The sequence below is a fragment of the Papaver somniferum genome, chromosome 6 (genome assembly GCF_003573695.1).
Source record: "Papaver somniferum cultivar HN1 chromosome 6, ASM357369v1, whole genome shotgun sequence".
Taxonomy (NCBI): Eukaryota; Viridiplantae; Streptophyta; class Magnoliopsida; order Ranunculales; family Papaveraceae; genus Papaver; species Papaver somniferum.
This window is the reverse complement of record NC_039363.1, coordinates 174,522,911-174,594,999: the sequence shown is the minus strand read 5'-3', so window position 1 is coordinate 174,594,999 and position 72,089 is coordinate 174,522,911. Positions and strand designations below refer to the sequence as shown.

General features: G+C 37.4%; 3 protein-coding genes and 1 pseudogene across 3 annotated transcripts; all 4 read left to right on the top strand.

Annotated features, from left to right (window-relative positions):
* The first annotated feature begins 28,585 nt into the window (after positions 1-28,585).
* On the top strand, positions 28,586-51,899 carry LOC113290179 (annotated as a pseudogene).
* LOC113290178 (polyubiquitin) lies at positions 28,604-31,311 on the top strand. Its single transcript, XM_026539733.1, has 2 exons — positions 28,604-28,713; positions 29,685-31,311. Exon 2 carries the CDS (start codon positions 29,685-29,687, stop codon positions 31,059-31,061), a length of 1,377 nt encoding a protein of 458 aa, XP_026395518.1. The 5' UTR covers positions 28,604-28,713; the 3' UTR covers positions 31,062-31,311.
* A 1,942-nt stretch (positions 51,900-53,841) lies between the features above and the next one.
* On the top strand, positions 53,842-59,557 carry LOC113290177 (WPP domain-associated protein-like). The gene is made up of 6 exons (XM_026539732.1): positions 53,842-54,064; positions 54,732-56,804; positions 57,831-57,957; positions 58,572-58,673; positions 58,831-58,913; positions 59,187-59,557. The coding sequence occupies exons 2-5, from the start codon at positions 54,841-54,843 to the stop codon at positions 58,894-58,896; spliced, it is 2,259 nt and encodes a 752-aa protein (XP_026395517.1). The 5' UTR covers positions 53,842-54,064; positions 54,732-54,840; the 3' UTR covers positions 58,897-58,913; positions 59,187-59,557.
* Positions 59,558-69,071: 9,514 nt separating this feature from the next.
* LOC113291849 lies at positions 69,072-69,617 on the top strand. Its single transcript, XM_026541338.1, has one exon. It carries the CDS (start codon positions 69,072-69,074, stop codon positions 69,615-69,617), a length of 546 nt encoding a protein of 181 aa, XP_026397123.1.
* The last annotated feature ends 2,472 nt before the right edge of the window (positions 69,618-72,089 follow it).

Sequence of the window (72,089 nt, the reverse complement as noted above, 5' to 3'; positions counted from 1 at the left end):
AGGTGTAGCTTCAACTTTCCATCAATGCATCAAATTCCCTCACCCCAATGGTGTAGGAATCATAAAGGGAGATTGGGTTGAAGGAAAGAAATGTTACGAAACTGAGATAAAATCTTGCGAAGGAAGAGCAAACAAGAAGGAAAACTGGCGACACAAAATCAAGGATGTACAAAGAAGTGAGAAGTTGATGGTGGATACAATCGAAAAGAAAGGAGAAGAGATGTTGCAAAATTAATGCTAGCTCAGAATAAAAAGGATGAACATACCATTACCAAGGAAGCAGTAGCAGAAAATCATAAAGAAGCAGAGGAGGGAAAAAGTAATAAAAACAAGAAATGTATGAATGATTAAGTTGTTGCGATAATCTCGCAATAAGTAAAATTCTCAAAATACATTTGATTGAAAAACAAAATTGAGATTGCGAAATTTAGATACAATAGTATGAATTGCGAGACTCTCACAAAGATAATGAATTTTACAGAAAATAATCAGAGAAGAATGACATAAAAGAAAGGGGCGAACCTTTATGGCGTACACCCTAGTTCGCGAACAAAATTTCGCAAGAGGCAAATGTAAGACCTAAAGTACGTCATATTAGGGGGTACCTGTTATATTGCTCAGGGAAAGGCTACACCTCCACCGGAACCTGAGTCATGGAGATTTGGGGTCAATGAATCCCATCCGGGAGAGGCACCTTGGATTCTCAACTTAAGCATATGACTTAGGTTGGGCGACTAAGGTAATACGGACTCTCTCAAGGAGTGCAGAATCTGATCAAGGCGCCAAGGTACACGGTTGAGTCAAGAGTGTCGGGGGCTTTTGAAGCGTCCTTGCCATTCTTGACAAGTCTTGGCTTATACTGCACTCGGTCTGAAGAAAACCCCACTTAGGGTGCAGTCTCGTAACCATAATCCTTATAGGCAAAAGGGATAAGAGGCTGCGAAAACAACTGGTTGTTGTTGAGACTGGATGGGAGGAGCTAACCTTGTATGGTAGAAGTACGCCTCCTTGAAGGGGAAACCAGGGGGAGATAAGGGCGGCACCCTCCATTAGGGAGCTGATAAGTGTCTTAAGATGCAAATGTCATGAGGAGGATATTAAGGCTTGTCATATTTGTGCAATAATCCTGAAGAGGCAATAATACAAAAGAAAAGGATAAGACGAGATCAATGGGTTTTCGCATGAAAGTGCGAAGACGTCCTGCGATTTCGTCGCAAGACGGCAATGTCATGGGGCTTTATTTTTGCAAGAATATTTAGGCCTGTCATATTGTCGCAACATTCCTGAAGAGGCCATATTACAAAAGAAAAATTTAAGACAAGATCAATGGGTTTTTGTATGAAAATGCAAGGACGTCCTGCAATTTTGTCGCAATAACAAGAGGTGGCATAATAAGACCTTTAATTAGGAAGGAAAAATAAGACCACACAGGAATGAGATTTTGAAAAGAAACAAAATCCACTTCGCAAAAAGTTGCGAAATTATACAATAAGAAAAGTTTTATGACATCTCTCATTTGGATTCAAATAACAGAGGCAAGTGTGTGAATGTGTGAAATTAGAGGATGTTATTGATGAGTGCTAAAAAGTGCATATTTCTATATATTTTCTTGGCATTTAACTCATCTTTTGTGCATTAATTCTACATTTTATCCCATATTCTGTGTTTTCGTTGTTTTCAAGAATAAATACTTTTCTTAATTAATTTTGCATTTTTAGATACTAAATAAAGCCTGGTTAACTCACGGAGCGACAAGAGCAAAGGAACGGCAAAGACTCTCGCTAGGAGGAAGGGAAGAATGATGTTTGCAAGAGACGGATCAACGAGAAGTGGGCTTGAAGAGGAAGAATTGTTCTTAAAGAAGATATGGGCTTGGCATACCCAAGGCCCAAAACCCTCACCCAAATCCATTTCCTATATCCATACCAGTTTCCCTTTCTAGCCGTCAGATTGGATCATCTCAGCATCCTACGGTCGCAGCATCGCCGTACATCAAAGTCTGAAACTCCTGTCTAACACTACAGCACCTAACTCCATCTGGAGCCGTCAGCTTCGTTGTATCACTTAATCCAACGGTCGCTCAGAGCCTTCTTCTATCTTGCCGTCCGATTCATTTCATCATCTCATCATCCTACCGCTGAGCTTCGCAAATCATCAAAATGGATGCGCCCGCTCAACACCTAAGCATCAAACCCGTCGACCCAAAACAAACACCCACTCTCTTCTTCCCCAAATACACTTCCCCCAAATTTCTCCTCTTCCCCCGACCATGGCAGACACTGCCATGTCTGCTCCGCCGTCTCCATCTCCACCACAACCACAAGGACACCACCACCATCACCTACCTCTTCCCTAGTCGTGTCTGTCTTGTTCTTAGCATTGATTTTTGATGCTACCAAGAAGACAAACATAACCAGGGTTTCACCACAGTGAAGAGAAGACAAAATTTGGGAGAAATTCGAGTAGAGGATTAGCAGAGGAGGAGAAGTACAAGCATGGGTCGAGTCTATTTGCATCAGAGGGTGAGTTAATTTTATTTATCGAAACCCTAATCCTGCTGATTTGGGGATTTTCAAATTAGGGTTTGTAGAAATTTAGGGTTTTGTAAAAACTATAAATAGGAAACGATGTAGAATGTTAAAAGGGTTCTTGGGTCATCCGAGATACCCCCTAATTGGGTTAATCTCATTTTTCAATCCAATGCATATCTTCTTCTTATCCACTGTTAATGTCTGTTGTGTTAGTGTTCACTGTTTTGTTAATGTTTAAGTTTCAAGTATGTTTTTTCATGTGTAGTTAACTTTCTTGTGCTATTTCATTATGTTCTAAATCACTGGTGCTAAGGTTGAGATGAAATTTAATTCCTGTTAGGTGGTAAAATATTAGGAAGGAATTCTTGTAGTGATCAGTTGCCTAGGGAAGTGATGAACTTAGTATGTAATATCACCTGTGATTGAGTGTGCCTTAAACAGACACTCAATGCTAGGGGTGAGTGAGTAACTCAGCTCATTAACTTTCCACAAAAGCATACCCTGGATTATAAGGAAGGCACGAAACTCCCCCTTTGTCCATTAGGGACAAGAACCTAAGCCTGAAGTGCTATTATCTAGCTAGGTATAAAATGGATTCAAGACCTAGTGTCTTACTGTTTTAACCCTTAGCTCATTATCAACATCTTCATGTCACTTATTACCTTTGTCTCTGTTACTTTTAAGTTATTATTGTTGCTCTTGCTCACCACTGTCAATATCTTCACTTTTACTCACTGTCAACATTTATGTCTTGCATCACTATTCACTGCCTTCATCCATCACTGCTCACTACCACTCTAGATCATTGTCACTGTCACCATAGTTTACTGCCCTTAGCTCACTGTAGGATAACTTTAGCTAGGAAGATTTCAATCACACTCAAGTCCCTGTGGAATGACCCTGTTCTTGCACACAAGCTACAACTGACCCTGTGCACTTGCAGGTATAACATGTAGGCTGCTTCATTGTCTTATTTTCTTACACTCTTAGAAGCCTACCAAGTTTTTGGCGCCGCTGCCGGGGACTTGGTGTCGTGTAGTGAAGTCTTTGCATCTTAGTATAAGCATTTAGTGCATCATAACTTGCATTTTCATCTTTGCATAATTTTTCATCTTTGCATCATTTTCCCTTGCCGTTCTTGTTGTTCTTGACAGCTTCTGTTGAGCTTTCCAGGTGCTCCTGTTGCTGTGCTGTTGTGACTCTGTTTTGCTTGGCTGAGCCCTTGTTGTTGCTGCTGATTGAGTTGCAGCTGGGCCTGCCACTTGCTGCTACTTTCTTCCTCTTTCCTGTTGCTGCTGCCAGCCTCTGCTGCTGCCAAGACTACTGTTGTAGCTGTTGTGGTGCTCCTGCTTGTGCTGCCTCTGCTGTTGCTGGTGAACTGGTGGAACTGAGGCTATTAGTTTCCCTGTTGCTGCCTGCTGCTGCCTTCTGCACCTGTTGTTGTGTGACCTGACCCAAAGCCTGCTGCTGATCTGCTCCTGCTGCTGATCTGCTCCTGCTGCTAGGCCTGAAGTGGTGCTGCTGCCATTCATAAGCCAAGCCCAACTGGGCCTCAAAAAAGACAAAAGCTTAGGATGATCCAAAGCCCAACTGGGCTTTTGCAACCAAACTGAGCAGCTGGGCTGTGCTTAAGCAAGTAAGCCTAAACCCATTAAGAGAACCCAACCTGTGGGCTTCCATTTTTAATTTGTGGGCTTGTAATAATTTTTTCCATTTTTCTGTTGGGTTTGTAATTAATTTCTTGTGGGCTTGTTTGTGTAATTGCTTGTGGGTTTGTGGTGTTAGATTGATTTGGGCCTGTAGTTTTAAATTAGAAAAACTGAACTTTTAAAAGCCCAACTGGGCCTCAGACCAAACAAGCAACAGTTGGGCTATTTCAAAAGCTACATTGGGCTTTAGTTTGCATACACATTGTGGGCTTAGTTCACCTTCCCTTGGCAAAGCAATTTCTCCCACCAATGTGGGCTTGCTCCCAACACTAAAACCAAAATTCTTGCTCCCAATACTAAAACCAAAATTTTTGCTCCCAATTAAAAACCAAATTTTTCTACCTCTTTAAAACCAAATTTGCTCCCATCAAAACCAAAAGCTCCCAAATGGGCTTTGTCTTCAAAGTCTAAAACCAAAGTTTTCAAAACCCAATAAACCAAAGTGTTTTCTTTTCCCATTAGGTCCAAATTTTTTAAAACCCATTAAAAACCAAATTTCTTTTTCGAAAACCCGACAAAACCAAATGTTACCCATAAAAACCAAATTTTTCCCAAAAATCCAAACCCATTAAAAAAACAAATTTTGGGCTTTGTTACATAGTTACTTAGCTTTTGAGCCAAATCATGTCTGGATCTTGGTCTACAGTTGGGGAATACAACAAATCCCTTAGAGAACTTGCGTATGGACATACTCCACGTTATGAACCTCCCATAGACCATGATGTCAATAGTTATAGGAATTATTATGAACATTTTCAAAGTCCCGAGCCTCAATACATGAACCCTAATAACTATTCACACATGCATCATTCACCACAACGTGAAAATGAACATTTTTCTAGTGCCTCACTCACACAATCATCACTGATCGATCAATTAGAAGCTCGAATCACAGCTTTAGAAATGCAATCACATGAGGAATCTGTCACGTCTAATTTTCTTAGGCAACCTGAAATCTATGCATGTCCCGCATGTGGTAGTTTAGACCACCTTGTTGAGAATTGTCATATTTTGCATAATTTTAGGCAATCTAGAGAAAATCCAAGGTATGAAATGCCCATAAATTGTGAGAATGGTAGTCATTGGGACCATAATCAATCCTTTGAGGGTTGCGATCAATATTTTGTAAACCCTAATGACCATGCACACATGTACCATTCACCACAATTTGAACATGAAGAATTTTGTACTTCCATGAATTTAGACTCCACCACAGAAGCTCTCAGACTCAGCAAGAAAAACTTTGATAGATCTACATCACGAATTCATGCATATTTAGATCAGATTTTGCTTCACCTACAAAAGGAGGAAATTCATGAGGAAATGTATGTTGTCCCTAATGAAGTGTCTAGTCCCATTCATGTAAATGATGTTGAATATGATCCTAATTTAGAGGAACATGAATCGACTAATGACACCACCACTGTTAATGAGGACCAATATGCATGCTACCATGATGATGATTATGATGATTATGATGATATGTTAGAATAAAATGAAAATATTGTGGAACCTGTTGGTTCAATAACATATGGCTTCTCGCCCTCGACCTTCATGAATGTTGTTTTTTCTAATACTCATTGTAATTCATATGATTTTGATATTGACATGGGATTCGTACAATTATTCTGTGAAGATGAGCATGACATAGGAATAGTTGAATCTTCTGTAGACACTAATGCTAATATGCATGAAAATATATTTGATGTGTCTGATTCTCTACCTAGGTCACATTGTGATATTTCTCCTGATTTGCCGATGCATGAGAATAAATTTGTTGATGATGTTGATGACTCTGATTGTGATCTTGCCAATTTGTTTGAAGATTGTGAGCATGTTGTGACACGTGTAGAAGACTTAGGAGATGTTGATGTGATTAGTAATGATGTGCCTATCGTCCTACATAAGTCACAATCTGATGGCCTTCCACCCAACCTAGATTTGGTTTGTACCCATATTGTCAAACCGACTTTTCTGAGAGTCCCTAATCTAGGTTTGGAACTGTGTGCTTCCCAAGTCCTCTTGGACTATTTTGCTTCTAAGTATAATACATTTGAGGAACCACAGTTGGAATTAGCATGTTTGCCCGTCCCAAGCACAGTTCACTTTGAGTTAGACCTTGTACATGATGAACCCCCAAAACTGCGAGATTTTGTTTCCAAAATTTTATCCATTGAAAAATCCAGGTTTGGGGGTAGCTCATTTTGTTTCACAGTTTCACTTGCGTTTCTTTCCTGTTATATTTGTGTGAAGCTGTTGAAACCTCTACACTTTGTCTTTTGGGTTGATCCTCAACTCTTTAGATTGTTAGTGTATGGTGAATTTTTGTATATAATCCAGTAGATAAAATTTCTTAAAACCCTTTTGTTCCTTTTTTATATATTTTGTTAATCCAATATGATCTCGGCTGAAATATGTTGGATTCTTTCCTTGAATAACGGAGTTCTAATATTGCTTTCGCCGAAATCGGGTATTCTCTTTCCTTTTTCTCTACTCAACATGATCCTCTTCATATGTTGTATTATAATTTTGTTCATATTTTGAAACATTAAGGAAAATTTTTAGTTTAGGTTTGGGGGTGAAAAGTAGATACTTCGATCACATGCTATAATTGAAAACAAGAACTCCTTCTTTTTGAAAAAAATGAAAAATGAAAATAAAAAAATTGAAAATTGAAAAAAAAAAACATAAAAATGGAGCTCATTTACCTTGAAATGTTGACTCTTGTGCAAATATGTAATTATTAGGAGTCTTAGTCTAGATATTTAGGCACCCTGATTCTAGCACAATTCACATAGTGATAAGAAATTTGCACGCGCACGATCTACCAATACATGTATAGCCTCGATCTTCAAGGTGTTTGATAGGAAGTCACGATTGCCAATCACTTTAGAATACTGAACGAAACTTGACTAGCTTGTTCTTTGGTTGGTTGGGATAGAAGGTGGAGGTTACATTAAGAAAGACAACCATCGAATTTAACTGGGTGCATCAAAAAGGGCTACCTCTTGCAAAGTGTCATGTAATCTTTTGTTTCCTTTTGTATATGTATCAAAAGTGTTTCTTCTAAAAAAAAACGATGTATATATTCAGAAAAAAATATCAGAAAAATACAAAAAAATAAAGTATTTTTCAATTCCATCCTCTCTTGTTCCAAAAATAAAAGAGAGTAGTCAATGTAAATAAGAGTCATGTAAAGAGTCATTTTGTTGTTTCATTGTAATAAGCAAGGAAGGGTGTATGCCATTGATGTACAACGCGAGTAATTGTGAAATACCTCCAACTCATTCACAATTCTCGTAAAGTCCGGACAGCTAGCTAGATTTCGACCTTGGTTCTTAGCCTGAGAAACTATCTCTTGGTGATTAGTAGTCATAACATCCGATCTTTCTTTACACATGTGTAGATACACTTTACACTCTTATCACATGTCTTTATTTGTTATCAGTGCTAGGATTGTGCCTTTGATAGCTAGATTGACATCTCCATTTTGTTGTGAGCTTAAACTGTCTTGCACATGTCACATTTGATGGAATCTGAGCTTATATTTTGTCCTAGAAATTTGTAGTTACGTTCTAAGCAAACCTTCACGAGACTTCACTCGTCCACTAGGGACACTTAGTGGTTTAAAAGGCTTAGTGCATACGCTAAATGCATTCGAGAGACCAGCGACAGTGGTATAGGTAGGATTTCCTTAGTTTTGTTTTACTTGAGGACAAGTAAAATTCAGGTTTGGGGGTATTTGATGAGTGCTAAAAAGTGCATATTTCTATATATTTTTCTTGGCATTTAACTCATCTTTTGTGCATTAATTCTACATTTTATCCCATATTCTGTGTTTTCGTTGTTTTCAAGAATAAATACTTTTCTTAATTAATTTTGCATTTTTATGTACTAAATAAAGCCTGGTTAACTCACGGAGCGAAAAGAGCAAACGAACGGCAAAGACTCTCGCTAGGAGGAAGGGAAGAATGATTTTTGCAAGAGCCGGATCAACGAGAAGTGGGCTTGAAGAGGAAGAATTGTTCTTAAAGAAGATATGGGCTTGGCATACCCAAGGCCCAAAACCCTCACCCAAATCCATTTCCTATATCCATACCTGTTTCCCTTTCTAGCCGTCAGATTGGATCATCTCAGCATCCTACGGTCGCAGCATCGCCGTACATCAAAGTATGAAACTCCTGTCTAACACTACATCACCTAACTCCATCTGGAGCCGTCAGCTTCGTTGTATCACTTAATCCAACGGTCGCTCAGAGCCTTCTTCTATCTTGCTGTCCGATTCATTTCATCATCTCATCATCCTACCGCTGAGCTTCGCAAATCATCAAAATGGATGCGCCCGCTCAACACCTAAGCATCAAACCCATCGACCCAAAACAAACACACACTCTCTTCTTCCCCAAATACACTTCCCCCAATTTTCTCCTCTTTCCCCGACCATGGCAGACACTGCCATGTCTGCTCCGCCGTCTCCATCTCCACCACGACCACAAGGACACCACCACCATCACCTACCTCTTCTCTAGTCGTGTCTGTCTTGTTCTTAGCATTGATTTTTGATGCTACCAAGAAGACAAACATAACCAGGGTTTCACCACAGTGAAGAGAAGACAAAATTTGGGAGAAATTCGAGTAGAGGATTAGCAGAGGAGGAGAAGTACAAGCATGGGTCGAGTCTATTTGCATCAGAGGGTGAGTTAATTTTATTTATCGAAACCCTAATCCTGCTGATTTGGGGATTTTCAAATTAGGGTTTGTAGAAATTTAGGGTTTTGTAAAAACTATAAATAGGAAACGATGTAGAATGTTAAAAGGGTTCTTGGGTCATCCAAGATACCCCCTAATTGGGTTAATCTCATTTTTCAATCCAATGCATATCTTCTTCTTATCCACTGTTAATGTCTGTTGTGTTAGTGTTCACTGTTTTGTTAATGTTTAAGTTTCAAGTATGTTCTGTCATGTGTAGTTAACTTTCTTGTGCTATTTCATTATGTTCTAAATCACCGGTGCTAAGGTTGAGATGAAATTTAATTCCTGTTAGGTGGTAAAATATTAGGAAGGAATTCTTTTAGTGATCAGTTGCCTAGGGAAGTGATGAACTTAGTATGTAATATCACCTGTGATTGAGTGTTCCTTAAACAGACACTCAATGCTAGGGGTGAGTGAGTAACTCAGCTCATTAACTTTCCACAAAAGCATACCCTGGATTATAAGGAAGGAACGAACCTCCCCCTTTGTCCATTAGGGACAAGAACCTAAGCCTGAAGTGCTATTATCTAGCTAGGTATAAAATGGATTCAAGACCTAGTGTCTTACTGTTTTAAACCTTAGCTCATTATTAACATCTTCATGTCACTTATTGCCTCTGTCTCTGTTACTTTTAAGTTATTATTGTTGCTCTTGCTCACCACTGTCAATATCTTCACTTTTACTCACTGTCAACATTTATGTCTTGCATCACTATTCACTGCCTTCATCCATCACTGCTCACTACCACTCTAGATCATTGTCACTGTCACCATAGTTTACTGCCCTTATCTCACTGTAGGATAACTTTAGCTAGGAAGATTTCAATCACACTCAAGTCCCTGTGGAATGACCCTGTTCTTGCACACAAGCTACAACTGACCCTGTGCACTTGCAGGTATAACATGTAGGCTGCTTCATTGTCTTATTTTCTTACACTCTTAGAAGCCTACCAGTTATTTGTCTCCATATGAGAGATTTACTCAAAAATTCAATAATTAATAATTATATTGATTAATTATATTGCAAAGAAGAATTGTTTTCATTTACGCAGGTCAAAATGAAAGAAACACAAATATACAGAAGGAAGAAATAAGTGTACAAGTATTACAAAGAATCAAAGAAAGAAGTAAAGATTATTTCTTGGTTAATCCTCATTATCTTCACCAGACTTGTTTCCTTCTTCATCTGCGTCATAATCTTTATCACCATCAGAACTTCCATCACTATCAGACTCATCATCGTCGGCTTCGCTATCAGAGATAATCAAACTGGGAGTGGGATTTCTTCTAAAAGACAAGGATAATCAGAATGTGGGATATTATGATCATCACAAACCATTTGGATGGTTTGGTTGCGAAAGTGCATAGCGTCATTCTTAAAATTCTCAACAGATATTATGATTTGATTCTTCAATCTAGAATACTTGTCGTTGCGAGAAGAAAGATTCTTTGCGAATTCCTTCTTTTCAGCTTCAAGTTCTTCAATCTTTTCACGATACTTATTTTCAGAATCTGCGAACAAAAGGAAACCAATTATTAACTTTATGAAAATTCATAAGAAGCAAAAGATTAGTAAAGAAGAGCAATTAGCAACCTTCTCTGTCAGAAATCATGTCTCTAATCAAGGTTGTATGTTCAACTTGGAGACTAACATTTACGCCTAAATCTTTTCTAGCATCATCTAAAATTTTCGCAGCCCAGAAAAATTCATCCTCACTACTTATGAGAAGACGAGAACGAATTTGATTTTCCCTTTCACATAGTTCGATGTTCTTGCGGTTAGCTTCATCTCGTTCAAGTTGAAATTCAAGAAGATCCTCTTGGAATTTCGCCAAAGCCTTGGCACCTTGATCAGAGATGTGATCCTTATCATCTATGAGACCGCTAATTTTGGTTCTTAACTCATTGGTTTTCTCTTTAGAATCAAGAAGGAAACGCTTAAATCAGTTGGCTAAGCCTAAACTAGATCTATGGTCAATTTCTAAGAGGCGAAATTTAGATCTAAGCTCATTTAGAGAAAGAGATGAAATTCTATCTTTTGAGAAGCTATTTAAGGAATTGTTAAGACGCTCAAGAAGGGTATCATTATCCAAGGAATTAGGAAATGAACGAAGAAGGGTAGCTTCATCAGAAAGATCATAAATGTCTGCAAAAAGGATCATTTAAATAAGATAAAATAACAGGATGAATGAATGAAGGGAAAAGAGAAAAGTAATATACCGTAAAGATGATTATTAGCTTGTTGAAGACTAGAAATTTTATTCTTATACGAGGAAGAATCAATTTCTAATTGTCTATTTTTCTCGCGAAGATTTTTAACTTCAGCTTCCAATTCTTCATTCTTTTTGCGAAATTGAAGATTCTTCTTTTCAAGATTTTCGCGTCTTCTCTCCAGATCTGAGGCAACAACAAAAGGAGCTTTTCCAGCCTGCGAAAAGAAATAAAAAATATTAAAATAGAAAGAGATTTTGAGTTATAACAATAAAAAAGTAAAAAGATAAAAGTATACCAGACTATTGAGAGAATGCAAGAAGTCGGGAGTCACGGATCTAGAAACTCCGCGAAGAGAGTTATCGCCATCCATTAAAGGGGCATCACAAAGGGTAGAAAGAGCTTTGCAGGTATTTGCGAATTGGCTATCTCCCATCCCTTGTAGAAAATCAGAAAAGAGGCCAGAAAGCTTAGCAATAGAAGATTCAGGTGGAGAATCTTCAGTTGCAGCAAGATCATCGTTATCTTCATCACCCATATCATTTTCAGAACTTTCGTTAGGAAGAACATTTGAAGGAGAAGGAGAACGAACTTTTCTTTTCTTTGGAGGAGGACCAGTTTATTTTTCCCTGCGAAGAGTACCTTTACCTTTATCACCAATCTTTGCAGCATCAACAGATTCTTCTACTTCAGCAATAACCTTCACACATAGATAGAAATAAGAAATAGAAGCATGGAAGTAACAATACTATTTAAAGTCATAAGAGAAAATTTCTTACCTCATCTGTGTATGAGCGAAGAGCTAACAGAGTACTATATTTCCCAGTCCTGTTATAACTATCCTTTAGTTTTTGGATCTGCGAAATGTCGCAAGAGTTAGCGAACAGAATAGTAAAAATCAATAAAGAAATATAAAATGAGTTAAAGGGGAGAAACATACCTCTTTCTCCTTCTCGGGCCAGGAGAAGACCCAAGGTTGATATGCAACGAGATTCGCAGGAAGAACGTTTGATCCAGCAATGTAGGGGCCCTTTAGCATTAAAGGAAAGACACACCATTTGTCATCTTTGGATTGGCGAGGAGTTGTATTTTTACCAGAATTCCAGTCAATATCTTGCATAATAATTTTGGCTTCATCAGTGTTATCTTTCATGGAGATAAGTTCGTAGTTTTCAAAGAAATTCGCCATTGTATATTTCTCAGCAACTATTGTCTGCGAATTTTGGATCCCTAATTTCTTTGGAGTAAAGAGATCCTCTACCAGCACCACGATTAGCGAACTCTAGCATCAGACGGATGCAGTCCCCACTTAGTTGGAAAATGGCTCGCGAGAATCCCTGATGAGCGAGAATTTCATAAAATAAAGGAATGTCTGGGTTATAAAGAGGAATAGGGAGACCTGCGAGAAGTTGACCTAGCGAAATTATGATTGATTGATCATCACAATTTTGGTTGGAGAAAAGCTTGACAGAAAGAATTGATTTGGCATTCACACCAGGAATGGGGGAGAGTGTAAGACCTTTATTAGCAAGATCTTTTTGGACATCTTGTAGATTCTTCTCATATCTATGACCACTTGGAGCCATGTTTGAATACAAAGTATGGGAATATATAGAAAGTAAAAGAATTGAAGGAAGAAAAAATTACAGCAGCAGAATTTGCAGAAGAATGACAGATTTGCAGAGATGAGAGAATAAAAATAGAAGAGAAAGTAAAAAAGAAAAGTGGAAAGAGGGGGGGAGAAGAGTATATAAAGAAAATTTACTTCTCGAAGAAATAAACACCATTAAGACGAAGAGACGTGAGCGGTTGAAAGGTAGCGGTTACAGAAGACGTGTCAAGAAATAAATGGAAGAGAGAGTACGTGTGATAAATGTGGAATATGAAAAGATAAGCAGCTGCAACATTTCTCACATCATTCTCTACTTTGCAGAGAAGATATGAGAAGAGGCAAGATGTAGGATCAGAATCTCGCAACAATTATGTCTCAGCGAAGTTATCAATGGTATAGCACAATAGCGTCGCAGAACAATTTCAGAAACGACGTCAGCAAGGATCATGAGAAAGATGTGATAGTCTTGCGAAAATTAGAGAGCTTGCGAAATTAACATTTGTAAGGTTGCGAGAATGTCGCAAACCATACCCGAAAATAAAGGACAGATTAGCTGTCATCCACTATGTATTTCCTTATAAATAGTCATTCGAGTTGTAAAAGAGGAGAGATCTTTTTTGAGTAAGAAACAAGTAAATAGGAGAGAGAAAGTTCAGAGCAGAGTTCATTCTTGACTTCTTTATCTTTCTTGTAAGAACATTCAAAATTTAATCAATAAAATTAAGAGTTTAGACCTAAAAATGAGCTGATCAACAATGAAATCATATGAGGGGTGTGGTGTAGGATTTCCTGCAACTACAAAAACCAAAACCAAACTCATCCGGTTACCTAAAGTACGCGTACCCGTATGCATACTGGCGGAAATTTCACGTCCGTGAATTTTTGCTGAGTTTGAAAACTAAAACAAACTCAAATCTGGTTCCTTAAGTACGCATACTTAAGTAGGTTACTTTCTAAAATCGGTTGTACATGAACCTAAACCATTTATCAATAAGGAATGCAATCTTTGCAAACCCTGGCTATAATGTTCATGTGTTGATTCAAGTGAATCAAACCAATTTTGCTTCAATTGTGTTCTTGTATAAATCCATGAGAATATAATAATTGAACAACTCTTTAACTACTCTCATTTGAGTCATTTGAACTAGTTATGGTTAAGATGAATAAGGTTGATATGAGAGTAATCATATGGCTAACCTCGGTTAACTATTTGTGAACCAACATGGTGTACACGTTTGGGTACGGTTACGTAAACCTAATTGAGGGTACATTTCGTTTGTGTGTAACAAACTAAGTTCGATCTAATGGTTGAAAGATATTAGCTTGGTTGAATCAGGTTTTTCATCTAACAGTGAATATTGAATTCTTTGTTACCAAGGTAACTTGGATTGCAAACCCTGATTTGAAAACTATATAAAGGAGAACTCTAGCAACTGGGAAACCTAATCCCCACACCTCTTGTGTGCTACTAGTTGCATAACTAGAGTCGATTCTCCTTTAACCTTAGGTTTCTTCTCGAGACCCTGTAGGTTAACGACTTGAAGACTTCATTGGGATTGTGAAGTCAGACCCAACTATTCTCTTTGTAGTTGCATGATCTGATCTTGCTGTTTCTATCGTGATTGAGTGCAATTGTAAAATTAGCTTGAGATTTATATCTCCGATAGGCAAGATATAAAAGTAATCACAAACACCTTCGTCTCATCGTTTGTGATTCCACAATAACTTGTTTCGCTAGTCGATTAAGTTTACTGTGAGGTGATTGATAGTATGAGGTTGTTCTTCGGGAATATAAGTCTGGTTTATCAATTGGTTCTTGTTCACCTTGATTTATCAAAAGACGAAACAAAAACTCTTTGGTATTTCTGTGGGAGACAGATTTATTCAATATCATATAGACTTTTCTGTGTGAGACAGATTTGTTTATCAAGTCTTCGACTTTGGGTCGTAGAAACTCTTAGTTGTGGGTGAGATCAGCTAAGGGAATCAAGTGCGTAGTATACTGCTGGGATCAGAGATGTAAGAAGCGCAACTGTACCTTGAATCAGTGTGAGATTGATTAGGGTTCAACTACAGTCCAGTCCAAAGTTAATTGGTAGTAGGCTAGTGTCTGTAGCGGCTTAATACAGTGTGGTGTTCAATCTGGACTAGGTCCCGGGGTTTTCTGCATTTGCGGTTTCCTCGTTAACAAAATTCTGGTGTTTGTGTTATTTCTTTTTTCGCATTATATTTTGTTATATAATTAAAATATCACAGATTATGCGTTAAGATCAATCAATTAGAATATCCAACCTTTGGTTGTTTATTTACATTGATTGACACTTGAACATTGGTCTTTGGTACCGTCGAGTAATTCCTCTTATATTCAATCGGGCTCGCAGATTTCTATTTGCTGATTGCGGATTGAATTAAGAGTTAGAGATATTAAACTCTTTGATACACTTTATTCTTGATTGAGTCTGACAGTCTAGTTGATTCTCTAGAAAGTGTATTGGAGTAAGTCCTCTCAGGTTGCCAAACGAATTGTTGGGTGTGGTTGTTAGACCCTCGCATTTTCAATAACGAGAAACTTCTTCACTTGGATAGGGGTTGGTAGCTATTAAATTCCCTTTTGCAATTGAATAAGTAGTCTTTCGACGCAATACCAAACACTCTTTACATAAATGAACTTGTATAACACAATCTTTTTAAAGATCACCTCTAGCATTCTTTGGGATTCCACATTTTCGAACTCACGGATTGTTGTATACGACATTGAAACAAGGTCATTACTTGTACTGCATAATGGTTGAGTCCTCTGAAAAATGACAACATGTTGACCATCTTCAATCTGATATTTTGTTCAATTATCGGCATTGTACTTTTGTATGACTGGAAAAACATTGGTGTGATTATGAAGATAAGGTTCACAAACGGAGGTGTATATACCAACAATACTAAAAATAATAACATTATTGCGTTGGTATATTTACCATGCCAAAATAACAAATAAATAGTGTGAAAAATATTGGTTCTTGCCTCCAACACTCTTAAAAAACCATTAAGGTTTTCTTTGGCACACTTCGAGCGTATACCGAGAATTATGTAAAGTTCTGATAAAATTGGAGACCCCTAGTTGATGAGTGCCAAATATTGTATATATTTATCCCTTTTTGTTGGCATTTAACTCATCTTTTATGCATTAATTCTACATTTTATCTCATATTCTGTATTTTCATTGTTTTCAAGAATAAATATTTTTATTAATTAATTTTGCATTTTTAGGGTAATAAATAAAGTCTGGATGACTTGCGGAGCAAAAAGAGCAGAAAAGTAGTGAAAAGCCGGGAGAAATCACGCAAGGAAGCCGCGAAGAATGGTGCGCACAACCTTATTTTCTACACACAAAAACGCCTCCGTTCTCAGCCATCAGATCAGTTCTCAGAAGCATCCGATGGTCGCTCCTTCATAGAGCATCAAAATCTGAAGTCTCTGCCAAGCACCACAGCGCTGAAATTCCAAGCCTTCAGATTAGATGGTAGTTGAATCCAACGGTTGCTCCCTTGCTGTTCATCAAAGTTTGATATCTCCGCCTTACACTACAGCACCTAACCCCATCTGGAGCCGCCAGCTTCATTGTATCACCTAATCCAACGGTCGCTCAGAGCTTTTTACATCGTGCCGTTCGATTCAATTAGTAACTGATTATCCAACGGATATCCTCGCTGCGCATCAACTTCAGATGATCCCGCCTCACACCCTAGCGACTGAACACCTACACCCCAAACAAACAGACCCTTCTCCCATTCTATCGACTTCTTTCTTCTTCTTTCGCCCTCACCCTCTGCAACCACCATTACCCTGCCAGTTCCATCACCACCACCTTCTCCATCAACAACTCCACCTTCTCTACCACCAACTCCTCTGTCTCAATCATCATCATCCCCCTACTCTCTAGCCATCTATTACATCAGCCCATCACCCCTCTTTCTCGCTGGAACCCTAGGCGTGAAGAGTTGATGAAATAGATGAGGCTATAGATTGAAATTGAGGGCAGAGAAGGATCGAGAGAGAAGAGAAGAGGCATGGGTCACCACCAATTCAGCGGATTTGGTGAGCAATTTTGGAATTTAAAATACCTAATTTTAATTTTAGGGTTTGTAAATTATTGGGGCTTTTGAAGTATAAATAGCTCATGGTGTAGAACGTGTGAAGGGTGTTCTTGGGCTAGCCGAGATTCCCCCAAAATTGGGTTAGTTTAGGTTTAATTTCAGTTTTTAAATTTCAATTAAATTTCAATTTAGGTTTTGCAATTTACATTCCCTGTTTAGTAGTCTAAATGTTTGTTATGTTCCTGTTAATGTGCTTGTTTTAATTTCATGTTTTAATTTCCTGTTTTCATATCCTGTTGATGATCCTGTTAATGTGCTTGTTTTGATGCATTGTGTTGATAAGTTCCTTTGATAATGTTCCTTTGTTAATGTTCCTGTTATGTTCCTGTTAATGCTAGGCTAGAAGCCTTTGAAGCACTGAATTGATTGAGTAATGGAAGAAATCAGTGCTCATAGCAAGCTGATTATCTTGCCATTCCATTTTTGTATGCTTAGGTTGCACTGATTTGATTGAGCATTGGGAGAAATTAGTGCTCATAGCAAGCTAATTCTCTTCCCATTCTTTTTGAATGCCTTAGCTTTGCTTTGTTACTTCTTCTCCACATCCCTGCCCTTGGCCTTAGGCCTTGGTTCATTTATCTTGTTCACACTGTTTTCTTCATTGTCATCTTTCTTTTGCTGTTTAGTTTTTAGTCTGTTTAATCTTTGCTGTTTTTGCGATTCTTTTGTTCTCTGGTTTGCTCCCAATTTGTCCTAGAGCCACTGTTTACACTCCTCTTTTGCTACTAAGTCAGAAGCCCTTGTGCTGCTGCTGTTGCTGTTGTCTGCTGCTGCTCCACTGCTGCTGCCTAAGTCCTACTGCTGCTACTGCTTCCTCTCCTAGGCCCAACCACAGTTTAGGTTAAGGCAAGCCCAAAGGCCTAGCTATACCAAGCCCAGTTTCTAAGACCAAAAGCCCATCAGTCCATTGAACTTAACCAAAGCCCAGTTCATTAAGGCTCCAAGCCCAAGTTCATTATTAAGGCCCAGTTCAATTCATTTTAAGACCAACTGAGCACAAGGCTCAGTTCATTCCAAAGGCCAAAGGTCAAGCCCATCTTACTTTTACTTTGAAAGCAAAGGCTTAATCAAAAGCCTATTGTTATCAAACCCATTAGTACTCAAAGCCCATTGACCATTCAAAGCCCAACAGCAACTAGAACCCAAAATAGTTAAACACTACAAAACACTCCCGATCTCTGTGGATCGACCCGTACTTGCACGAGCTACAACCGACGACCGTGCACTTGCGGTATTACTGTAGGCCCGCGTTTCATTACGCTTCATTTTTATACGCTTCCCCGGGCCCACCAAGTTTTTGGCGCCGCTGCCGGGGATTGGTGCTGTGTTTTTCTTGTGTTTTTCTTTAGCTATTTTGTATTTCATTTCATAGCATTTGCATCTGCATCTGCTTCACTTCATTTGCTGTTGGACCTGCTGTTCTGAACCTGTTTTTCCTCTGCTGGGACGCCACCAAGGAAAAGAACCAAAACCCAACTGGGTTTTTGCAACAATATCAGAGCAGCTGGGCTGTGCTAAAAAGGTAAGCCTAAACCCATTCCATTGAGAGAACCCAACCTGTGGGCTTCCAAATTTCTTTAATTGTGGGCTTGTAATAATTAACCCAATTTTTTGGGCTTTTTATTTTTTTTATTTTGGGTTTGTAATTAATTATTTTTGGGCTTGTTGTTTAATTTGTGGGCTTGTATTTATTTTGTGTGGGCTTGTTTAAATTCTTCCATTGACTTGTAATTTGTATTCTGGGTTTAAACCCAGCTGAGCTTATAACTGATTGTGGACTTGTATTCCACTCAAAAGTGGACCTCGAAACCAAAGTTTTAAAACAAACGTCGGGCCTTAACCAACTGGGCCAAATTAAACTTTCAAAATTAAAACTTAGTGTTTCTTGAGCCGCAGCCTTCCTTCTATTCCATTAGAGGACAAACAGTGGGCTTGCTCCCATTTCAAAAACCAAATTTTATTTTCTTTCTTTATAAAAAAAAAAAAAAAAATTACTTGCTCCCATTTTTAAACCAAATTTTCTTTTTCAAATGTCTCCCACCAAAACCAAATTTTTCCCAAAAATCCAAACCCATTAAAACCAAATAGTGGGCTTTGTGTCTTTTCAATATGGGCCAGCCTCGTGCTCTCCATGAACACATGTATCCATCAATAAAAATTCCATTATCATGTATTGTATTACCTCAAACCAATAACCCTTTTAAAATAAATGCAAACATGATACAAATACTTCCTATATTTCGAGGGTTCGATTCTGAGAACCCCTATACTCATGTAAGAGAGTTTGAACAAATTTGTCGGACTATGCAACCTGATCATATGTCCGAAGACTCTCTGAAATTGCGTTTGTTTACATTTTCTTTAAAGGAAAGGGCCAAAACATGGTTTTACGGTTTGAGACCACAATCAATCAACACTTGGGACCAACTCACAGATCTATTTTTCAAAAAATTCTTTCCACACCATAGGACCATCGCTATTCGTCAAAGTATCAATTGTTTTGTCCAATTGGATGAGGAAACTGTTTTTCACTATTTTGAACGTTTTAATGATTTGTTGAGTGAATGTCCGCACCATGGAATTGAGAAGTGGAGACTTGTCGTCATCCTCTATGAGGGACTAGACTTTAAATCTCGGACCATGGTTGAGTCTATGTGTAATGGTGAGTTTATTGATAAATCTGTGGATGATGCATGGAATTTTTTAGCCGAGATTGCAGAGAAAACCCATCAATGGGAATCCGTTAGGGAAACAGGAACAACACCACATGATATGAGTCACCCCCATGAATTAGAGTTTTATTCTTGTAATAGCTCCGACCTTAGGATTGAAAATTATCCTAGATTGCAAAATCCCTATCATGATGATGATGATGATTATGATGTTATGTTAGAAGAACATGTCTATACTGAAAATGTTATGGAACCTTTGGGTTCAGATACATTAGGCTTCTCTGCCCCGACCTTAATGCATGATACTTCTTCTAGTATTCCATGTGATGTTTCCCCTGATGTGCCGATACACGAGAATAAATCTGTTGATGATGTTGATAATTCTGATTGTGATCTTGCCAATTTGATTGATGATTGTGAGCATGATGTGACATGTGTAGATGAGTTAGGAGATTTTGATTTGATTGATAATGATATGCCTATTCTTCTACCTAAGTCACAATCTGATGGCCTTCCACCCAACCTAGATTTAGTTTGTACCCATATTGTCAAACCGACTTTTCTGAAGATTCCTAATCTAGGATTGGAACTGTGTGCTTCCCAAGTCCTCTTGGACTATTTTGCTTCAAAATATAACACTTTTAAAGAGCCACATTTGGAATGCATTTCTTTGCCCATCCCGAAAACAGTCCATTATGAGTTAGACCTTTTGAATCCTGAACCCCTAAAATTAAAAGATTTTGTGCTTAAAAGTAAACCTGTTGAACAATTTAGGTTTAGGGGTGATTCATTCGGTTTTTCACTCTCACTCCCATTTAAGTCCAATTTTAGTGTTTTGAAACTTTCTATGTCTCTACACTTTTTCTTTTGGGTTGATCCTCAACTCTTTAGACTTTTGGTATATGGTGAATTTTTTGTATATAATCCAGTAGCTAAAATTTCTTAAAAACCCTTTTGTTCCTTTTGTATATATTTTGCTAATCCAATATGATCTCGGCTGAAATATGTTGGATTTTTGCCTTGAATAAACGGAGTTTTAATTCTGCTTTCGCCGTACAATCGGGTATTCTCTCTCCTTTTACTCTATTCAGCATGTCCCTTTCCATATGTTGCATTTTAATTCTTTCCATATTTTGAAACATTGAGGACAATGTTTAGTTTAGGTTTGGGGGTATAGAGTAGATACCATGATAATTTGCCATAATTGAAAACGAACTCCTTCTTCTTTTTGAAAAAATTGAAAAATTCCAAAAAAATTGAAAAATCAAAATTCAAAAAAATTAAAAAATGAAAAAACATAAAAATGGAGCTCATTTACCTTGAAATGTTGACTCTTGTGCAAATATGTATTTTTATTAGGAGTCTTAGTCTAGATATTTAGGCACCCTGATTCTAGCACAATTCACGTAGTGATAAGAAATTTGCACGCGCACGATCTACCAATACATGTATGGCCTCGATCTTCAAGGTGTTTGATAGGAAGTTACGATTGCCAATCACTTTAGAATACTGAACGAAACTTGACTAGCTTGTTCTTTGGTTGGTTGGGATAGAAGGTGGAGGTTACATTAAGAAAGACAACCATCGAATTTAACTGGTGCATCAAAAAGGGCTACCTCTTGCAAAGTGTCATGTAATTTTTGTTTCCTTTTGTATATGTATCAAAAGTGTTTCCTTACCAAAAAAAAAAAAAACGATGTATATATTCAGAAAAAAAAAGAGAAAAAAAAATAAAAAAAATAAAATATCAGAAAAATACAAAAAAATCAAGTATTTATCAATTCCATCATCTCTTGTTCCAAAAATAAAAGAGAGTAGTCAATGTAAATAAGAGTCATGTAAATAGTCATTTTGTTGTTTCATTGTAATAAGCAAGGAAGGGTGTATGCCATTGATGTACAACGCGAGTAATTGTGAAATACCTCCAACTCATTCACAATTCTCGTAAAGTCCGGACAGCTAGCTAGATTTCGACCTCAGTTCTTAGCCTGAGAAACTATCTCTTGGTGATTAGTAGTCATAACTTCAGATCTTTCTTTACACATGTGTAGATACACTTTACACTCTTATCACATGTCTTTTTTTGTTATCAGTGCTAGGATTGTGCCTTCGATAGCTAGATTGACATCTCCATTTTGCTGTGAGCTTAAACTGTTTTGCACATGTCACATTTGATGGAATCTGAGCTTATATTTTGACCTAGAACTTTGTAGGTACGTTCTAAGCAAACCTTCACGAGACTTCAACTCGTCCACTAGGGACACTTAGTGGTTTAAAAGGCTTAGTGCATACGCTAAATGCATTCGAGAGACCAGCGACAGTGGTATAATTAGGATTTTCTTAGTTTTGTTTTACTTGAGGACAAGTAAAATTCAGGTTTGGGGGTATTTGATGAGTGCCAAATATTGTATATATTTATCCCTTTTTGTTGGCATTTAACTCATCTTTTATGCATTAATTCTACATTTTATCCCATATTCTGTATTTTCATTGTTTTCAAGAATAAATATTTTTATTAATTAATTTTGCATTTTTAGGGTAATAAATAAAGTCTGGATGACTTGCGGAGCAAAAAGAGCATAAAAGTAGTGAAAAGCCGGGAGAAATCACGCAAGGAAGCCGCGAAGAATGGTGCGCACAACCTCATTTTCTACACACAAAAACGCCTCCGTTCTCAGCCATCAGATCAGTTCTCAGAAGCATCCGATGGTCGCTCCTTCATAGAGCATCAAAATCTGAAGTCTCTGCCAAGCACCACAGCGCTGAAATTCCAAGCCTTCAGATTAGATGGTAGTTGAATCCAACGGTTGATCCCTTGCTGTTCATCAAAGTTTGATATCTCCGCCTTACACTACAGCACCTAACCCCATCTGGAGCCGTCAGCTTCGTTGTATCACCTAATCCAACGGTCGCTCAGAGCTTGTTTACATCGTGCCGTTCGATTCAATTAGTAACTGATTATCCAACGGATCTCCTCGCTGCGCATCAACTTCAGATGATCCCGCCTCACACCCTATCGACCGAACACCTACACCCCAAACAAACAGACACTTCTCCCATTCTATCGACTTCTTTCTTCTTCTTTCGCCCTCACCCTCTGCAACCACCATCACCCTTCCAGTTCCATCACCACCACCTTCTCCATCAACAACTCCACCTTCTCTACCACCAACTCCTCTGTCTCAATCATCATCATCCCCCTACTCTCTAGCCATCTATTACATCAGCCCATCACCCCTCTTTCTCGCTGGAACCCTAGGCGTGAAGAGTTGATGAAATAGATGAGGCTATAGATTGAAATTGAGGGCAGAGAAGGATCGAGAGAGAAGAGAAGAGGCATGGGTCACCACCAATTCAGCGGATTTGGTGAGCAATTTCGGAATTTAAAATACCTAATTTTAATTTTAGGGTTTGTAAATTATTGGGGCTTTTGAAGTATAAATAGCTCATGGTGTAGAACGTGTGAAGGGTGTTCTTGGGCTAGCCGAGATTCCCCCAAAATTGGGTTAGTTTAGGTTTAATTTCAGTTTTTAAATTTCAATTAAATTTCAATTTAGGTTTTGCAATTTACATTCCCTGTTTAGTATTCTAAATGTTTGTTATGTTCCTGTTAATGTGCTTGTTTTAATTTCATGTTTTAATTTCCTGTTTTCATATCCTGTTGATGATCCTGTTAATGTGCTTGTTTTGATGCATTGTGTTGATAAGTTCCTTTGATAATGTTCCTTTGTTAATGTTCCTGTTATGTTCCTGTTAATGCTAGGCTAGAAGCCTTTGAAGCACTGAATTGATTGAGTAATGGAAGAAATCAGTGCTCATAGCAAGCTGATTATCTTGCCATTCCATTTTTGTATGCTTAGGTTGCACTGATTTGATTGAGCATTGGGAGAAATTAGTGCTCATAGCAAGCTAATTCTCTTCCCATTCTTTTTGAATGCCTTAGCTTTGCTTTGTTACTTCTTCTCCACATCCCTGCCCTTGGCCTTAGGCCTTGGTTCATTTATCTTGTTCACACTGTTTTCTTCATTGTCATCTTTCTTTTGCTGTTTAGTTTTTAGTCTGTTTAATCTTTGCTGTTTTTGCGATTCTTTTGTTCTCTGGTTTGCTCCCAATTTGTCCTAGAGCCACTGTTTACACTCCTCTTTTGCTACTAAGTCAGAAGCCCTTGTGCTGCTGCTGTTGCTGTTGTCTGCTGCTGCTCCACTGCTGCTGCCTAAGTCCTACTGCTGCTACTACTTCCTCTCCTAGGCCCAGCCACAGTTTAGGTTAAGGCAAGCCCAAAGGCCTAGCTATACCAAGCCCAGTTTCTAAGACCAAAAGCCCAGTTCATTAAGGCTCCAAGCCCAAGTTCATTATTAAGGCCCAGTTCAATTCATTTTAAGACCAACTGAGCACAAGGCTCAGTTCATTCCAAAGGCCAAAGGTCAAGCCCATCTTACTTTTACTTTGAAAGCAAAGGCTTAATCAAAAGCCTATTGTTATCAAACCCATTAGTACTCAAAGCCCATTGACCATTCAAAGCCCAACAGCAACTAGAACCCAAAATAGTTAAACACTACAAAATACTCCCGATCTCTGTGGATCGACCCGTACTTGCACGAGCTACAACCGACGACCGTGCACTTGCGGTATTACTGTAGGCCCGCGTTTCATTACGCTTCATTTTTATACGCTTCCCCTGGCCCACCACTAGTCATATCTCGATGCTCGCTCTAAATCTTCCAATGACTCAAGAAAACTAATTAATACCACTGAGATAACATTTGGAAATAGACATTGGTATATTGCCACAACACAAACATAGGCTCGAACTCCTCATAATGTTCAGGATACGAATCTTGCGTATCTTGTAACCTGTTTTAATTCATTCACTTGGAATAACATTGTTAACAACTTTTTATCCCAACCACCTTTATTTCGTATGCTTTCATTTGTCTACCTGCTAGATTTCCTTCCAGATCATTTGAGTACCAGTCTTTCCATTTATCTTCTAACCCTCATTTTAATTTGTCAAATGGAAGTAAATTTCTCTCACATGGAATTTCCATCAACATGCACAAATCTAACAGCGTAACTCCTACTTATCAATATATTCATAATTAGAGTTTGTTGAATTTTATAAAACTAAAAACAAAATAAATAAGTTTAATTAAAAAACAAACTTATCACGCTCAAAATGTTTAAAAAAGAACGTATTTGTAGTCTTCCTCCATCGTTCCAATATAACTTGGTTTCTAGGGTCGTATATCATATAAACACCACCAAGAATATCGCTGGGCTCTTTCTTGAACAAAAGGAGGAAAATACCCCAACACAGTACGGAACTCAGACCACCCACCTCTTAGAGCGACTGAATGAACTCGTTCCATATGGATGGATATGGACACAAGGGGTACGCACCAACTAGTTGTCTAATATGTTGAAAATCATATTCTTTATGCCGCTTAAAATGAAATCCACTGGTTTGGATGATAGTAGATTCTTTGGCTTTTCTGTTTCTTTTATTTTTTTTGGTTTGTGGCTCATATTTGAAAGAAAGTAACTAAAGAACAAACATTTTTGTCAGGACAAACTTGAGAAAGAATAGAAAGTACGAATAAAGATGAGGCGAAGGTGTCATGTTTATAGGTAGGATAAAATTGACATTAGCGATATTGAATCATTCAATAACCAACAATAAAGACTTTATCACTGACGATATAGACAAAGACGCTCTACACGGTCTCAATCGCTTAAGAATTTTACCATAATAAAGTAACTAGGATATGACCCGTGCCATAATGGCAAGGGGCTATGAGTTGTTTTGGTGTTAGTTGTATATTTATTTTCTTGCGAGATTACCATGAGCTGAGTGTGAGAAACTCGGGGAATGATAATCTTTTTTAAACTGAAGTCGAAGCTTTGATCGATATTTTTAACATAAACGGGATCAGTTTCTTATTAGATGGTGATTAGGATGTCCATATATGGATGTACACAGACATAAATACACCTAAGAGTAATTTGTTTGGTGGTAAAGATATCCAATGTAAGTGTGTATACTGGAATCTGCACCTAGTTTCGTTTATGCTTATTGAGATAACTATCCACTCACAGTTATTGCAAACAGTACCAACAAACTTGAAACCTAAATTCCTAAGCGGGAACAATACCAATAAAATCAACTTGTCGATTGTACTCCAAATTACAAATGCAGTTCAGTCATCATTTAATTACATTGTTATTTTGTACTTAAAAAAATTAGTGCAATTTTTTTTTCGAAATTCGAAAAGTTGAATCTAAGTTTGGAACCCTTCTTTCCTATACCTAAAAAAGTGTTACATATGCATTAGTTTTTCAAACCGTTAACTATTTTTTAAAATGAATATTGACTTTGTGCTAGTATCAATGTATAATAGGCATGGTTACACATTAGTAATACTCGAACCCATGGCAAATAAGTTTAATTGGCTAGGTTAATATAATTTACGGTTAGACTTTTACGGCCATTAAACATGTCATTTGCATAAATATATATGGTAATTAACGTTCATCATTCCCTACAGTGTTCTAGGTTTGAGAGACGTTACACTGTACTGTGAAGCCTCTTGAAAAAAAATGATAACTATACATTTATGGTTTAAACTAACATATGAAAAACTCCCAGCTTATAGCATCACAAAAAAAAATACAAAAAAAAAAATGTAAAACATTAAATCATACAACATTCTCTTGGATATTGGTGATATGAAGCGTCCTTGAATCTTTCTTAGCGATGAAAAATGATACTCCTTATGAAATTGTATACATCATATGCCAAGTATGCTTTTCCTTGCAAATTGATAATACAATCTTGTTGTCTTGATAAATAGTGAAAGACTCGCATTAAATAAATTACAGATCCAAATAAAAGAAATTTTCCCCTCTAATACATGAATCGATAAGCTGTACATGTATAAGAGAGTTTCTCTTTGTCAGCATATGCGTTTGAAGCCTGAAAGTAAATAAGATAGCCAGTCTAAATACCAATGGTATGAAAACTTGCAGATTGAAATGATATTATACCTTGACCTAAGAGTACATAAGAGACCTAAAACAACCATAATTCTACAATTTTCTAGCACAAAATGAACATCACATGACATTACATATGAATATTAAAATATTTCTTAAATCAACTTCTACAAAGTGTAATATATTTATACATAGTTTGGTTTGTTGGTATCTTAAATGAAATAAAAGAATCTCAAGTATTAGATGATATCCACAGAGTAAAGGGAAGGTGATGGATCAAGTTTTAGTCATGGTATTTTTAGATGCAAGATCTATATGGGTTCCTATGTACTACGCTCTATTGAACCAAGATAATCTTTAGAAAACTCGACATTTTAGTCATAACAATCACATGTGTGCAAATGAACCACATATTCTAGCAACAATTAGACTTGTACCTTTCTGGAATACCAAAACTTCTTCATCTTTGACAATGATAAAATGTATGGAATGAAATTTTTTTTAGTCCCGACATATAAAGGTATAGTGACGCATCCCATAAAACAAATAAATTGCATCACTGTATTGCTCCCTAAACCGTTTTCTTCATTACTTAAAAACAATCTCATGATATCAGAAAATGGAAGATTATAGGTAATAATCCAGTTCTGTGTTGCTTATATTGAGGCTTCCTAAATTTCAGTATTAGCCAGAAAGTTAAATATGTATAAATAATTTGATAATCCAGTTCCTAAACAAAATCGAGATAACAAAATTCAATATTAATAAAAAGAATCAAAGAGAAATTAAATTGTATAAATGACACAAAAATTAGGCGTGAGGCACCATGAATCCATTGATGTTAAACAAAAGATTAAAGATAAAAGCTAATGGCACAAAATTAGGTGTCAGGCACCATGAATCCATTGATGTTAAACAAAAAATTAAAGATAAAAGCTAACAACAATTATCTAAATCAACCAAAACAATAGTGAATCGTACCTTGGGAATAGAGTTGTGCAAAGAATGAACCTTGGGAAAGGAATTTGACTATAAAAGGAATTAAGTTAAGAGTAAACTTAATGGGCATTTAATGTAGAATAAAAAGAAACGGTTTAACATTAAATGAGAGGAATAACTCCCAAATAAATGACATTAAATTAATGGAAAATAAATTTAAATTCATAGTCTTAGGTAAAATTATATGTGGATTAATTTAGACCCTTCTTTATATGTCCAAAATATAGATTGAAAATCTTAAATATGTAGCTCAATCTGGACCATTTTTTATATACCAGAAATGTAACTGAATAACTTAAATAAACGCCTTAATCAGAGCCGTTCTTTATGTGTCCAAACTGTAGATCTCCGTCCAAATAGAAAAACAGAGTTGTGCAAAGAATGAACCTTGGGAAAGGAATTTGATTATAAAAGGGATTAAGTTAAGAGAAAAGAATGAGCGTTTAATGTTGAATAAAAAGAAACGGTTTAACATTAAATGAGAGAAATAACTCCCAAATAAATGACATTAAATTAATGAGAAATAAATTTAAATTCATAATCTTAGGTAAAATTAATATGTGGATTAATTTAGACCCTTCTTTATATGTCCAAAATATAGATTGAAAATCTTAAATATGTAGCTCAATCTGGACCATTCTTTATATGCCGAAAATGTAACTAAATAACTTACATAGATGTCTTAATTTGAGCTGTTCTTTATGTATCCAAACTGTAAATTTCTGTCAAAATAGAAAAACACCATTGTCCCTTATAATATAGATTATAATTGCTATAGGTTTCCATCGTTTTGACTTTTTTTTATGTATGACTTGTTCAAGTCGTGAGACCGGCGGAGATTCTAGAAAGAATTTAACGTAATATCTTTAGACGGTTCGTGATATATCCCGTGTTGGACCGGCGATATTTTGAGAAATAGGCTAGAGTATAAATAGAGGCTCCCCTTTTCATTAATTCCACAATTATTTTTCTCTCTCTTCGGGAATACTCGATCAACCCAGACACTCATATTCGGCGATCTAAACTAGGTTTCTTCAAATTCGGCGATCTAAACTAGGTTTCTTCAACACCCACCTATCTCAGGGTAATAATCTAATCTAAGCACTTTGATTTTGATTCCTGTTATTGTAGATTGAATCTTGTTGACATAGTTAGAAATTATGTTTCTTCATGATGCACAGATTTGATTCTGTGGTTAGTAGTCTTTCATCCCTGATTTCATAGCGTTCTTGGTTTTTTTGATAGCAATAGTTGATTATTTTGCACCTGATTAGACTCGTATATATATATATATATATATTTTTAATAATAATATCTTGAGAATCTCGGATTATTAGGGCAAGGATTTCTATTTGATCATATGTTGAATCTATTCCAGCTATTATGTTTAAAATTCGGTAGGACTAATCGGTTATGATGATTCTGCTGGTGCTTGAATTTGTGGTATGCTAGTAGCTTGATTTCGCTCACTTTTGTTTTTTTTATTATGGTTCTTCATGCTGCACAGATTTGACTTTTGTGGTCATCAGTTTTATATCATCTCTGATTTTGTAGTTATGTTTCTTTCTGGAACTGTTGGTTGTTTTGCAACTGATTCTGTTAGGAATTGTGTTTTTTTTCCCTTCCATGTATTGACTTTTGAATCGGACGGAACTTTGTGTTTGTGTATATAGCATCTTGAGAATCTCGGATTGCTAAGACTAGGATTTCTATTTTTATGTAGGTAATTCGGTATGTCTAATCGTTTATTATTCTACTGATGATGCTCAGCTTTTTTAAGCTTGAAATATTGTCATGTGGTTGCTGTCGTGTTTTGTAATTCTCAGTTTTGAACTAACAACTCTAGTTTATTATGCTTTTGCTAAATCTTGGCTTCGTAGGAGTAATAGAATGTTGAAGAATTGACATGTTTGTGTTTGATGGAAAATTCGTTATAGCTGATGTGTAGTGTCTTTATGGACATCATGTATTTGTTTACAATGTTGAGAATAAGTATCTTTTTGTTGTGGATCCGGTTCGGTATCTGATGAGTTTGTTGTTATAATGGATCTACAGATGCAGATTTTTGTGAAAACTCTCACTGGCAAGACCATTACACTTGAGGTTGAGAGCTCAGATACCATTGACAATGTGAAGGCTAAGATTCAAGATAAGGAAGGAATTCCCCCAGACCAGCAGAGGTTGATCTTTGCCGGTAAGCAGTTGGAAGATGGAAGAACTCTTGCTGACTACAACATCCAGAAAGAATCCACTCTCCATCTTGTCCTACGTCTCAGAGGTGGTATGCAAATCTTTGTGAAAACCCTGACTGGAAAGACCATTACTTTGGAGGTCGAGAGCTCTGATACTATCGATAATGTCAAGGCCAAGATCCAAGACAAGGAAGGTATTCCTCCAGACCAGCAGAGGTTGATTTTTGCTGGGAAGCAATTGGAAGATGGGCGCACCCTTGCTGACTACAACATCCAGAAGGAATCCACTCTCCATCTTGTCCTCCGTCTCAGAGGTGGTATGCAAATCTTTGTAAAAACCCTAACTGGAAAGACTATCACTTTGGAAGTCGAAAGTTCTGATACTATCGATAATGTCAAGGCCAAGATCCAAGATAAGGAAGGTATTCCTCCAGACCAGCAGAGGTTGATTTTTGCTGGGAAGCAATTGGAAGATGGGCGTACCCTTGCTGACTACAACATCCAAAAGGAATCCACCCTTCACTTGGTTCTACGACTAAGAGGTGGTATGCAGATCTTTGTGAAAACCCTTACTGGAAAGACCATCACCTTAGAAGTTGAGAGTTCAGATACCATTGACAACGTTAAGGCTAAGATTCAAGATAAGGAAGGTATTCCTCCAGACCAGCAACGACTGATCTTTGCTGGAAAACAATTGGAAGATGGGCGTACCCTTGCTGACTACAACATCCAGAAGGAATCTACTCTCCATTTGGTGCTTCGTCTCAGAGGTGGTATGCAGATTTTTGTGAAAACCCTGACTGGAAAAACAATCACTTTAGAGGTTGAGAGTTCGGATACTATAGACAATGTGAAGGCGAAGATACAAGACAAAGAAGGTATTCCTCCAGATCAGCAGAGGTTGATTTTTGCTGGGAAACAATTGGAAGATGGGCGTACCCTTGCCGACTACAACATCCAGAAGGAATCCACCCTTCACCTTGTCTTGCGTCTTCGTGGTGGTATGCAGATATTTGTGAAAACCTTGACTGGAAAAACCATCACCTTGGAGGTTGAGAGCTCTGATACCATTGATAACGTGAAGGCCAAAATCCAGGACAAGGAGGGAATTCCTCCAGATCAGCAAAGGTTGATTTTTGCCGGGAAGCAACTCGAGGATGGTCGCACTCTTGCTGATTACAACATTCAGAAGGAGTCCACCCTCCACCTTGTCCTCCGTCTCCGAGGTGGTTTCTGTTGATGGCATTGATTTCCAAGATGATCGCGAGCGTCAGTTGGTGTGTTACCTTTACACTGCATGCTTTCATGATTTCTGAATTATCTTTGGTTTTCTGTTTGTGAAAAACTTTATATTCCCTATGGTATGAGCAATAGTGAAATGCCATGTTAGTATTATGTGCCTGTCAGACACTTATGGTTAAGTGCATGAATAAAGTTGCAACATTTGGTGATATGTACATTGTTGTCTTTTTGAGGCTTGGCTAGTTCGATTATATCAAATCTCTGTTGCTCAGCTCTTAGTTTTAAATTATGGAGTGCATTTTAGTCAGCCCAACTGCAGAGAGGTAGGTGGTCTTAGTTTCAGAAAACCATTTTCGTGTAAAAAATGATACCATAAGGATAAAAAGCACAAATTTTTGTTCGTACTTGCATCCTACTGATGGGACATAACTCACCAAATTATCCATCATGTCTGTTTCTTTTCAATTTAGGTGTTGGTTCATCTTCAGGACATCAAATTTTTAAGTTTCAGGTCATATTTCAGCGCAACACGCATCTCTTCAGATTAGTTTTGGTTTCATTTACTTACCAGTGGAATTTCTGATCCTTTGAGGTTCATATTTTATTTACCGATGTGTTCGTTGGGGACACCTTGATTGTAAGGGAGTGATTACGCCATACTTGGTTGCTATAAGGACCATAAGGTGTTGCGTGTGAAGTTTTTCTGAAAAAAAAAAGTGAAGTTTTACTGAAAAAATGGGAGTCATATAAAAAGTAATTAGCATCTATTCGTTTCGTAGTAATGAATTAATTACTGGTTCAGAGCGGTGGTTGCAGGCAGCGATGTCATTACTTTGAAATATGATCTTTATCTATTGTGCTTTTCAAATATTACTAGTATAATAATCTCTCTTTAATTCTTCAAATTTCGGTTTTGCTAATACAAGTTGTTGACTAATATAATCATTACATTTTCCATGAAACGTTATAACATCACAATCCACATTTCTTTGTTTGACCATTCCTTGATCAAAGAGAAGCGGTCGTGTACTTGAATAAATTATGGTATCTCACGACGTTTGTGGTACAACTACGTTCTTTTTTCGGCACAGCACTAGATTTATTTATTTTTTCTGCAAAAATTTCATTCAAAGAGCTAACCCAACCCTTACATCTGGCATAGTATTAGTAGAGCTCAAGATGTGTCCGACATTTGATGCATCTACTTTGGGAGCCTCAATGATACAAAAAGGAGGTTGGTTTATCCAACTACAAGTGGTTTGAAAAGTCTTAGCTTCCTTAGAAAGAAGGTCAGCTGAACCGTGGGCAGTTCTTGGAATAAAGAAAAAACCTAAAAAGTTAGAACAAGAACTAATCTCATATTTTACTTCGTCCGTAATAGTTTGATGTTGCCAAATTATAGAGGAGGGATTGCCATTCAAATAGTCGAAGAGATTTTTACAGTCGCCTTCTATGCTGAAGTTTGATAAGTCTTTTGCTCTTGCCCATTTGGCTGTATGAAGAAGTCCTATTGTCTCTATCTCTGCTGGAGATGCTGCTGTGAACGGTTCTGCCTGACTTTGCTCAAAGATCCCTGTATCATTACGTCAAATTATGGCATAACCTATTGGACTATTAAGAGAGAACCAAGCTGCATCATAGTTAATTTTGTATTGTGAGTTATTAGGTAATCTCCAAGATATCCTATGGGTTCCCTTGCATTTAATCGGACTAGTGAGCTCATTGTTGTTCTAGTAACATAAGTGTCTTTGTATTTCTTAAGCTAATTGAGAACAATTTTTATGTTTATTCTCAAACACCCTGTCAAATCTTTCCTTCTAGATAAACCAAATTTTTGTCACAATGATTTCCAATAGTACTAGAAAATAAAACCCAAATCACCCTTTGAAGATATCATTTTGTATGTTTAATTGGCCTTTTCAGCAGATTTGGATGTTTCCACCACAATCTCTGTAAGTAAAAAGGAACTTGTTTCATTTTTGTAGTAAAAGTGCGGCTAGCATTTTGAAATCATATCTTCACTCGGGGCATTGTAAGACTTCTACCATTATAATGAGTCGTAATCGTTCTTCATGTGCATCAATTTAAATGGCATAAGAAAGTGCATCGCTACTTGGTAATCTAGGCTATTGCCCGCCGGTCCTATTGAACTTTTGATTGGGTAGCTAGGTAGTGTTGTGCACAGTATGAATGGATGCATTATAGCATGATGGTGCAACAAATATGTTTTGCTTGACAATTCAGCTCTTGTGCATTTTCGATGTTTCAAATGATTTTTTGCCAATTCAAGAGAGTTTTTTTTCTTTTTTTTTGAAGCATACCAAGAGAGTTGTTTATACTCCATAGCCTTCGAGTGCGATATTAAGTAAGATAAAGGCGGACGACCCCCAATAACTTGTCTTTTTTATCTACAATTAAGTCGGCGCTAGCTACGATTAAAATGATGAAATGGGATGGTAGATCGGTTATGCAACAATCGGAGTGGTTAGCAGAGTTACACGACTACACGTTGAGAAAGGATGGTAAAGTGGTTCGTATTTTCAGGTGCACCTTGCAAGATAGGTAAAAAGTTCAGTTAACTATCCGCGTTTACTTTGAGCGTCTTCTCTAGAGAAGCTTTGTTCTCAGATATAGCAGATGGTCCAACAACAGAATTTTTTAATTTTTCATTACTTCCATGGTCGTCCTTTGTGGCACCCCAGCACCCGTCTTATTGAAATGGTTTGTCAGTAGAGATGTTTCCACATGTATTCCTTCTTTTAATGGTACTATAATTCCTATTTCTATCTTTGTATTCCCTCTCTCCATGCTTTTTCACTGATTCTTGATTTGGCATTTTGACTTTGTTAGAACGCATTGCCTACCAGGAAACTTTCAGAGTGTAAAGAAGCGTATAGTGAGAGTCCCATGTTATGTTGCCTTAAGATAGTTTGGTAGGTTATTGTTCCCCTCACCTTTCAGTCGAGTCTCTAAAGAGGCCCGCCTTAAAATTCGTACTTACATATGATAAAAGATGATGGAAATTGAGGATGAGTAATTGAAGGATCTCGCTTTCAGTCTCATCAATATCATTTATTGCGAAAGAGAACGGGAAGAACTCAACTCAACGCTTCTCATCTTCGGCCAATAGTCTTAGAGACAAAACATGGACTCAAATTCAGTACAGTGTCGTCCAGTTTTTGATTGACAGAGGGGGGAAATGTTGTCTGACATACCTTTCTTTATTGAATTTTATTGAATTTGTAAACCTCCTAAAAATGAGTTGTCAGATTGGTCATTTTCCCTACTAAACCAACTGTTAAGATGGTGCTGGAATTCCTCAAGATGCAAAAAATCGAATCTTCATTTAGAATTGATTCAATCTAGAAATGACATATATAATAGAAATGACATATCTAAAAGTAAATATCTTGGCAGAATCTCAGTAAAAAAGTGACTAAGGTATGAAAGAATAAAACCTTGAATCCTTCAAGCGAGAGGGACGAAGTTAACCGACTGAAAGGAAATGATCTTGGTCGTGGTTGATCTCGGTGCACCTTGCAAGATGGGTAAAAACGTTCAGTTAACTATTCGCATTTATTTTGAACGTCTTCTCTAGAGAATCTTTGTTCTCAGATAGAGCAGATGGTTCAACTGCAGAACTTTTTATTTTTCATTACTTCCATGGTCGTCCTTTGTGGCACGACAATACCCGTCTTATTGAAATGGTTTGCCAGTAAAGATGTTTCCAAATGTGCCCCTTCTTTCAATGGTACTATAATTCCTATTCCCATATGCATTCCCTCTTTTGGTCTATTTGACTCTTATTAATTAAATTGTTTTCTATTAGAATAAATATACGGGGTTTTGGAATTAACAATTCACGGCGACCGGACGTGTACACCATGAAATTTTTCAAGGAGGTATGAAAAATTATCAAATACGATTTAATGGATGTAAAGAGTTCTAGAAAACTGGTAGGCTTCACTAGAGTCTCAACTTTACAAATATTTTACTTATTTCCAAATGTGATGGCCGACGCCAATAGTATGCATAATTTTAGACCAATTAGTCTCATTGGAGGCATATATAAGATTGTGTCTAAGTTGCTGGCAGAGAGAATGAAGCGACCCCTTCCATACATTACATCAGAATTTCAAGGTGACTTCATAGAAAGCAGAAAAATTGGGGATGGTATACTCATCGCTTTAGAACTGCTTGACTCAAGAGAGAGAGACAATAATCTTGGTTTGGTTGTGAAAGTTGATTTGGAGAAGGCTTTTGACAAAATTATTTGGGGATATCTCTACTACACTCTCGGTAGGTCTGGATTTGTTTGTTCTTTTTTTTGAGGAAGCAGATAAATTGGTGCCTTTCTACAAGGTTTGCGATGACTATAACTAGTACTGCACCGACATTATTCCGTAGTAGCAAGGGTAATAAGCAGGGAGATCTGATGTCTCCTTTTCTTTTTATTATAATGGTTGAAGTGCTCTCTGTGATGATAAATAAACTATTAGTATGCAAATGATTATGGGGTTGCTAATGCTCCTGCTATAAATCATCTGCAATTCGCGGATGATTTGATAGTGTTTTTAGATGATGACGTGGTGCAACTTCAAAATCTAAAAAAAATATATTATTAGGTTTTGAGCTAATTTCAGTTTTGAAAGTAAAATTCAAGAAGAGCGCTTTAGCCGCAGTTGGTAATGCTGCCAATGTTTTGAATGTGCACTTATTTTTGGTTGTTCTCTTGCCACTTTTCCTATGAAGTATCCAGGAATTCTTTTGGGCAGTAAATTAAAGGCTATTGGAATTTGGGATACTATTTTACAGATTTTTCATAAAAATTGTGTGTTTGGCAAAGGAGATATCTTTCAAAAAAGGGTAGGTTGATGTTAATTAAGCATGTACTTTCAGGTCTGCAGGTAACTCTATTTCATATTTTAGCTTATGTGAAGATATGCCGCATTTCCTTTGGGGAGCTGAGAAAGTGAAGAAAAGTTGGATGGGATGAAATAGAGTGAGTTTACCTAAAGAAAGAGGAGGAGTTGGAATCAGAAAATTGAGATTGTTGAACAAAGCTTTAGATGCAAGATGGATTTGGCATTACGGAAAGGAAGAAAAGACGTTATGGAGGAAAATAATTAACCACAAATTTGGTGGTAACTCAGAGAGAATTTTATCCAAATCCTAACACTAAACCAGTTGGCAAAAGTTTGTGGGCTGGTGTATCGAAGAATGTCTCATGTGCGGAACAAAACTCGACAATTCAGGTGAAGGGCGGGGACAAGTTTATATTTTGGAAAGATTGTTGGTTGAATGGACAAGCTCCAAGATCGTTGTTTCCTGCGTTATTCAGTGTTAGCAACAAAAAAGATGTTATCGTCCAAGAAATGTTAACTGTGGGCGGTCATAATAATTGGGATTTCTCTTTTAGTAGGTTCCTAAAAGAATAATAAATTAAGGAGGTTACTCATGTCCTCAATCTACTTCTAGTTATCAACACCAACAATGAGAATGGTCAAAGAATTTGACAAGCGGGAGGTAAAGGTTTCCCTGTGACAAAATATTACAACTCATTAAAAGAAGGTGGGCTTATTAAGTTTCTGTACAAATGCAAATAGAACCCAAAAATCCCACATAAATTAGTAGTTTTCATGTGGACGCTCTGTTATGAGGCTGCTTCTACTATGGATTCTTTCAGGGATACTATAATGATAGGTGGGTGTCTTTTTTGCAAAAAAGGGGGCAGACTCAAAATCATCATATTTTTCTTCTTTGTGAAACCACGAGATTAGTATGACATTATTTTTTAAGTTATCATAATCTGCAGTGGGCTTTTCATGAGTCGGTCAAAAACATTATATGGGAACTGAGAAAGAAGAAAGATAATGTTATCTCGCTTAGCACAAGGATTTGAGATTTTGCTATTTGGTGGACGTTATGGATTGAAAGAAATGCAAGGCACTTAAATGGGAAGTATAATACTTTATATTCTATTATAGACAGTGTGAAGATATTGATTTTTCAATTGGTGTGTAGGGACTGACATTTTTAATGGTTTTTATTAGATATTGTCCTTCGTAACTGAGTTGCAGTCATGAGATAGAAATGTTTTTTCTTTCCTGATTGGATCCGTGTCGTCAAGCTCTGCTAAAATCGAGCTTTTTTTCGTATATTTCCCTTCTCAATCACTATCTTAGTGTTAAGTTGTTGTTTAATCTATTCGCCCTTTTGAGTAAAAAGATAAAAAAAGAAAAGGCCATAGAGCTCAAGCTAATGGATGTCATCTTGGAAAGTGACGCTAAAGGGAAGATACATAGGATATGTTTGCAAGATCCGGATGGCTCATGTCATGTCGATGTCCGATAAAAAGATGACAAATTTTGTGTTTATCGTTATCGAGTTTTAAATGCCGGTTTATTCATAGAAATTCTAATATGATGCTTGCTCTTTTAGCTCTTATAGAACGCTAAGAGGGTGTTTGGATATATCTGAAAAACATAATTTTTGACTTTTTAAAGCAAAAAATTGAAAAAACTAGGTTGAGAATAAAATTTAAAAACAATCTCTATAAGCAATAATATTAAAATTGTGTGAAGAATTCTTTTTTGTTTCCAACTTCTGGAATTAATTTCTGCTTCTAGTATTCAAACATGATTTCCTAAAAATAGCTTTGATCAATTTATTTTAAGAAAAAAACAAACTTAATTTGGGTAGATGGGCCTTTGACCTGCCAAAACAAACTTGGTGACAATCAAACAAATGTGCCCAACCAGAAACCAGTTACACAAACAAACATCGCAAAATATAAAGTTTGTCCCCAGACGAAAATGTGTTATTCATTGGCATTTCATGTAACTTGTGGTTCACATAGATGATTGTCGATTACTCTATCTCCTGCTCACCTTTATCAAATCCTATCCTTTCTATCTTTATCTCTAAACCCTAAAACCCTAAAAACTATCGCAGAAGCAACAATCTTCTTGGTGCCACAGTTTTTATCTTCTTTTGTTGTTGATGAACGAAGAACATCAAGAACAGACCGCCGAGGAAAATCGTTAATAAACCGTCACCTATTCACTGTGTTAAAGTGTTTCTTCCGCAACAGTTTTCTTTTACAGTTCTTTGTAACACTTCATCTGTAACGCCAATACAACGTTGCCAATTCTCTATTTTATATTATTTTAATCTTCCTGTAGACTTTTGAGTCATGAACACCTATTTTGAGAAAGTGATAAAATTGAGAAGATAATGTTAGAGCATTGCTAGATTGAACCCACCAAGCGTTGGTATGTCAAGTTTAGTTGTCATATTTTAATATCAATACTCAATTAGAGTCGCTTGATTAAATGTACTAGAGTCAACTTCGTTTAGGCTAGACTAGAAAGTCTAGGAATGTTGAGACATATAAGTATTACTCTAAAGACCCTAAGATTGTAAACACGTATCGAGTACAACGAAGACATCATCCTTCCACTTGAGGTATTGTGATACCGAATTGACTTGGTTCCATTCTTATCGTTGTTTTCAAGTCGTTTAAGATTGAAAACATAACATGCGAGGTTATATTTAATTCTCTATTATTAGACTTGGTCATTTTATTATGATCATAGTGTCAAGGAAGAATATTTGGTTACGAAGTATAACGTTATCTTTTGAACTTCGTAAATGTGATATCAACATAATCTATGTAACTCGTTACTTGATTGTGTATTGGATATAGTTGTGATTTCATCGTAAAAACTATGTTTAGTCACATATGTTTAAAGGAAGTACATATACGAAACTTGTTTCGTAATCGAAAGGAAATCAATAGGCGTTTTTATCAGGTTTTCATTGATAATATATTGGATGACCGATTCGAACCTAGGTAATAAATTTGGTAGATACGATCTTGATTTATGTTGAGAACTATGGTAGAACCGATCTTTACCTATTTTGGGATATACGGTAGAACCGATCTTGACTTATGTTGAGAGACTTGGAAGAACCGATCTTAACTATTATGGAGAGTCTTGGTAGAACCAATACTTACCTATATTGGGATACTTGGTAGAACTGATCCTAACTATTTTTGGGAGTCATGGTAGAACCGATTCCTACTATGTTACAAGTCATGGTATAACCGGTCCCAAGAGCAAAAATGATCATTCATATTCACATATTACTTAATGGTTTTGTGTGAGTTTGGAATTAGGGTTTGCTAAATAGAAAAGTTATGTCGACATAATTTGGAAAAGAACACAGTTCTTATCTTTTTTTGTCTAAAGATATTCCTTGATACTCAAGGTGATCCCGATCCGAAATATTGAGAGTCTTTGAATTAAGATTTTTTATTATATGCTATTGATTTCCCATCAAATCAAAACATATCTCTTGGAAAGTTATATTATTTAAATGCTAAACAAATATTAGATATTTTATAATGAGAGATTTCAGAATTACAGGTTGGATTGGAAATAGGAAAACCAAGATTAGCTACTTATTGCATATCAATAATGTTTTCGGTTTTGGAATTTCTGTGTTGTACAAACTGAAAAAGCGGGGGTATAACAACCACACCCAATAATTCATTCGACAATCTGTATGGACTAAACTCCAATGTAATTCCGAGAGCACCAATTTAAAAGCTAGACTCAATTAAAAATTATATCAAAGAGTTTATATCTCTTTGTCAAAAAAATCAGCAAATCAAACATATAGAAATTTGTGAGCCTGATTGATATGAGAAATAACTTGGACGATACCAATAACCAATGCCCAAGTGTCAATCAAGTTCTATCCAACAAACAAGGTCAGATTTATCAACTGATTGAACTACGCGCAACCTGTGATATTTCAATTATATAAAAATATAATGCAGAAAAGAAATAACACAGACACCAGAAATTTTGTTAACAAGGAAACCGCAAATGCAGAAAAACCCCGAGACTTAGTCCAGATTGAACACCACATTGTATTAAGCCACTACAGACTCTAGCCTACTACAAGTTATCTTCGGACTGGAATGTAGTTGAGACATAACCAAGTCTCACACCGATTAAGGTACATTCGCGTTCCTTACGCCTCTAAACCACGTCGGATTCTGCGCACTTGATTCCATTAGATGATCTAGCCCACAACTAAGAGTTGCTACGACCCAAAGTCGAAAACTTATAAACAAATCTGTCTCCCACATATATGTCTATTCTTTATTCGGTTTTTGTTCCGTATTTTGATAAATCAACGTGAATGGGAACTAATTGATAATTCGGTCTTATACTCCCGAAGAGCAGCCTAGAAATATCAATCACCTCACAATAACCCAACTGATTAACATAAAAATTTATTGCGGAATCATAAGAGTCTGAGACGAAGAACAGTTGTGATTACTTTTTATATCTTACCTATCAGAGACAAATCGATTAAATCTTAGATAAGATAAAACTCAATACGATAGAACAAGTAAGATCAGAATACGTAAATACACAGAAAATAGTTGGATCTGGCTTCACGAATCCCAATGAAGTCTTCAAGTCGTTAACCTATAATGGTTTTAGGAAAAACCTAGGTTAAAGGAGAATCGACTCTAGTACGCAACTAGGAAAACACATAAGTGTGTGGATTAGGTTTTCCCATTCTAGGATCAGAATTTCGCAGCAATAATGCCTCAGCGAAATTATCAACAATACAACACAACAGTGTCGCAGAACAATTTCAGAAATGACATGATAAACGACGTCAGCTAAAATCATGAGAAAAATGTGATGTTCCTGCGAAAATTAGAGAGTTTGCGAGATTAACATTTGTAAGGATGCGAGAATGTCGCAAGTCATATCCGAAAATAAAGGACAGATTAGCTGTCATCCAATATGTAATTCCCTGTAAATAGTCGTTCCATTGTAAAGGAAAGGGAGAGATCTTTTCTGAGTGAGAAGCAAGTAAATAGGAGAGATAAAATCTAGAGCAACGGTTATTCTTGATTCCTTTATCTTTTCTTGTAAGATTTTTCAAAGATTCATCAATAAAATTAAGATTGTTAACCTAAAATGAGTTGAATGTTAATGAAATCTTATGAGGGGTGTAGTGTAGGATTTCCTGCAACTACATAGTGGCGCTAGAAACAGGGAATGATTGAAGATTATTCTAGAAAAAATTGAAGATTAATATTGAGATTTGTGAAGACTTGGAGTAATTTATTAAGAATTTTACATAATCTCTTGCAATTCGTTAACATTGAAGAAATGGCAAGAAGAAATACATCAGAACAACCAACTACTGTTAGAAGAAGCAAGAGAATTGCTGGAAGGGAAAGAAGTGAAATGGGAGAATCTACTAGAATGAGAAATAATGGAGAAAATCTAATTCAACCACCAGTTCAACAAACACTAATACAAGAAAGGGATACAGATTATGATAGGGTGAGTATACACACTTGGCAATCAAATTCAACATAAGAAGTAGAAGAAGAGCAGCAAACCAGAAACCATATACAGGTAGAGAGAAATCAAGAAGCAGATGAAGGAATAATTCATGGAGATGAGGAAATTGGAGCGTTAGAAACGTTGAGACGAATAATACATGAAGAAAGAAGAGCCGAGGCAGAAGAACGTGCGAATCTAACAAGGTAAAATCACGAATTGAGGATGGAAATATGAGACTACAGAGTAGAAGATCGAGAAGTATTACAAAATCATATTCAAGATCGACTAGAAGAGAGATGAGGCGAAAATCACCCACAATTAATACCGGAAATAATATTCAAAAAGAAATATCAAATCCTAATGAAGAACATCGCGAAAATAGAGAAATGACTGATGATCGTTACATTCCACAAAATGAAACTTTTGATGATAGGAAAAATGATAGAAATAAAGAGAATGGACAACGTCAGGGACAAAATAATCAAGATGGCGAAGGGAATCGAGAGGAAGGAAGGAGAATTTTACATGAGAGAGAAGCTCAAAGAAATCAACAAACAATTGAAGAAGAAATTGAAAGACATTATGCTGAACAAGCACGTTTAATTTGCGAACGTGAAATATTGAGAGCGGAAATTGAAGAACAAGAGCTTCAGGAAACAATTCGCCAGAACAATCACGACAATCGAGAAAGAAGGCGTACAAAAAACCGGAATAACGGTAATATCAATGAAGAGTGTGATAGAGTACAGAGGATATCTGAAAGACAGTGAATGGAATTGATAAGAAATGAAAAAAATCATGGAGGGGAAAATGAGAGACATCATCATATGCGAATTCAAGGTAGAGATGAGGAAGAGAATCGCAGAAGAAGACGAAATGAAGATGATGATGAAGAAATGCAAAATTTCCCTAGAGAAGAAAGATATGAATGCAGAAGAAGGGAGGAGAAACTAAAAAGACCAATTGATCAAAATTCAGGTGTAAATAAACAAATCTTAAAAGAATTAGAAGAAATGAGAGGAATGCTAAATAATAGAGGAGAAGTAGGCATAAGACAATTAGATGAAGCTATAGAAGAAGCTGCGAAAACTCCATTTACAAGAGAAGTAAATGGAGTTTAAGACAATTAGTTGAAGGACCCCCATAATCATTCACTGTTTTAGGTTGAGTCACCTTATCTATCTCAATCAAGACGTCAAACTTATTTGTAGTAGGCAGGACACCACTATACTCCGCTTCCATATAAACATTTCCCTTATTGCCATTTGGAGAAATAACTCCTTCTTCCATAGTCACAGGCTCAGAATTTGTTTCATCTGTCTTTGAAGTATCAACAATAAGCTTTGGATTTGACTTTTTAGAACCTTTTACTACCCAAGCTTGTTGGTTATTCACAACAATATTCTGTTTAGGAACCTCCACTGGAACAATTTTCGGTTTAACCCATGGGCATTTAACAACAACATGCCCAAAAGAATTGCAAGCAGAACATTTAGGTGCCTTCCATGGGTACTCCACAACAACATCCACTATATGTTTTCCTTCATAAAATACTGGGACCGAACTAGGATACTCACAGTCTATATCAATTTCAATCAAGACCCTTGCAAAAATCATCCTAGCTCCAGTAGCTGTTAATTTATCCATCATTATTGGTTTTCCAATGACACTAGCAATCTTAGACAAAGCTTTAGAATTCCACATATGTAACGGAACTTTCCTAAGATTAACCCAAACATGAATTGATTTCATCTCTGCAATTTATTGCTCAATTAAAGGATGCCATGGACGAACAAAAAAAAATTGCTAAGAAATGTAAACAGGACCATACTCAATAGCAACAATACGATCAGATTCATCCTTAAATTCAAAAACATACAAAGACTCACCATGGATTGTCATATGCATTAACCCTTTTGTTCTCCAAGCCCCCTGTAGAGTATTTTTCACTAACATATAAGGTAGTTTCCTACCAACAATGGTAAACAATTACTAGATCCTTACAATAAGCAAGGTCTTCTTCAACATCATTAAACACTATATCAGCAACCTTCTTACCTTTAGCCGAACCAGGATCTTCAAAATCCAAAGAAGAATCGGGGATTAATTCCTTCTTCTTAGTAAAGAACTCAGACCAAGCAATCTTCGAACTAAAAACCCTAACAGTGTTAGAAAGAGAACCTCCCAAATTAGCCCCCTCTATCTGGTGGGAGGAACAAGGTAGAAACGAACCCCCTTTACCAGTACCTCCATCATCATCCATGATGAAGAACGCAACATAAATCAATCGAAACTAAGAAAAAACGAAAATCAAAACCCTTGACTTTTGGTTAAAATCGCCCGGCCAAAGTCAAAGTTTTCTCTTACTCTCAATTTTTCGTTAGAAATTTTGCCGTTCACTTAACATTAAAAAAAAAGTTACGCGTGTTTTGAAATGCGCTGTTTACTAGATCCTTATCTTGATCGAATGAGGAGGTGAAGTACTCTTTGAAAGTATTCTCGGATTCACTAGAGTAGTGAATGGTGGGCCACCCTATCAAAGACGTGTGCACATAATAAAAGAATAGTACTAGTATTTCTATCCAATAATAATAATAATAAAAAAAAAAAAATAGAATAAGAACGGTGGGATTGTTTCAGGCTTGCCTTTTAGGGGCGAGAGTAGACTTGTTCAAGTCGTATGCAAGAGTCGTTCCCTCCATAATTCCTCATCATATCCACCCATAGACTCGAGTCCTTATCCTTCAGTTTTCATCGATATTCGTGAAGATTCTAGAATTTATCCTATCCGTTTATCTCGGGGCGGACCGCAGATATTTTCAGTGCTATATTCGATTATAAATAGACGTTTTCCCCTTTCACTAGTTCCACAATAATAATTTTCTTCGAACAGAAAAAATAACCTAGAGATATTCTTATTCAGCGATCTAATCTCAGTTTCTCCAACATCCTCCTCTCTAAAGGTAATCTAATCTTGATTCTGTTACTGAATTTTCTTTTTTTGATTCAATTAGTTAGTTCGAGAGGATTTAAGGATTGATTTTATCTTGTTGATGTATTGATCTGGCTCAGTGGTTAATAGTTTTATTAGATGGATTTTTTTTTATGAATTGTTATTTTGTTATTTTGGAATTGTTTGTTGGTTATTTTGCATCTGATTCTATTAGAATTGTGTTATTTTGTTTCAAATTAGTTGGATTTCTATTTGATCATCTTGGATCGTTAGGGATAAGATTTCTATTTCAATTACAACTAAATTAGGTTTTATTCTACTGCTGCTTGAGTTTGTATCACAGACTAGTGTGTTGTATAGCTTGTACGTAAGCTTGATGCTGCTCCACTATTTTGAGCCCAACTGGATCCCTTTGTGTTTCGGTTTTGTAGTTGCAGGAAATCCTACAACACACCCCTTGTAATAATTTGTAGATCTAAACATAAAAATGATGATAAGAATGCTAAAATTGTGAAGACACACAAGGTTTACGTGGTTCGACCAATTTGATCTACATCCACGGGGTTAGGTTTTACTATGATTATTTCTAATTACATCTTGATTACATGGAGACTCCATTAATGAGTATTTGGAGCTCTAGGTTCTTGAAGGAGGAAGAAGAAGGAAATAATAATAATACAACCAATTCTACTTTCTGTCTCTACATAATGTATCCTCCCCTAAAGTGTGTATCTCTTTCTGATTATCTCTCTCCTTTCTCTCTCTTGCCTTTCTCTTTATATAGGTGTTTTTCATAATGGATGACAGCTAATGTATAACTAACATTTCCCCTAATTTCGGATCTGGCTTGCGGTATTTTCGCAAGCTTACAAATGTAAAATTCGCAACATTCCTAATTTTCGCAAGATCATCACACTTTTCTCATGTTTAAGTTGATGTCATCTGTTATGTCGTTTCTGAAATCATCCTGCGATGTTTTTCGCGATGTGTTGTTAATAATTTCGCAAGCATATTCTTCTGTGCGAGATTCTGATCCTACATCTTGCCTATTTTTTCTTGAATATTGCTTGAAAAGCGATCTTTAAGAAAAATCCACCTTGTTGTAGTTGTTGGAGGAACGAGCGAAAGAATATCGGACTTGAAAAGTATGTACTTTCCTCTATTCTTTTGTAAAGTTCTGGAACGTTGCGAAGTAAATAAGAAATATCATATCTTTAAGTATGCGAAGTATGAAGTATCCTTGAAGAAGTATAAGAAGCATGAAGTATCCTTGATGAAGTATAAGAAATATTCAATTCTCGAAATATAAGAAGTATCCGTCCTTGAATGAGAATAATAAGTATTGCCTCTATTCATGCGAAATTATTACTCCATTTTTGGTGATTCTTGCCGAGAAGATAAAGAACATAAAATGTTTTCTTGGTAATCCATAGTTGCCTCTGTTCTTTATCTATGAGGGTAGAATCCTTTAGAAAATGTTGAATGTGCGAATTGTTTCTTCATTCTTATCTTGCCTCTGTCTCATGTTTTGTGCTCATGCGACAGTATAATATCTTCAAGTTGCTTATAATTGTGCGAAATAATTGAGCGAAATAATCATATCGTTAGGAATAATCACATTCTGCAAAATTCTGACACATTTGACGAAATTTTGAATCATTCTGCGAAATTCTGAATCATCCTGCGAAATTCTGAATAATCCTGCGAAAATTCTGAACAACTCTGCGAAAACTCCGCGAAATTCTGAACAACTCTGCGAAATTCTGAACAGCTCTGCGAAATTCTGAACAACTCTGCGAAATTCTGAATAATTCTGAATAGTTTTGCTAAATTCTGCGATATTGTTCCGAAATTCTGCAATATTATTCCATACAGTTTTGTAAAGTACTTATGCGAATATAATGCTTATGTGATGATTATGTTATGAAATGTGTATGCGATGTTTATGCCATGAAATGCTTATGCAATGCTTTTATGATGCGAGTATGATGCTTGTATGATGAGAATGCTTATCTATTGCAATGTATGGTTAAGGTTTGTGTTACTTAGCTCATTTTGCCGTCTAAAATTAATGTAGCTTTAAATTGCTTCCATTCTTCATTTCTCTGCCTTTTTCTTTAGTGTATGCATTCCTCTTCGTGTAGTTATTGTTCCTCAAAAGTTCTTACTTGTGTTTCATCTTTCCTCTTTCCCGCACTATTAGTATCTCATAACAGTATGATCATAGTATCAAGTCTGCGGCATTTTCACTGCCTCAGTTTCATTTCCATATACATATTCGCAAGCTTATTTGCTTACATATAATCATTTTCGCAAGCTTATTTGCTTACTCATCTTCTTATGTGGTCTTATTTTGCCTTCCTAGTTAAAGGTCTTATTTTGCCACCTCTTGTCATTGCGACAAAATCGCAGGACGTCTTTGCACTTTCATGCAAAAACCCATTGATCTTGCCTTAAAATTTTCTTTTGTATTATTGCCTCTTCAGGATTGTTGCGACAATATGACAGGCCTAAATATTCTTGCGAAAATAAAGCCCCATGACATTGCCGTCTTGCGACGAAATCGCAGGACGTCTCCACACTTTCATGCGAAAACCCATTGATCTCGTCTTATCTTTTTCTTTTGTATTATTGCCTCTTCAGGATTGTTGCACAAATATGACAAGCCTTAATACCCTTGCGAGTAAAAATCCTCATGACATTTGCTTCTTAAGACACTTATCAGCTCCCTAACGGAGGGTGCCGCCCTTATCTTCCCCCTGGTTGCCCCTTCAAGGAGGCGTACTTCTACCATACAAGGTTAGCTCCTCCCATCCAGTCTTAACAACAACCAGTTGTTTTCGAGCCTCTTATCCCTTTTACATATAAGGCTTATGATTACGAGACTGCACCCTAAGTGGAGTTTTCTTCAGGCCGAGTGCAGTATAAGCCAAGACTTGTCAAGAATGGCAAGGACGCTTCAAACGCCCCTGGCACTCTTGACTCAACCGTGTACCTCGGCGCCTTGATCAGATTCTGCATTCCTTGGGAGAGTCCTTATTACCTTAGTCTCCCAACCTAAGTCATATGCTTAAGCTGAGAATCCAAGGTGCCTCTCCCGGATGGGCTTTATTGACCCCAAATCTCCATGACTCAGGTTCCAGGGGCGGTGTAACCTTTCCCTGAGCCATGCAACAGGTACCCCCTTATATGACGTACTTTAGATCTTACATTTTCCTCTTGCGAAATTTTATTCGCGAACTAGGGTGTACGCCATAAAGGTTTGCCCCTATCTGCGAAATTTTATTCTCGTTTCTGCGAAATTTTCGGTCTCTTTGTTTCTGCAAAATGTTCGCGTTTCTTTATTCTCTCATTCATCTTTTCATTTCTGTCATCTCTTTTATTCATTATTTCATTCCATAATATCATATCATTTGAATCAAAATAAATATTCAAGAAAAATTCTAATACATGGTAACTCTGAAATCTTTGTAGTTGTGAAATCTTTGTAATTCTTCGATTCTATCGCGTTTTGTAAATCAAATCAAAAATCTTTTTATTATCTGCAAAAGAAATATTCTAGTGAAATATATAAATTGAATTTTCTCAGTTTTCTGTAATTTTGAAATCTCGAAATCTCTGTAATTTTGAAGTCTTTGTAATCTTGAAATCTTAGTAATCTTTATAATCTTTGAAATCTTGAAATCTTTGTAATCGTATGATTGAATCGCTTTTTGTAAATCAAATTAAATTTTTTTTTATTCGTTCTTAGTATAAAGTAAAATGTTCAAGGAAGTGGTACTTATCTTTCATGTGAGTCGCTGTAAAAGAAGTGAATAAATGCCTTGAAATGTATGAATTTCGCGCAGCAAAAAGAAGTGTGAGAAGTGAGACTTGAACCCTTGACCTGCTTCTTGGATTTTCTCGCACCATACCAACTGTGCTAAGCCTCTCTTACGAAATAATCAAAGTTCTTGCGAAGAAATCAAGTTCCAATTGTGTAAGAGGCAATTCAGTATAAGTTTCGCATAATAAAATAAACATGCGAGAAGCAAGAATTGATCCCGCGACCTGCTGCTTGCATTCATGCCTCCTGACCAACTGTGCTAATCCCCTCTTGCGAAATAATCAAATATTGTGCCAAGTAATCAAATATTAACTCTGCGAAATGAATATTTGCGAAGCAAAAATTATTTGGTCGCAGGGAGAATCGAACCCATGTCTTCTAGTTGCATACTCCTTCTCTGACCACAATGTTGTATTTATTTTAAATACACAATGCTGTACTTTATTCTATTTCTTCGCCTTTAGGTTTTCAAAAATGTGCGAAAAATTAGGCTTGATGAGGGATTCGAACTCGAGTCTTACAACTCACTCTAGCGAAGCTTGACCAACTGTGCTACCTCTTGTTTCCGAACTAATGAAACAATATTGCGAAATTATTCATTTCTTCGTTATCTGTAAAAAGAAGAAAACTATGCTCGCAGGGAATTTCGAACTTGCGACCACGAATGTACATATTGTTCTCTTGACCAACTGTTCAAGGATCTCTTTGCGAAATAAACGCACATGTTTTTCTCTTATTCTTTTATTCTCCCATGCAAATGAGAAGAAAATGAAAAATATGTGTCTCTGCGAAATTCGAACCCGTGACTTATCTCTTACTCGCTCCAGCTCAAACCATCTGAGCGAATTTCTGTTTGTGATAGAAATTGCAGCATATGCCTCTTATATATTCTTCGTCCTTTCTTAATTTCTTTCATATTTGCCTTCTTCTCCTGAACATGAAAATCTTCCACTGAAACGTCCATTTTCTCCTTAAATTTCACCACAACAACTAATTTTTTCTCTCACTCTTTTCATGTGTTTGAATTGCTGATGATGTTTACTCCCTGAAAGTGTGATTTCTTCCATAAAATTTCCATTTTTGAACCTAAATTTTGTAGATCTAGAAAAATATGAACAATAGCTAATCTTCATAAAAATTTCTTGAATCAACAAGTTACAGGAAGGATAAATCCTTTACTCGTCCCTGTTTCTAGCGCCAAAAATGTAGTTGCAGGAAATCCTACAACACACCCCTTGTAATAATTTGTAGATCTAAACATAAAAATTATGATAAGAATGTTAAAATTGTAAAGAGACACAAGGTTTACGTGGTTCGATCAATTTGATCTACATCCACGGGTTTGGGTTTTACTATGATTATTTGTAATTACCTCTTGATTACATGGAGACTCCATTAATGAGTATTTGGAGCTCTAGGTTCTTGAAGGAGGAAGAAGAAGGAGATAATAATAATACAACCAATTCTACTTTCTCTCTCTACAGAATGTATCCTCCCCTAAAGTGTGTCTCTTTCTGATTATCTATCTCCTTTCTCTCTCTTGCCTTTCTCTTTATATAGGTGATTTTCATAATGGATGACAACTAATGTACAACTAACATTTCCCTTAATTTCGGATATGGCTTGCGGTATTTTCGCAAGCTTACAAATGTAACATTCGCAACATTCCTAATTTTCGCAAAATCATCACATCTCATGTTTAAGTTGATGTCATCTGTTATGTCGTTTCTGAAATAATCCTGCGATGTTTTCGCGATGTGTTGTTAATAATTTCGTAAGCATATTCTTCTGTGCGAGATTCTGATCCTACAGGTTTTGTATGTAACTCTCGACATGGACTATTGATTCTAGTTACAGTCTTATATAAGCTTGGAAATTTAGTTAGTTTCAATCAGTTAGTTCTCTTCATTGATGTACTTTACATTGAGGAATTTGATTCTCAAGTGCTGGAGGTAATGTTGTGGAAAAACTACGCTTTCTGCTTTCTGTTTTCATTATAATAAGTTTCATTCTAATGGATGAGAATCATACCAAAAAGATTAGGTTTTCTTGGAGAATATACGTGTTTATTTTGAATTTACACAATGGCTTTCTTTTTAAGGCTATATGACTTTTCAAAGTGATAGACATACTTCCGTTAATTTGTCAGAAACCTTAAAATTCTGTCTTGGTTGATGTTGCTCAACTATTTTGAGCTCGAAATATTGTCCATTGGCTGCCATTGTGTTTAAATTTTGTACCTAATTCACAATTTAGAACAACTAATTTAGTTTGCTTTATGGATAAATTGTGTGTTTTAGAGCTGATGTAGTTTCATTATGGACATCATTCATGTATGTGTTCACGTTGTTGATGGTAAATCTGCTTGTCAGTATCTGATTAGTTTGTCTGATTAGTTTGTTGTTATAATTGATCCACAAATGCAGATTTTTGTGAAAACTCTCACTGGCAAGACCATTACACTTGAGGTTGAGAGCTCAGATACCATTGACAATGTTAAGGCTAAGATTCAAGATAAGGAAGGAATTCCCCCAGACCAGCAGAGGTTGATCTTTTCCGGTAAGCAGTTGGAAGATGGAAGAACTCTTGCTGACTACAACATCCAGAAAGAATCCACTCTCCGTCCTCCGTCTCAGAGGTGGTATGCAAATCTTTGTGAAAACCCTGACTGGAAAGACCATTACTTTGGAGGTCGAGAGCTCTGATACTATCGATAATGTCAAGGCCAAAATCCAAGACAAGGAAGGTATTCCTCTAGACCAGCAGCGTTTGATCTTTGTTGGAAAGCAATTGGAAGATGGGCGTACCCTTGCCGACTACAACATCCAAAAGGAATCCACCCTTCACTTGGTTCTACGACTTCGAGGTGGTATGCATATCTTTGTGAAAACCCTTACTGGAAAGACCATCACCTTGGAAGTTGAGAGTTCAGATACCATTGACAATGTAAAAGCCAAAATTCAGGATAAGGAAGGTATTCCTCCAGACCAACAACGACTGATCTTTGCTGGAAAGCAATTGGAAGATGGGCGTACCCTTGCTGACTACAACATCCATAAGAAGTCTACTCTCTATTTGGTGCTTCGTCTCAGAGGTGGGATGCAGATTTTTGTGAAAACCCTCACTGGAAAGACCATCACTTTAGAGGTTGAGAGTTCGGATACCATTGGCAATGTGAAGGTGAAGATACAAGACAAAGAAGGTATCCCACCAGATCAACAGAGGTTGATTTTTGTTGGGAAACAATTGGAAGATGGGCGTACCCTTGCCGACTACAACATCCAGAAGGAATCCACCCTTCACCTTGTCTTGCGTCTTCGTGGTGGTATGCAGATCTTTGTGCAGACCTTGAATGGAAAAACCATCGCCTTGGAGGTGGAGAGCTCCGACGCCATTGATAATATGAAGGCTAAAATCCAGGACAAGGAGGGAATTCCTCCAGATCAACAAAGGTTGATTTTCACCGGCAAGCAGCTCGAGGATGGTCGCACTCTTGCTGATTACAACATTCAGAAGAAGTCCACCCTTCACCTTGTCCTTCGTCTCCGTGGTGGTTTCTGTTGATGGCATTGTTTTCAAAAAAGACTGTTTGGCGTCAGTTGGTTTGTGTTGCTATCTGTGAAAAACTTATGCTCATGATTGCTGAGTTATCTTTTTTTTTTCCTTCTATCTGTGAAAAACTTAGGTTGGTTATGGTCTTACCTTTACACTGCATGAACGATGGTGAAATGCTGTGTTAGTGTCATGTGTCTGGCACTTATAGTTAAGTGCATTTATAAATTTGAAACATTTTGGTGCTATATGTTTCTTTATTATTAAGATCTATGTCTGTTTCCCATTGATGTTGAATCTGTTGCTGAGCATCTGCCCAGCCGTAGGGAGGTGGTTGAAATCTAGAAAACCAGTGAACTGAATAGAAATATTGAGGTATTGCCACCTCGCTTCATCTTTCTTTTTATAACAGTTTGCTACTTCTAGTTCACTATTTTTTTTTGCATCAAAACAACTAGGAAAACAATTGAGAGAAATTTCTTTGGTAGTAGAGTATCTTTGGTTGAAAATTGATAGTATATTGGAGGTATGCTTGTGTGAGGATGAAAGCAGTTTATCAATGTGGTAAAACTCCTCCCCGCCAACTTAAATGATAGTCCACATGTAACTGCAATAGAAATCCCAGTCTGTATGGATCCCTAGAATTCTAAACCATTTGGTGGTGTGCTGTTTGGCCTTGGCCTCACCTTAATGGAGAGCCGTTGTTTCTTGGTCAATCTACTTGTGTAAGAATAGGTATGCTGATTTATCTTTTCTTCTCCCATGGCCATCAATGGTGTTAGCTACTGCAGCCGTAAATCTCTTTGCAGCTTTTGCAGGGTGTTATCATTGCAAGTGTGTGTGAAGTTTGTAAGCCACGCGTGTCTTTCTCTTGGGTCTATAAAATCATTTTGACAAGTAATGAAAGAAATTGGATTCGTCCAATCCAATCGTGGTCTCTTACCTACTACCATCTTGGCATCATCTCATGTCATGTACTGTACTGTAATAATTTTTGTGGGATTCAATAAATATTTTATTTTTTTGATAAAGATAGGAGTCATATAAAATGTTTATATAAATCCAACTAACAACGGCTATAATTGGATTATATCGTAATTAAAAAGTGATTTAGCATCTATCCGCTCGTACTAAAGAATTTATTACTAGTTTGAGTGCGGTTGCAGGTAACGTTGTGATTACTTTGAAATATAATCTTTGTCTATTGTGCTTTTCAAATAATATCAGTAATATAATAATAATCTCTCTTTAATTCTTTAAATGTTGGTTTGCTAATACAAGTTGTTGACTAAGATAATCATTACATTTTCCACAAAGCAATATAAGACCACATTCCTTTCTTTGACCATTCCTTAATCAATCAAAGAGAGATGGTCGTCAATTTGCATACATCATGGTGAAAATCATGGCGTTCATATTTGGGTTCAATTCTTTCATTTTTTTCAGCATAATACCCAAAAGAAACTAAAAACAAATTAAAATTAGTTTCTAACAAAATTTTCACAAATAACCAAAAAAAAGTAAAAAAAATTCAAACTACGCGTAGGGATTGCTAGTTTCTAACGAAATTTCCACAAATGAGAAAGAAAAATGCACACTCTATGACCATGACATCCCCATATGTAATTTGGGTTTAACTTAATCAAATGCAGTAATAACACACTCTTTGACCATGACATCCCCATATGTAATTTGGGTTTAACTTGATAAAATGCATGCTTCAAAAATAAAAATTTGGAGACAAAATTATTTCTGTTTATGGTGTCCAAATATGTTCTAAAATATATTGATGATATCTTTGATTAATAATTCATTTATTTTTTTAAAAAATAAGATCCATTGACACAGTTAAAATGACATAATCATGATATTTTGAGCCCCATTTCTTTAAAAAGCAACAAAGAAAGAATGAACTCGTGTAGATGGCCTTTGACCTACCAAAACAAACAAGATGACATTGACTCAATCAAATGGGGCCAAACAATCAAAGGAACAGCTCACTTGAAATATAAAGTTTGTCCCCAGACGAAAATGTGTTGTTCAGTGGCATTTCATGTAATATCTCGTGGTTCACAGGGCTGACTGTCAATTACTCTCTCTCCCGCTCACCTCCATCAAAACCCTGCCCTCTCTCTATTTTATCTCTGAACCCTAAAAAACCAAGAGAAAGATTTGGTGTAAGTGCCCTTTTCAGCAGTACTGCAACAACTAAGTCAATACTTGTTTCTTCAAACACCCAGTTCCTGGTACTACTGGGAGGAACCCTTTTCTATTCTATTCAAGTAAGCTAAACAAAACTAGTAGTTTTATTTTTGAGCTTAATTCATTTATGAAATATGATGAAATTGAAGCTTATTTTGTTTTACAAATTGAAATTAACATATTTAGAGCCTTATTATAGATTTTTTTTTTCTTTTTTCCTTTTTTCTTTGCTTTGTTCAGTGTTGATTTATTTGAATTTGAGATTAGAATATGGGTTTTTTTGATTGGAACTTTGGATGGTTTAGAGATGATTAAGACTAAATTTAGTGTGCTTAACGTTCATGGTTTTGATTTGAATTCAAATGAAGATGTTCTTGATTATATAGGAAGATGACCTATCTGTAAGTTTAAGTTAGATTTCATGGTTTTGTAGGCATAATATTCATTATATTTAAGTGGACGACGCCATGGTTTTTGGTTCAAATTGACTTTAGGTTACTGTTTTAATGAATCTGATTAGCTCAGTTATTTTCAAATTGACTTTAGGTTACAGTAGTATTATATGTGTTTTTTTTTTTTTCGTATTGGAATCAACTTATATTCTAAATTTAAATTTGTGTATTGATAGTTGGTTCAGCCTTAATACAGTGTTTCAAGTTTAACTTAGGATGTCTATTTTCTTTGCTTTTGGTGTTGATTATTTTTATATAACCACGTGTATCTCATTCTTTTGCCAATGTATTGCAGGTTTTGGTGTTGAATATCAGACAAGCTCAACCTTACTTGATTCTTCTTCCGGATGCTTCGTCACAACTAAGGTTACTGAGTTTATTTCACAATAATTTGTGCAAATCCTATGGAGAATTCAGGAGTTTTTGAAGATACAAAGATTTCTGATGTTATAGTTGAATCATTTAATGATGAGTCAATGCAATTTGACATTTCTAAGGCAAGTGAGAATCCCGGTGATGATCTTCTTGAAGATTTAGATTCTTACTTAGAAGTTATTAATGATCGTTTGACAGTATCAAGGATGGTGAATGATTCGGTTACCAAGGGCATAGTGAGTGCTGTTAAAGAAGAAGCCAAGCAAACACTTTGTGAGTGGAAACAAGAGCAGGAATTTCGAGAAGAGTTTGAAACTCTTGTAATTCAGAATTCGTTAAAGAGCCTCCAAAACCAGTTTGAAACAAAGCTGCAGGAAGAAAGATCCTTAATTCACAGAAACCCAGGTAATAAACAACTGATGCAGACAAATGAGCTTTTGAGTTTGCGCGAAGAACTCGATGCCATTTCTAGGTCACTGTCCAGTTACGAATCTGGGTCCCTATTTTCTCATGGTTTACTTGAGGTTGGTGAAGAATCTAAAAAGAAAGATCGCCTTTATAAGAAGGTTCAGAATTTAGGGACTCCCAATTCTATTACTGAACGAAATGGTAAACATGAGGAGGCTAATAGGAGCAGACTTGAAACAATGGATCCTGTCCTGCTAAAGAACATGTCAAAAGAGGAGTTGCTAAAATTTTGCAAAACTGAAATGGCCAATACGAAAAGAAACGATGAAACGATCATCCAAGAGATAACTGAAAAGTACTACAGTTTGAGACGAGAAATCCTCAACAGTTGTGATCCTTCTTCACCACTGAGGAGGGAGAAGGAGTTTGACTCCTTGAGAAAAAAAATTCCAGAAGTCATATCTAAGTTGGACAGTATACTCGTGGAGAGTGAAAAGTTACCTGTGGCATGTGACAATACTGAAAATGTACATGAGTTGAATAACAAGCTTACGACACTTTATTCTGAGAACTGCCAGCTCAAGGACTTGCTTTCTAATAAGAAAAAGGAGGCTAAGGACCTCTCTTCCCAGGTATCTGATCTTGTAAACAAGATGTCTAACCATTCTTTGGCTGAGGCAAATTTGTTAAATCAGATAAGGAAGCTAAAATCTGAAGTAGAAGATACCAGAATTGAGTTCTCGTTGAGAGAAGAGATTCATAAGTGCGTCATTCAGGACTTGAACTGCAAAATAAAACATGCTGAGGATTTGCTTATGGAGTCTATTGCCATGCAAGATTTAAGTGAAATTGTTCTCATGGAAGCAGCGAAGGATCCCAAGGGTACTATTGAATATGGAGTTGAAGATTCAGATATGGAGTCCATTATCATGCAAGAGATATGTGCAATTATTTTCATGGAAGCCATCAAGGATGTGCAACTTACAGTCGATCTCTTAAAAATGGAACACGAGAGAGCAAATGAAAATAGAGTATCACTTGAAACATTGTTACTAGAAAGTGACAAGGCATTGTCCGTACAGAGCAAAGAAAATGAGCAGTTGAAGCAAGAGTTGGTTTTGCTTTCAGCTTCGGTGGAAGAGAAGGAAAAGATGGCTTTGGCAGCAGAGTCGAGAATGATAAAGGAGAAGGAGCAGTTTGAACTAATCTGTCAAGAACTTAATACACTAAGAGACAGAGTAACTAGGGGGGACATACTGATTTCAGAGAGTAATAAGATGTCAGATCAGATGAAGCATCAACTGGAAGAGGCTTCACATCAAATACGTTTGTATGAGAAACAGGTGAGCAGTCTTGATCAAAAACTCACTTCGGCAGTAAATGATTTAAAAGATGCAAATGAAGAAAGGAGACAGCTTCATGAGAATGTTAAACGGAAGCAAAATATTATCTCTTCTCTTGAGGAAAGAGAAATTGCGCAGAAGAAGCAAACAGAGTCCATCTTAATGACTGTTCAAAGATTTTCAAAAGCACTTTCTGATTTTGAACAAAGAGCATCAGACAAAGTCAAAAAGAACAATCTAAGGTACTTCGTAGTTTTTGCTTATAAGGTTTATATTCTTATCACCCTTTTTCTATCCGAAATTTTTTCCTTGTCCATATAACATTTTTATCTATGCAAGATTTAATAGATTAAACACTTAGGACAAAATCTATAGACTGTGTAATATACTAATATGTTATGATTATGGTCGACTGATTCTAGCATTATTTTGTCTTAAACATGAATATTTTAGTAGGCTAACTCGTATGCTTCGCTTATTATCATTCTAGAAAGTATTTTGTTGTGCTTGAAAATGTTTTCTTGTCTTAAGGGTTTTTAGTCAATGACTAGCACATTACACATGTTCTCAGTTAGTACCTAATTTTCTGTATAGTTGTTCTAGGGAATGACTGTTTAAGGTCAATAATACACGTAGAAAACTATTTGTTAGATACCAATTGTTAAATCAGTAGTATAGAACTATTTGTTAGATACCAATTGTTCTGGACATTATATGTATTTAATTCGGCCAATTCGTTGCATCACCCTTGTATTAAACCCCACAGCTACTCTCGTAAACCATATACAGTTGAATTATTTAATGACTACTATTTCCTATTGGCATAAATATCCGATGGACCTTTAAATTTTGGTTTCGACCGTCTGTTGACTTGTTTGGAGTTGTGGATACACTCATCTATATGCTTAGCAAGTAGCTACATCTAGACGGAGTTCAGATTTACCTTTCCTGTTTACAAGTGTAAGTTGTACACAAGGGGGTCTAATTACTGTACTTCTTTTGGCCTGTTAATTCCATTTGCCTCGATAACCTTATGTGTGTCGATATGATGATGTTTGTATGTTAAAGTTTTTTGTGTCTCCCTTTGCTATTTCTTATTTAATTAGCCAAGGCTTTCCTCTGTTATGTATTCAACAAGTTGATAAATGTGGTGTACCAATCTAACAATGCAACCATGTAATTTGCCGTATTTATGTTTTGAATAGATAGCTAGAGGGTATTTCTTGAATGCGACAATATGTAATACATGGTCTTGGCTTTTGTTTCAGGTTGGAAAACCTTCATCTTCATTGTCGTCCACTTTTTCACAAATCTAAATCGTTCAAGGGATTGGAGTTGATATACAAGCAGAAACTTGAGCGAAAAATGTCTGATCTTCGCAAGGCAGAAGAAGAGGTATGTGAACTTTTAAGTTGGTTTTTCTTTGTCTGTTGTTGCTTGACAATTATGGATGGTTGTTCTTTTGGTATTTCAGTTTTAGTCATCAGTCGACATATGCAACGAGTAGAACTCGTCTATTTGTCTATACACTGTTGTAAATTTGTGTATCGTTTCATTCCTCAGTAGCATTTTCGTAACATGTTTTATCATCTTCCTATCTGTATATGGTTGGAATGTACTTCAATTGACAAATTGCATATCCTATAGACCCAGTTACAAATTCGCCATTTTAAAATTCTCTAACTCGAGACTTTTAAGCAATATCTGGATATGAAGGTAACGGTCTTGCAATAAAGTTCTGCTGAAATCTGGTTGGCTATATACATCTCACTGAACTACATTGGAAATATGAACTGATGAAATAACACCCTGAATTGGCCATTAAGTTTCTTCGATCTATGATTATGTCAGTATCATACAACCAAGATTTAAGATCAACTAACCTAGTCTACATGCACATCATCATCTCGTATTTATAAGCTGTGAGTTAGGTAGTTTTTGTCTTTACAGTCATTACATGTTTTGAAATCTTTCAACATTTTCTTAGGAAATCTCTGTTTTGAACACAGGTTGATCTTTTAGGAGACGAGGTGGATGCCCTTTTAGGCGTTCTGGAGAAAATATACATTGCACTTGATCATTACTCTCCAGTACTGCAACATTATCCTGGCGTAAGTCTCTGTTTGCTGGTGCTTTTTTTTTTTTTAAACCCTAAATTGGTCATAAACACGCCACTTTGATTCCTTAGCTCAAGATTTCCTGGGATAAAAATTGGCTCACCAGTTTAAAAATAGTGCTCTTATACACCTAGCTCATTTGTTTCTGCAGATTATGGAGATTCTGAAACTGGTGAAAAGAGAGTTAAGTGGAGAAAATTCCAAACCTGTCTATTAGGCTATTATTACTACAAGGTAATTAATCCCTTCTCTTACCAATCAAATAAAGCCATAAGATTAAATAGAATTTATATTAACATAATGGGGGGAGAGTTTGTAACACAAGAATTTTTAAACCTCATATTAGAAGCAAGTATGGTATCCTGATTTTGCTATATCTTTTATTACATCCTGAAAGTATTTGGGGATCCTAGCCAAAAAGAAATGTTTGGAGGATCAGTACTAAAAAACTGTACCACCCCTGAAACTGTTTGGGGATCAATATTTAATAAGAACTGTTTTTTCCAGTGATACATACTTTTGTCTGAAGAAAGAAGAAAATGTGGGTTTAGAACCAACGAAGCCGATTCTGCGGAGTGGACAATCAGGATCTCAGCATGTGGTGCATGCTTTCTCCTCTTTCATTTTGGGAAATTTTGTGTTTGCTTTTGGGACGTGCTGAATTAGAGCGTCCTTAGGTTATAGTTCTGTTTTCACCTGAATGTATATTTGTAGAGGTTACTCTTACATATATGTGGAAAATCTTTTGGCATTGCTTCCATTCTAATTGCTCACAGTTTCATTATTTATGTTATAAAGCAGTTGCGTCTATAAACAGTTTGGGATGAGTTTTGCTTGGTGCTCTCTTCATGCCTTGTGAGTGTTTTGTTTTCATAATTGTATATTTTTGTTCGCGTGCTGATTTTATCTTCTACGTACAGTAGTAGTGGTTCCGAGAATTCTACCTATCGTGTAAGAACTATAAAACACATGTTTAGTTGAATAATGTCGATTTTCTGAGAGGATCGTCTTAGGTGGTGAGAAGATGACTCCAGAGGAATCAGCCCAAGATATCCCTGCTAGGGTGCAGTGCACAAAAGAGAGAAAAATGGGTTAAAATGGCCACCCACTGTTGAGTCATCTGACCCCCTAAACCAAGATCTCCGATAATTATAAGGATCCCAAGTTAGGTTATTGTTTTGTTTTCGCCTGAATGTATATTTGTAGAGGTTGCTCTTACATATATGTGGGAAATCTTTTGGCATTGCTTTCATTCCAATTGCTCACGATTTCATTATTTGTGATATAAAGCAGTTACATTTAGTGTTTTTTGTGATCTAAACAGTTTAGGATGAGTTTTCTGCTCGTGCTCTTTTTGATGCCCTGTGAGTTTTGTGTTTTCATGATTGTATGTATATTTTTGGTGTTGATTTTGTCTTCTAAGTATAGTACTAGTGGTTAGCAATTCGGCGAATGTTTGCGTACCAAACGGGAGCGAATAAGTCGGCCGTCCTACTCAAAGTCCGAACAAGGTTCGCGTAGTTTCTGGAGTTCCCGGTTTATACGCGGATTTTACGTTGCGAACTAGAATTCGTAGATTAAGTCGGCCCATTAATATCAAACTTCCAAGCCCATTTTCCAAATAGTCCACCGCAAACCCAAATTGTGCTTCAAAAAATTATCGAACACCAGACCTCTGCCGTACAAGCCTAGGTGTGCAACCACTAATCCCGCTGGTGATTGATGCTTACTTATGAGATACAATATATATGATATAATAAATAAATCAACCCTCTAACTTTGCACTAAAATGTATTTTTCTTAGTTAGCATGTGCCGAATTTTCAGTACCGAATTCACGTATCATACACGTACGTATTATTCCCGTATCATGCACCGTTGACCGGATTGTTGACCGAATCCGTATAATACACGTACGTATTTCATTCCGAACATTTCCCGTATCCCGAATTGCTAAGTTCTGATAATTCCACCTGACATGTTTAGTTGAAATTTTGATATCAGCAGAAGAAATAAATTTTTCAAGAATCTACGGTGGTGTTTGCAGATGATATTTTGAATAATGTTAATTTTCTGAGAGGATGATTAGGTGGTGAGAAGATGACTCCCGGAGGATCAGCCGAAGATCCTATCCCTGGTACTGTGCAATGCACAAGAGTGAGAAAAATGGGATAAAATGTCCATCTGTTGAGTATCTGACCCCCTAAACCAAGATCTCCTTCCGGATGAAACTGACAAAGAAGGGTATATGATTGACCTTCCAATTTAATAAAATACATGTCCGAAACACACTTGTGATCAGATAATCATCTTCAGAAAAGAAGAAGAGGCTTCAAGCCTTCAACTGATGTGCGAGAAATGTGAATGATGAAACTAATGACCAGACACTAAAATGTTTCTTCATCCTAAAAGCAGTTGCTGGGGATGAGCAAATTTATTCTCTCTCGCCATCTCTTATGACAGATTTAATGGTTTCTTTAATGTGGTTATTGGGTCGGTAAGCTATTCCGTTAATCTTGTTATTTTCATCCTCTTTTTCTTTCGCTACTAGTGTCCTTATTAGCAGTGATAGCAACTCTTTCTTAATCTTGTTAGAATTTCTTAGTGTGCAGCTGTTGTCAAGTCCTTTTGAAATTTACCTGTCAAGAGCATATTCCTTCCCAAATTTCTTAGTGTGCAGCTGTTGTCGAGTCCTTTTGAAATTTACCTATCAAGAGCATATTCCTTCCCTAATCTATATCATTTATAATTCACTTGAACTTATCACTATGCTGTGTTACTCAACCTGTTTAGATCAGTAATTTTGATTGATCTCAACCCAGTTCTTTGCCTAGTTTTGCTGTTTCGGTTTGTATTAGTGACTGGGCTTAGTCATCGTCTGTTGTTGAGCTTCGTCAGTGGGAGGCGAACAATTCTTTATCTTTGAAAGAAAGAACCCTTGTTTTAGGGCGTACCAAAGAATTTTGAGGCAAATGAAGTAATGACAAAACAGGGTCATTGGATAGTAAATCTAAAAGGCCTTTGTCCAAATATTTTTTTTTTTGTAACGGTAAATCTACCTTTCAGTATTAATGTTAATAATAATGACTAGTTGTTAATGATTTTGGTTAGTGATTGATGTTAATGACTAGGGATTAGGATAATTAAGTTATAAAACTTTGTGTTAATAAATTTGGGGGAAGAAAAAGAAAGGTTAGGTTTTTTTTTTGGAAAAGTAGAAGCGAGGAAAAAACTTATATTTTGATTCATCTCGTCTCAATGGATGAGGAGGGACAATCTTCATCTAAAAAAGCTCGGAAAATACACATCAACTATAACAATGATCACGCCTGAATGATTTTACTCAAACTCAAAATGATGATTTTTACGAGCCAAATCTAGATGATGAATACTTCGATGGAGAACCCAATGCTATTGATACACAGGTATACTTCTGTCCTATGTTGAAATTTATTTTTGTAGGTTGAAATCATCAAAAAAGTTGATTTTTTTCACCCTGGTTCGTTATATATGATGAACAGTTCGACTTACTGAAATGTTTAAAGTTATAGGCCGGACTTTTGTTTTATGACTTCTCAAATCGATAGTTAACAGTCCGGATTGTTTTGAATTTTTATAATAATCCGAACCTTCTCTTGTGAGTTGTAGGTTAATGGTTCGCTTACATAGTGAATATTGTAAGAGCGGAACCTTATACCTTTGTGTGTTGGGCTTATATCTTGAATATTCTTTCAGCCGAACAACTATTGCCTTGTTTATGAAAAAAATTAAGTCCATACACATTTTGAGATTATGCTTATACATTAAATATCGAAATTGGTGAACCTTAATAAGGTATTAGGTTCAACTTATTCATTATTTAGTGCATATGTTGAACCTTATTATAGCTTCCTAATATCTAACCTTGTGATGTTCTTGTAAAACAATGAATTAAATTGAGTCTATAGAAGTGATGTTCTTGTAAAACGATGAATTAAATTGAGTCTATAACTATATGGATTAAAATGTAATAGCATTAGTTTAGTGTCGTATATTTCTTTATTTTCGTCGTGTGATTTTGGACTTTATCGACCGACAAAGATGAATAAAATGCACCACACTATAACCAAAAGTTATAAATGGTATACACATAATTCATCACTCGCCACGTGTCAGAATATTTACACGTGGAAGGCACGCAACTTGGGACATCAGGGCATGATGCCACGTCTCAACACCCAAGAGGCATCTGTCATCTACATATGATCATCAGCGAATTCATCCGATGGCTAAGAATCAAGGGGACTGAAAGAACGAGCCACCGCGGGGTACTGAAGAATACCCATAGATCTGCTTTATTCCATCCCGAGGAAGATGCGAGATCAAGGGTGAGGATTGGTCTCACTGGTGAGGATGTGACAGGGGAATCATACATCTGTCTGGCGCATGCAGGCAACCCAACCACCCGCATTAAACATTCTAAACATAGAGTACGTGTCAACTAAACTGTGGAGGAAAAAGAGGTGACCCATCGTCACCTCACGAGACCGCTGGAGGCATCGGATTAGAACGAAGACCCCAGCGTGATCAGCACAAAGAATAAGAAAATAAGGTTACAACTGTCCCAGATAGTGGACCATGTGTTCCATCCATATAAATACCCCTCTCCACTAAGAGAGAGGGGGTCAACCAGTTTTAGTGAGATAGAGAAGATATTAGGAGAGAGAAATATGAAGATTAAGTATGAGTTCTATTTCCCCCTTAGATTCGTTATTCACACAGAGTCATTCGACTATCTTTGTAATTACTGAATACATAGTAAAACACAAACCCCCGTGGATGTAGGCTTTAGTGTTGAACCACATAAATCATCGTCTTATTTACATTCAACACTTTACTTTCCGTCTTAATTATTATGCTTTGATTTTCTATACTCTACGAGCGTATGAATAACTAAATTATTTCCTCATGACTAGACAAGGACGAGCCCGAAGGCTCTGAGTCGATGAGTCATCGTCTTTACGTAGTCTTACTAGTGATTTACTCTCTTTTACACGTACATGAGTATATGCGAACATTGTTTGTGAGCACTTGGATGCCATCGTCATTTCTGTGTTCACAATCTGGCGCTAGAAACAGGGACTCTGTCCCTGTAAAAGATTTATCTTATCCTGTGATTTTACCTATTTTTGGCTCCCCGTGCTATTCTCTACATAATAGTGTTCGGACTTACTGCTAACAGTCAAAATTGTCCTTCAAAAAAAGTTTTCTTCACGTGATTTAACATCTATTGTGTCAAGAATTAAGTAATACTTATGAATCCATACTTTTCTTAGAAGTTATCCTTGTTTTCCAAGCTTAAAACTCACAGATCTACGCATTTTTTTAGAGTTTTTCATGTTTCCCGAATTTGAAACTTATGAATTTATGTGTTCCTTAGAACGTTGTACACGTTCCACACTTAAAACTTGGAGATCGACGCTTTTCTTAGAATTTATCACGATTTTCATACTAAAAACCGATCGATTTGCACTTCCCTTATAATGCTTTTCAAGATCTGTAAATAGATTTATGTTTGCAATTATTGGATTTTCCCTTTCAAAGACAGTTTTCAAAGACACTTTTGAATCACGCTTTTGGTGGAGTTACGCTTACGACCTTCACATTTGAATTAACTTTACTAACAAGACCCACTTGGATATCGGATTTTCGATGATGTTTTACCTGTGCAGGCGAAAAGATCGAAGATGGAAAAGACAAAGGATACGGGAAAAACCAAGGCATTGGCTAAAGAAACACCAAGGACGACGCCAGTTATGACACGCATCAAACAAAAAGGTGAGAAGACGAAGGCACCAAACCAGAAACCAGATACAGCGGAAATTACCTCACCCCCTGATGTCAACGTTGTAGCAGCAGCGGCACTCAAAGCTATGGCTGCCAAAGCTGAAGCAGCAAAGGCAGCCGCTACTTCCCGTGCTCACCAACAACGAGAAGGGTTTGCAGAATCAACGATGCAGCAGCCAACCCTTGGGATGCCAGCAACGAACGACCAGAACCAGACCCTGCCGGCAACACAACCGACGCCTCCACAGGTAGAAATGTTGTTGCCAAATTCCGACCCATCCCATCCCTTAGTCCATACCGTTGATGAAGATCACACTGTGGCTATTGGGGGACAAGGGCGGATCGAAACTCCAAACCAAGGATCGAATCATTCCCCCTAGCTGATAGCAAAACTCGAAGAACTAAAGAAGAGCTAGAAGACATATGCAGAGGTTGTGGCATTATTAGCTCGAGAAAATCAGGAGCTCGAGGACAATATTTCCCAAAGCATCGGAGTAGCACATCAATACGATGAAGCAAATTCCAAAGCACCAGAGTCGAACCGTGACCGAAGGATTGTCTTGACTAATCCCGAGTCATTAAACCGAGGAGCAACCAGAGGAAATAGGTCATCCGACCCAGACTTTGTACCAGAGGATTCAGACTATTTTGATAGTGAGAATCGAAGACCATGGCAACCTACGATCCAAAAAGACCACCAGCGGGCAATGGAGGACCTTCGTGCTGAAATGATGACAGAGATCAAGCAACTAAAAGCCATGCAAGGAGGGGGAAGACTGGAAGAGGTGATGAGAGAATCAAACACCACACCACTGACCCCACACTTGGCCAAAGCACTTATCCCTCAGAAGTTCCCTATTCCAGCATTCGAATGTTACGATGGGTCCAGCGATCCCGCAACACATCTTCGTTATTAAAATCGTATCTTAGCCCGATGGGAGCAAGACGATGCATTCCTCTGCAGGTATTTTCCTTCAAGTCTAAAGGGATCAGCACTATCTTGGTTCGACAATCTACCGCCCAACTCCATCAACTCCTACGACCAGCTCGCTGAGAAGTTCTTAGAGACTTACATGTACAACAAGGCTGTCAACGCAGGAATGGACAAGCTCTTCTCACTAGATGCCATTTACAAAGAGACAATCAGGGAGTATACCGACATATGGCACCGTATTTGTCAAGCCATAGGGAATGTAGACCCAGTGGTCAGCATCAACTGTTACAAATGGGGACTGGATATAATGAGCCCATTATTTGTGGAGATTCATGGAAGTGTACCTACGACAGAAGGAGACCTTCGACTAATTATTGAAAAGCATGCCAGGCTAGAAGAGATCCAGCGGGAGAACCCTGAGGCCCAAGCTCAAAGATCTCATCGTACTAATTCCGTAGAACAAGCCAGCAGATCAAAGAGGGACGGCTCAGCTGAGCGTCCTAACAATGATAAGAGAGGACGAAGGGACGACCATCGACGTGATGATCGTAAATTCGAAGATCAAGTTTTCACAAAGCTGAACACCAACTACACACGCATTCTGAAGGAAATCAAGGACCGGGAAAACCTGGAATGGCCATGGTCCAAAGGAAAACAGTCCCTAGGACCGAGAAGTCAAGGGATTACTGTGAATACCATTGCTTCAATGGAAACCAAATATAGAAATGCAAGAATCTCAAGATAATGATCCAGAAGATGATTGACGCTAGTGACCTCTAGCAATACATACAGAAGGAAGAATCTGAAGATAGGGCAAAGCGAAGCAAGCAAGTCCAACTACCTTAAGGTAATCGAAGCATCAACACCATCTCATGTTCCGAATCTACTGGACCATCGCTGACTTCCCAGATAGGGGAAAGGCTAAGAAAACAATTCGAGGATTACTGTGAGATTTACAAGATCGATGGGGTAGAGGTAGAGGAACACGAGCAGTAGATGAATACACCTATGACCTTCAGTGCTGAAGATATAGAGGAAAACATGGAAGATCAAAACGATCCCTTGGTCCTCACTTTACCAGTGGCTGGATGTAACATCAGGAAGATCCACATCGATGGAGGAAGCTCGGTTAATGTTCTGTTCTATGACATGTTCAAGCGGATGGAGCTGAACGACGAACAACTAATGTCTTCTTATTACACCATCTACGGATTCAATGGGTCACCAACAAAGCCCTTGGGAGATATCGTTTTACAAGTAGATGCAGTTGCCATGAAGGTTGATACTCGATTCAGCGTAGTGGACGCACCCTCCCCCTACAACGCCATCATTGGCCGAAGATGGGTGCACAAGCTCAAAGGAGTAGCAGCTACCTATCATCAGTACCTCAGCTTTCCAACACCCGAAGGGGTAATGGAAACAAAGGGAGATCAGGTCACCGCTCGGGAATGATAGGCTATTCAAAATTAGCTCAATAACGAACAAGATGAGCAGCGTAAATCCCGAAGAAGTCGAAACAAAGAGGCTGCCAAGGAAAAATCCATTGACCTTTACCTCGAAGAAATCTCCGGAAAAAGTCTGACGAAGGAAACCATCGTTATAAACACCGAAGCAAGCACCTCAACGGGTAAACGGGCTTAAGAGCCTACCAAACAACAATTAAAGAGCGTCCCTCTCCTAGGGGAACCGAAGCCTACATTCACATCGGTAGAACCCGTAAAGGAGATCAATATAGGGACCGAAGAAAATCCGAAGATGATCAAGATAGGAACTCTAATGGATAAAGAAAGAGAAATGACTCTAATCAAGTTACTCATGGAATACACAGACATCTTCGCATGGAAGTTAGGGGACATTCCAGGGATTGATCCGAAGATAATTCAACACGAACTTCGTATAAAGCCGGGCACGCCCCCCTTCAAGAAAAAAGTACGAAAGATAGCACCAGAGTACCACCAAGAAATTAAGAAGGAGCTCCTTAAATTGTTAGAAGCAGGGTTCATCAAGGAGGTCAAATACCCAACGTGGATATCGAACATGGTCATAGTGCCTAAGAAGAACGGAGGAGTAAGAATATTCATCGATTTCACCAACCTCAATAAGGCATGTCCGAAGGACAGTTACCCGCTCCCAAGCATCGATCAACTGGTGGAAGCCGTCGAAGTATACGAAGAACTATCATTCATGGATGGATATTCTGGCTACAACCAAGTAGCCCTTGCAGAAGAAGATCAACAACATACAACATTCTACACCCCGCACGACCTCTATTGTTATACAAGGATGCCCTTCGGACTTAAAAATGCAGGGGAAACATACCAGAGGATAGTTGATGCTATCTTCAAGCCTTGGATCTGAAACACCCTAGAAGTCTATGTTGACGATATGCTTGTCAAAAGTAAGCTGAGCAAAGACCACCATCAAGACCTGAGGGATATATTTGAGGCAATGAGGAAGCACAACATGAACGTAAATCCGGAAAAATGCACATTTGGTGTCACCTCAAGGAAGTTCCTCGGATACCTAGTAACGAAGAGGGGCATCAAAGTAGATCCCACCAAGATCTAGGCCATCGTAGAGATGCCATCCCCGAAGAACCTGAGAGAAGTCCAAAAGCTCAACGGATCCCTAGCGGCTTTGGGAAGGTTCATCGCCAGGTCATCGGACAAATGCAAACATTTCTTCAACATCCTCAAAAAGGGAAGCAAGTTTGAATGGACCGCAGAATGCGAAGACGCTTTCTAAAAAATAAAAGAGTATTTTTCCACGATCCCGATCCTACAAAAACCCGATCCCGATGAGGTTTTGGCTCTCTACATAGAAGCGACAGAGGATGCAGTCAGCGCAGTATTGGTCAAGATAAACATGAAAATAGATCATCCAATTTATTACGTCAGCAAGACCCTCAACACGGCAAAAAGAAATTATACGAAGATCGAGCAGCTCATCTTGGCACTAGTATGGGCAACCCAAAAGCTAAGAACCTACTTGAATCACTACATTCGTGTCCCGTGCAAAGCACCGCTGGAGGTTGTTCTCAAGAGCGCTGGGAAAGTAGGAAGGATAGCAAAATGGAATACTCATCTCGATCAGTTCAACATCATCCATGAGATCCATCATTCACAAAAATCGCAAGTCCTGGCGTATTTTTTAGTAGATTTACCCCAGGACAATGATGACGAGGTAAGGGGCATACCAGAAGCAGAGGATGGAAAAGATCCAGTTGATGTTCTCGAGCCCACAAGCCAAAGACGATGGGAGGTCTTTGTTGACGGATCAAGGAATAGGGAAGGTGCGGGCATAGGCATCGTAATCACTACCCCCACCGGGGAAAGGATCGTACACGCGCTGAGGTTGGAATTCAAGGGGCACACCAACAACAACGTAGAATACGAAGCTGTGGTACATGCTCTACGTTTAATCATAGAAATGGGAATAACCGATGTACGCCTGACAAGTGATTCACAACTAGTCATACGATAGATAGGGCTGGAATACAATGTCTACGATGACACCCTCTCCGCATACATGGCTTTGGTCCAAACCTTAGCCTCATAGATACCAAGCATCAAATTCCGACACTTGTGCAAAAAAGATCTCAGGCATGCTGACGCCTTGGCATACATATCATCCATGTTGAAAGATGAGAATATTAAAGCCATAAAAATAACAAGAGTATATGAACCTTCGATCACCCCGCAGCAGTCCTTCGCTACAAATCGTGAAGACGATGTAGGGGAGGACATTGGTGACGACAGTGTGGGAGAGGATATTGCTGAGGATTTCATCGAAGATGACATCATGACAAGGGCGAGCGAAGATGAGGACTTTATCAATGAAGAAGACTGGAGAACCGAGATTAACCTTTACCTTGAAGAAGGTACGCTACCTACGGACTTGAAGCAAGCCAGACTGATACAATCAAAGGCAGGAAGATACGATCTTCGTGATGGAGTATTATACAAGAAATCCTTTCTCGGACCACTACTACGATGTCTATCAAGAGAGGAGGGGCATCGTATTTTGAAAGATATCCATTATGGGGACGCAGGTAACCACAGCGGAATGAGATCACTGGCGGATAAAGCAAAAATGCAGGGATACTATTGGCCACAGATGATCCGAGATGCCGCTAGGATGTCCAGGAGATGCGAAGAATGCCAGCGGTTTGCTAAATAAGAAGATTCATACTCCTACAACAAAGCTGAATTCTGTAGATAGTCCTTGGCCATTTTCAAAATGGGGTGTAGACATCGTAGGCCCCCTGATCGAAGGGTCAGGGAAAAGGCGATTCTTGATTGTAGCCACAGACTACTTCATCAAGTGGGTGTAGGCAAAATCCCTAGATAGAATCCGAGACATGGACGTATTCACATTCATCTTTCAGAACATCATTTGCAGGTTTGGCATCCCCGCAGAAATTGTCTCTGACAATGGCAAGCAATTACAAGGGAAAAACATAGATATGCTCTTCGATACTTTCAAAATCAGGAAGAACAAATCAACCCCCATTTACCCCCAGAGTAACGGCCAGGCAGAGGCTATGAACAAGACCCTTGGTCTTATTCTCAAGAAGCAATTGGACGAACATAAAGGACGATGGTGTGAACAATTACACAACGTGCTATGGGCGTATCGAACAACACGAAGATCCGCCACAGGTGAATCACCGTTCCTCCTCACTTACGGAGCCGAAGCAGTCATCCCGACAAAAATCATCATGCCGACCACAAAAACCGAAGCCTGGGAGAAGAATCTCACAACAGATATGATGCTGGAAAGGCTCGATGATCTAGAAGAAAGGAGGGATACAACATTACAAAGGATGGAAAACTACCAGCGAAGGCTAGCCAGAGAATACAACAAGAAAGTTAAGCTTAGGAATTTTGTAGAAGGACAACATGTGTTGAGAACCGTACCACAATACCAACGAGAGAAAAAGTGGGGAAAGTTAGCACCATCATGGGAGGGGGACCGTTTATAATACATGACATCGCCGGGAATGGGTCTTACTACCTGCGTAATCTGAAAGGAGAAGTCCTCATACACCCATGAAACGCTAAATACCTCAAGCCATACTATCTGTAAAGCAGCGTGGTTCTGCACCTGCGTGAAGAGTACCAGAAGAAGAAGACAGCGTACCCGCTCGACGTGTTTCTATCTCTGGACGAGGAATAACAGACCTCACCTCATCAATTAAACAAAATTTTTTGCAAAATTACTCTATTGGGGAAAGTATCAATATACAATCTCTCAGGATTCCTATATCAGCGTCTATAAGTGTACGACCATGGGGAAGGCTTCCAGCAGAAACAGATACCCAAACAATCAACAAGGCAACGGTTCAGCGGAATGGGTGCCTGTAAATATTTTTTAACGCATCACATATCCGGGAACGTTGCATCGACCCCCACCGTTTGGTGATCCTCTAGCCAAGGGTTAGCCAGCGGGGTGACAGGTCTAAAGTCAATAACAAAGGTGCATACCTTCGTTACTGCCATCAAACAATTTTTATTATCTAATTTTAAATATTTACTTACTCGTTTCCTAAAAATTGAATAAATTAAGGATGCAGGTAAAGCAGAGTTGTACATATCCAAATAAACGATGGTCCATTCCAGAAAAGTTGATTACAAGCTCGGGAAATTAAGCAAGAAAGAAAAGTAAAACAAGATGCACAAAAAATGGCCCAAAGCCAAGTAATCAACAAAGATCAACTTTCTGACAAACACAGAAGCTTACTTCCCCTTGGAAGGCTCGGCGCGATCAACATGATTCTTCGGTAAAGACGAAGGAACACTTCCCTCCGAAGAAGGACCTGAGGAGCTAGACAAAGGCTCAGGCATAGGACGACGAGGATACTTCTTAACAATATTATATTCCTGCAGAAGGTTCTGTTCGATCTTGGTTAAAGTCTTGTTAATCTCCTCGTCCAGCTGACAACGAGCCTTATGAGTAATCACAATAGCTTTGTATACACATAATTCATCACTCGCCATATGTCAGAATATTTACACGTGGAAGGCACGCAGCTTGGGACATCAGGGCATGATGCCACGTCTCAACACCCAAGAGGAATCTGTCATCTACATATGATCATCAACGAATTCATCTGATGGCTAAGAATCAAGGGGAACTGAAAGAACGAGCCACCGCGGGGTACTGAAGAATACCCAGAGATCTTCTTTATTCCATCCCGAGGAAGATGCGAGATCAAGGGTGAGGATTGGTCTCACTTACGAGGATGTGACATGGGCATCAGACATCTGTCTAGCGCATGCAGGCAGCCCAACCACCCGCATTAAACACTTTAAACATAGAGTACGTGTCAACTAACCTGTACAGGAAAAAGAGGTGACCCATCGTTACCTCACGAGACCGCTGGAGGCATCAGATTAGAACGAAGACCCCAGCGGGATCAACACAAAGATTAAGAAGATAAGGTTACAACTGTCCCATATAGTGGACCATGTGTTCCATCCCTATAAATACCCCTCTCCAGTAAGAGAAAGGGGGTCGACCAGTTTTAGTGATATAGAGAAGATATTAGGAGAGAGAAATAGGAAGAGTAAATATGAGTTCTATTTCCCCTAGCTTCGTTATTCATACAGAGTCATTCGACTATCTTTGTAATTACTGAATACATAGTGA

Coding starts and splice junctions, on each gene's coding strand:
- LOC113290178 (XM_026539733.1), top strand. CDS start 29,685: ATGCAGATTTTTGTGAAAACTCTCACTGGCAAGACCATTACACTTGAG.
- LOC113290177 (XM_026539732.1), top strand. CDS start 54,841: ATGGAGAATTCAGGAGTTTTTGAAGATACAAAGATTTCTGATGTTATA. Junction 57,958..58,571: donor TTCGCAAGGCAGAAGAAGAG/GTATGTGAACTT, acceptor TTTTGAACACAG/GTTGATCTTTTAGGAGACGA. Junction 58,674..58,830: donor TACTGCAACATTATCCTGGC/GTAAGTCTCTGT, acceptor TTGTTTCTGCAG/ATTATGGAGATTCTGAAACT.
- LOC113291849 (XM_026541338.1), top strand. CDS start 69,072: ATGTTGAAAGATGAGAATATTAAAGCCATAAAAATAACAAGAGTATAT.